A 72089-nucleotide genomic window follows, 5' to 3' on the forward strand; every position below is an offset into this window, starting at 1 on the left:
GAATTGATAAAAGTTCCTCTTAGAAATTTATATTCCTTTTTTACTAGAAACTTCCTTGGACTTATCTTTCAGATCAAAGCAAAGTACTTGTCAATGTGATTTTCCAGCAATATCCAAATAACAGTTCTCAAAGTGAATTGGTTTGAAAAAGATAATTCTTTGAAATCCTTTGGGTTTCTAAATGTTGAAAGAAGTATGAAAAGTTGCCTTCAGTTAGACAGATCTTTTCAAAACATCTGGATGAATACAATTTGTGATTGGTCAATAAAGAAATAATGAGTAGTTTACCTAAATATAGTCTGAACTTACATCCTCCACCTTTAAATTGTTTTTTGATGTGATGCAAAAACTAAGAATTCAGTTTTCAGGGGTGTGACTGCCCAGACAGCTTCTGTGTATTTTGGTACAAAGGGGATAAGTGATAGTGTTTAGGGAGATTTCTTCTCTCTGCTATTCAGTTGGTGGAGCATTTCGTCTTCATGGAGGCTCACCACTTGAGGTTGGCTTGACATTTCTCTGTCTTGTTTCTAAACACCTTTTGTAAAGATAAGTAAACAAGTCTTTGCCACTCTAGAGAGGGAGGTGTATTGTTGTCTATTATGAAATGCTCTCTCTTGTAGAGGACATTATTTTCTCCCTCCTTTTTTATTCAACATCTCTTTGAATGGTAGCTAGAGAAGATTCTTTAAAAACTTTGGTAGTCAGTTGATTCTTCTTGAGTCAAGAGATTTTTTTTTTCTTCGTATGAAAATCCTTTCTAGGAAGATTATACCTTATAAGCAGCAACCGGTGGTTCTTCTGATTAAGGGGGAAAACTATTTACAATGCAGGCAGAGATAAAAAGGCTGCTATACAAAGACATAACTGTCTTTCTAAATTCAGTGGCTATTTCCTGTTTAATTTTTTTTTCCTGTTCAAAATAGTCATAGGTATCAGACAGCATTTGGACTAACGGCCTAAGAGCCTTAATAATTTATTATTAAATCATTTTGAATTACTCAGGGAAAATGTTAGCACCTGAAACCCATTGCCTTCTGTTTTGTCTTCTGAATCCTTAAACTTTTGTCCTTTGTGGACATTTCTCAAAATTAGAGCATTAATGAAAGTCTTTGAACTTTCTTCTCCTTGCCATGGTGGAGTTCTAAGCAGCTGATTTTAGATCAGTTGGTTTCCCATTTCCAAGAAAAGGAGAAGCAGTAAGAAGTGGACAAATTCCTTTTCAATAGTAGTAGTTTGGCTACAAGGATGTTTGAAGTGGTAGTTTAAAAAAATGTTGATGGTAACATGGGCACACTAAAATACCAGAGCATAAATATAGTTAGGTGTAGAATTTAGTTCTTAAACCAGTGTATTTTGGGGGGTCTTATTCTGTATCAAGAAAAGATTATAGCATATCATTCTTTGATGTTACACATTTCAGAAGAGTAGTGTCATATTTAGCTTAAAACATGAGCTTTCTTTAGAGTGAATGTATGCATGTGTATGTGCCTGTGAGCAGTCAGTAATGCCAAAAAAAAAAAAAAAATCTATGATGTAAGTTGATGTTGGTCATTCGATTTCTGAGCATGTTATAAGGTTCAGGGAGTGTTCTTACCTGTAACACCACATGAGGAAAAGTAGTCCACCAGTGGCCACCTGGAAGTTGCCAGCTCCTCTGTGACATTGGGTTGAGACTGGTAAGAACTAACAAAGTAAAGCGCAACTTATTGCATCCACTGTATACGGATGTGGGTACTTTTTTTTTTTTTTTTAATTTTTTTTTTCAACATTTTTTATTTATTTTTGGGACAGAGAGAGACAGAGCATGAACGGGGGAGGGGCAGAGAGAGAGGGAGACACAGAATCGGAAACAGGCTCCAGGCTCCGAGCCATCAGCCCAGAGCCTGACGCGGGGCTCGAACTCACGGACCGCGAGATCGTGACCTGGCTGAAGTCGGACGCTTAACCGACTGCGCCACCCAGGCGCCCCGGATGTGGGTACTTTTTATGCCTGGCCAATCCCAGCAGAAGTCTGTAGCAGATAATACCAGGGTTTGTACAGAGAGATTAACATATTGTTCAGGAGACCGAGAGAGCAGTGTGTATGCACAACTTAATTGGATTGAGTGCAAGATACATATTCTTATGTATATAAAGAAATCCACTTGGACATGTGTTTTTGAACACATGCAACTCTTCAGAAGCATGCTGCTGTGTCACTGTATTGATATATACACTTTCTAAAAGATTCATGTTTGCACACATGAAGAATCATCTGTGGAGTCAGTGATGTGGTAGAGCTGGTGCCTATTAGCTCATTGAAGTCCATTGTTAGATGTTTGAAATTTTGCAAGCTGGTTGTTAAATAGACATTAGTAAAAATTACACTGAATAAACTTTGCAATTAGATACCTTAGAAAACAAAAATAATAAGTACCCCAGACATATTCCTTTCTAATTCACTATGTTTTACTGTTATCTGTGCTCTTGAGGATACTTAGGACTATTGTGTATATACGGTGGAAACACTGCATAATACCGTGTCATGCATTTCTTCCTCACTCTCTTCGTTGCCGTCCATTTGGTAACTTGATAATGGATAAACAGAAGTCTGGGTTACTCTCCCTTCTTTCTTGTTATTTTTCTTCCTGAGGCTTTTGATATAAACATGTGAAAGGCCAAAATAACTTAAAGATCATTTTATATGTTTATGCAGAATAAACATACATTTTAAATATCTAATACAATGTATTGTGATTCACAGGATAATTTTTAAATTAGAAAAAAATGTGTACTTAATTCATAATGTACTAGAAGATGTGTCCTGGACTTTAACCAGAGAGAAAGGTTAGGTTGTTCACTTTCAGTGGCCTTGGTTTCTGTCTGCGATGGTATTGCCTTGTTTGGAGATAAAAATGAAGTTGAGATCGAAGGCTCTTGTGAATACAGGGCTTGGGTCACCTTGTATTTCCAGTTGCTGCCATGAGAGGCCTTGTCTAATAATATCTGATTGTTCATCTCTAGAATGGCTGTAATAATATTCACCATATGAAGTTGTAATGAGTATTCAATAAGATTACATATAGAAATCACATAGAGAAATTGCAATGACTGTTCAGGCCATCTACAAATGATAGTTAATAAGAAATCGGTATCATCATCATTGCTTTATTGAATACTACTGTTTGTCAGGACCTGTTCTAAGAATTTTGCTTATATTATCTCATTTAAACCTTGAAAAATCCCCTGAGACAGGCCTGTAACAGAGGAGGAAACAGAGTGATTTAGTCACTTGCCTGGTGTCATATAGCTAGTGTGTAGGGACTTGGAATTTGAACCCAGGTCTGACTCCAAAACCCATGTTCTTACATGTCAACACTTTTTACTTACTACTTCAGTATCCCTCACAAGGCATATAGTAGGTGTTTAATAAAAAATGTTTTGATAACATTGTGGTGCTTTTTTTCTAAAATGGTTAACCTCATTTCTTAGCTCCAGGTGAACAGAAAATTCCATTTCTCTTGTGAGGTGTTTCATTGAGATAACTACCTACTCACAGCTAAAGCCTAGTACTCAGGAGGAGTCTTAGGGTGCTCTGCAATAAGTGTACTAAATCAAACACACCCAGACACACGCAGACACACCCAGACACACACATATTTCTTTTTAATGGTAGTTGTTTTTTTCTGGTTTCCATTTGCTAGGCTATTAAGAGAAGTTTTGTTTTAGTGGCTTTTGTTTCTGTGTTTATGAACTCCTTCCAGTGAGGTGCTATAATCTGGCACGTGGAGACTGTTCCCCTCTAATAGGATTTACCTTTACAAATATCTGAAAATTCTTCCAGGAGAAGATTAAATTGTTTAGCTCAATATTTAATCTGTTACTTCCTTTCTAAAGACACCCCATGGACTTTGTCATGCATTTGGCTGATACGAGCGGTATTGATCAGTCATAAACCAAAAAAAGCCAGAGAATGGCCAGCACAGCCTCTCCCATCCCCACCTTATAATTAAATTTTGATTTGAGCTGCTTTTGATTAATCTTATTTGTGAGTGTGTGAATTCGAGACGACTGCTAAGTTTCTAAAGTTGCTGGGCATTGGTCTCTGGTGGATGGCTCAGCTAAAGAACAGTATGATTGCATTTTTATGGTTTTCAGATATTTAATAGCTTCTTCCTGTCATTTTCTGAATGACTGAATATGGTTCAGCCCTCTGGGAGTGGCACAGCATCCAAGAGCTGGGAAGATGACTGAGGTCTGTGTACTTGACTGATTGCCTTAGTCTTAATTGTTCTCTTAATTAGCTGCAGTAGCAACTGCATCTGGGGAGAGATCACGGTATTGGTAAACAGCTCCACCTTGGAGCTCAGGGGAATGCCTTTTGGAGTACAGACAGTGAGCAGCTCAGGGGCTAGGTTCTCCTCAAGTTCGGGGACCTGCCAAATTGGCAGCCCCCAAGGCTGATGCCCCACATGCAATCTGTCATTTCGGCCCCTGAGAAGCAGGTCTCCAACTGTTTGTCCTTAAACAAATTCAATTTTAATATGCAAAAACCTGGCTTTAGTGGGCTGAATGGACGAAGATGAAAACAAAAGGGAAGGGATGCCCAGTGAAGGCCCCCCAGCTGGGTAGTAGGCTTGGGAGTGGGAGGCCCAGGGCCCGGCTGCCAGCAGGAAGAGCAGCTCCTCCTAAGCAGTTGGCGGTCTTTCAGGAAAGGAGTTGTGGATGGGTTCACTTCAGCTGGTCTCTGAGGTGTGGCTTGGTTCCTGAAGCCTCACTTTATTCTTATTATCTACTTGACATTTCTCCTTCTCTTTTGTATTTATCTACTGTAGTGTTGAACTTAACCTGAAACTTAGCTCCCCACCCCCTCTGCCTTTTCCCCCCAAATAGGAGGTAGCTCATCTAATCTGAGGGTTTTGGAACCTGAAGGTGACTCAACTTGTTTCTTTGTATAAGTGACTGCACTTTGTCATGGGGACCCAATTGAGGTACTTTTAGAGCTAGTAGAACCAGTTCAGACTCACATTCATATACAGAATGGAAAGGAAAACAGGTGCTTTGGTGGGAAACTGCAAAGTTCGTACTTAATATTTTAAAAGCCAGGATAAAGTGGTAAGAAATTGGCATGGAGACACAGTGTAATCTTAAAAATAAGATGAACCAATTTTCTGCATTTGCAAGTAGATAACAGACAATTCATTGGTTGAGGACTGAGGGCACAGTGTGAATCTCTGAGCTCTCAGGCAAGTCATTTTCCTTCTCTATACAAGATTCTCCTTTGACATAAACAGGCAAGCCCTATCTACTTCACATACCTGCCAATGAAGATCATGTAAGATGATAGTAATAAACTTGCTTTGAAAGTAAAGAGCATTATTTCGAACAGGCTTTAAAGAGTTGTGATTATCTATATTTTATAATTAAATTGCAAAACATATGATCACAGGTATATTTTAATTGCATTGGAAATAAAAATGTGACTCAGATATGGTGGCATTTCATGTGAGTGTATCATGGTTGTATGGTTGGATATTTCTTCTCTTGTCACTCTTCCAGAAAATTGCCTTATGCTTAATTTAACTCTTTTTTTCCCCCACAGAGCAAAATTCTCAAAAGAACAATTCCATTATTTTGAAGGTTGCCTCTGAACCTTAACTATGTAGAGTGTTCACAGAAAAGTAATTCCTGGAAATAAAAATGATTTAAACTATGAGATCATGGTTCAAAGCCATGCATCATACCATTTACAAGACAAAACTGTAAACTGTAGAGCTAACCACTTGTGGCCATTAAAATGGAAGGGCTGCTTCCTGTCAAAAAATGTAATCAGTAAGTTCACCTTGATATTATGTCAGTGTTGGGATGACTGCATTTCAGTCACCAAAAGTCCCTCCTCCTCCTGAATCTCAGCTGTATATGATGTAATATGTTATGTCTTCCCTTTGCCTTTCTATAGTAAAATACTTTTCGTGATGGCAGAGAGGATTACCTATGTTAACTGTCTTTGTATAGAGTCACAGCAAAATCCCTCTTTTATACTTGGGTCAAGCACAGAGGAAAGTCACAAATAGTGACAATAGGAACATTGATTACTAGATACCTTGTCATTGTTGGTGACTAAAACACCAGTAAAGGCCATTAAAAGCATCAGTTCACTTGTTATCAAGGTTTTCTCTAACAGAGGCAACCTACAATATCTTGTCATCAGGGATCACTCTTATACAGCTCCCTTCCTGGTAGGCATATGCTTGACCACCTGCCTTAGGATGCCTTTCTTATCACCAACACAGTGTCCTACACCCAGAGAGGAGCATAGTTTAGTGTCTCAATTCCCATCCCCAACAATTTCCCTCTCACTTCTGTACTCTAGAGGCTGGGAAAATAGATACTAAATTCCTCACCTTTTCTTTCAACAAGGGGTGGCCACCCATATGCCATAGTTCTAGCCAATGTGATACAAATAGAACTATTTTATCAACTGGACTTAGGGGTGTTCTTGGGAACATTTTGCTTTTCTGATAAAAAGAAAAAAATTATAGTTTGCCCATCCTTTCATCCTTTGCCTTTTCTTCCTTCTGAAATTTAAATGTGATGCCCAATGGAGCATCAGCTGTCTTTTGGTTTTTCAACTAGCCAACAGGTTGAAAAAGGTGGAGGAAAGAGCCTGTGTCCAAGAAAGCAGTGAGGAGGGCAGCAGTGACCTAACCCTGCGCTCCTTGTTACAGGAGAATTAAGAACTTGCTATTTGTATAAGTCAGCGGAGGTTACCTGTTACCTGCAGTTGAAGGCATACCAAACTGATGGAAAGAGCCCTGTGAATCTGAAAAATTTACAAAGCATCAAATAAGAGGCCTCAGTAGAAACCTCTGCTTCTTATTGAGCAAAGCCCTGTACTCTCTAACGCAGGGGTTGGCCGACTATGTCCAATGCGTGAAGTTTGGTTCTCTGCCTATTTTTGTAAGTAAAGTTTTATTGGAACAGAACCACACTCATTTGTTTACGTTATCTATGATTGCTTTTGCCCTACAATAGCATAGTTGAGTAGATTCAGCACAAATTGTGGTGGAGACTGTATGATATACAAAGCCTAAATAACCTGTCCAAATATATTTGAACTTCATGATAAGTCAGGTTGTTTTCTTTGGCCTTTTATAAAGCAGCAGAGCTCTGGGCTTTAACCTTTTAAGGCATGACTGTTGCAGTGAGGAATATCCAGCAGACTATGCATAAATATTAGGCTTTTGGTTTTTACCAGAAACAGAGCTCTCTGGAGAGCTTGCCTTCGGAGGGGATGCACACCCTCAGACCCAGGACTCTGCAGGCCTGTGCTCAGACAGCATTCTTTCCAATATCCAATATCTCTAAAATGAATTCTAAGTGGCTACTTGTGTCTGATTCTCCTCTAAGCTGATGCCAGGTCTATTCACTTGGAAAAACATCCCAGTTCTGGGAAAGCTGTTCTGAAATCTTTCAGTCATACATAGTGCTGCAGGTCTGCTTCTGTTAGTGCATTATCAGAATTCCTGGGTTGTCAGGTGTTTCCTTATCCTTGAATGCATTTCTTTCTTCGTGTTTTTTTTTTTTTTGTTTGTTTTTTGTTTTGTTGTGTTCTTTTGGCATCTACAAGAAGGAAGGGAGAAAATTTCTCAATACAACTAGAAATTCTGAAAATTATGTATTCATGAAAACAGATTAAGAATGAAGTCAGGGGCTGCCTGTGTGACTCAGTTGGTCATGATCTCATGGTTTGTGGGTTTGAGCCCCGCGTCAGGTTCTGTGCTGACAACTTGGAGCCTGGAGCCTGCTTCGGATTATGTGTCCCTCTCTCTCTGCCCCTCCTGTGCTCACACTCTGTCTCTCTTTCAAAAATAAACATTAAAAAAATTAAAAAATAACAAAGTCAGCATGGTTCTTACCAATTTTTCCCATTCTATCAACTTACCCCTCTCTAGGCCATGGATCTTCATTTATCTTTAGTCTTTAAAAAATACTCATGCTCACTTTATTTTTTATTTCAGTGCAGATATAATCAATGCATTGCTCTCTTTTTCTCTACTCCCCCAAATACATCTTTTTGCTCTTCTTCTGATAAAAGAAACACGAATGGAAAAAGTAAGTCATAGTTTTGATATTAAGTCTCCACCTTATTATGCTCTTTCCTGTTTCTTCTCTTACAGATGGGAGGGCAAAAGTCCAACAAAAGTAAACAAGTGGAATAGGAGAAAGGACAACTATAGCAATACAATGATGAATTTAAATTTAAGCCAGGTAGTGTTGAGAATTAGTCTATTTAGAGTTGCAGTCTATTGATGGTTTTGACTTTTGCTCCGGGGCGCGGGGGCAAGAGAAAAAATCCTAAGTTCCCATGGAACATCCTGAAAACAAAACTTGCTGGAGGACTAAGCAATCTTCTAAACTCTGGAAAATAATTAGCCAAGTAGTTTTTGGTAGTTCCTGGCCTCCAGGCAGGAAAGGATTGGGTGATGTAACCATTGTCCTCTGTCTTAGAATATAAAATTAGGGGGAACCAGTCTGGTGAATTCAGGAATTTGGATTTAAGTTCAGTGTACTGTTCTATCACACCCACTGACATGTTGATATACTGACCAAGAAAACCCAGGGTCCTGGGAGATGAACTAGACACTGAGTTTGCAACACGCTTTGTAAAGGAAGAGAGTATTTTCATGATGTGCCGAGACACTTCCAGTAACTCCTGTCTCTAATGGAGGCAGGAAGACTAGAGAGACCCAGGAGAGGGTGCTTTGGAGTCTACCTGGCAGGTATGCATATTGCATATGGACTGAGTTCTCTGCCTGAAAGAAGATGCTTTATCAGTCAGAAGTGGAAAACATTCTGTCTTGCTGTAGCATTTCCACCCTGCATCTCATTTCCCTCCCTTCCACCATACATATGTACACCTTTCCATAGTTTGGAGATGACAGGTAAGACCACCCATAATTTACAGATGAGATAGGAGAGACCCAGAGAGGGCAGGAGAACAGCTAGGGAGAGCAGAGCTGGAATTGAAAACTTAGTTTTTGTATTCCAACCCTCCCTTTCTTTCTGCGGTGTGTAGAGTCTCTAGTGAAGGAGAAATTGACAGCAATTGGTGTAGACTCTGAGATCTTAACCAGCAAAGAAAGTGGATGGGCTCACAGGTAAGCAACAGTTGCTGCAATGCAGTCTGTAAACTGTAAAAAAAAAAAATATATATATATATATATATATATTCCATATTATATATATAAATATATATATGTAAGTATATATATAAATATATATTAGGTTAACTTAGAACCTCCAGCCTACAAGTTCATGAATATCAGAAGGGGAATGGAAGGTGGAAGCCAGGGCATTTGGATCAAGCCATTGCAATCCTTGGCTCAGCCATAGAATGTCACCTTTATATCATGTAACTCTCAGGATAACAGTGTTTCCTAGGGGGTAGAAAAACAGAGATTTTTTTTAAAGGAGCAATTTTAAAAACCCAGAATTATCTCAACCAGTGCTTGAGTAATTCATAGACATCATTGATATTTAAAAAATTTTCTTTCTTCTGCCTATTTTTCCATATTATTATTATTATTATTATTATTATTATTTGTAGTTTACAGGAATTGTGTGCCTACTTTCTTAATTTTTTCTTTAGCATAGGTTTTATAAATTACATGTTTTCCTTTAAAAATTTAGATTTTATTTAATGGGCAGCCTAAATGAACTTGAAAAATTCTTAGGTACCTAATACCAAGAATCCTATATTCTTAAAATACTCTTCATAAAAGAAAGCATAAAGCTAGCTATATTATGGTTTGGGTGTAATGAATTTTCAAAGACTGAAAATTGAAGACCTACATTGTGGGGAAAAGATGGTTTGTGGAGAGAAGCCAGTACACATTGAAAAGACAACACAGGAGGATCCCTGATGGGGATCCCTGATGGGGACAATGGGGTAAATATATAAGTTAACCCCAGGGACCAGTGGAGGAGTCAGTTACCTGGCTACTCAAACAACAAGTGTTTTGGAGGTTCTTTGTGTATAAGCCGTTTTGTAGCCATTACCTTTCTGAAAACATGATCATGCTGCCTTTTAAAGGAGGAATTGAAGAGCCAGCCATCAAGTCCTAGAGATTTGTTCATCTCAGAAGTGCTGGGTATCCTTGGGTTGTGGGAAACATCCTGGGCATTTGGCATGCTGGATAAGATGGCTCTAGTCTTTGCTCCTCCTTTTCTGTTTCTATCTTACTCTATGTTGTTTTGGTCGGGAGGGAAAGGAGCCCAGTGGCAGTGCTTGCTTGCCCTTCTGGCAAGTGCTGACCATGGTGAAGGATTCATTTCCTGACAAGTGCTTATGTTTACTGCTTCTCCATCTTTCCCATCTGGAGCACGCCTCACTCAACAACTGGTTAGATTGAGAAGATCCCTTAGGGTCCCTCTTACCCATGGTCTTTACTTACTTTTGAAATTCATGTTTCTTTTTGGGTGTGCATTGCTCGTTTTATAATTGGACTCAATTCAGCAGTAGCTCTGGCCAGTAGCTATTAATTATCACTTTGTTCTCCTCTTCCCATAGCAATTATTAATTAAACTGCTCAGAGAGTCATAATGAGAAATTAAAGGCTGTGATAATGTTTTAGGAAGCCATGTCCCTCGGTCTTACAGGTCTGCATTCTGTTCCAAAGGCAAAGCAGGGTTCATTGTTTAATTCATAGACATTTACAGAGTTTCCTCTAGGGAGAAGGCTTCATGCCAAGAAGTGGGCATACAAAGCTGAGGGCTCATGTTCTAGGGAGGAACTTCAGATCATGGTGTGAACTGTTTTTTGATCCAACCCTAATTCCTATTCCTATTTCTTTCTCAACCTGTGCCACCCCATGGAGAATCAGGCCCAACTTTCTTTCTACCTTCATTACCCACTGTTCCCTCCCACAACTTTAAGGGCACTTGGGTTAATTGTTCCCCTTCTGAGTTCCTATGGCAACCTTATATAAATCTCTATTGTAGAACTAATATTTTATCATTTTTTAAAGCTCAGCTGCTTCTCTCATCCTCAGAAAATTTTTTCAAAGTTTAAACTGACATTTATTACTATTTTTTTTTTATCTGTGTATCACCAACCCCTAGCCCAAGTCTTAGCTTAGCACTTGGTATTTGGTAAATATTGAAGTTTTGTAATTTCAAGTAAGGATCAATGGCTAGGTGGCAGGCTCAGTTCTAGGAACAACTTTAGAGTTGCTGCAGGGGGTAAAAATCTAGACCTAAGGAGCAAATTGGGTGGGGCCGTGGGGGTGGCCTTTCATGGAGGCCAATGTACAGTTCAGTCAGGTCCATTATGTAGAGCCAGCCCACCCTACTGCACTCCAAAGGAAATGCGAACATTTCCTCTCAGTCTGTTTCATTGCCAGTATCAACCCACACTCAGCCTCTCGTGGTATTCCTTGCTTTTGACTTCTATGGCCATCTGATCCCTTGGCTCCAAGCTCCACATCTAAATGCTCACCTCAGGGCTTTCTTTCTTTATAAACCTTTTGGACATGATTTTCCTTAGCAGTTTGACCCCTAGCAGTCTCTTTTGGACATACTAGTATCTGCTCTGGATCCTAGGATCAAATCCCACTGACTTGGACCCAGAGTGGCTGGCTGCCCCTGTGATACCATTTCAGGAAGTAGAAAAGCCATGATGAGCCAGTCAGTCCTCCACACTCTTTGAATTTCCTCCCTTAACATCTGCCTTTTCACAGGGGCTCCCAGAAATGTTTCTTGCTTTGGTTTACAATGCAATGGAAGAGGTAATTTTACTTTCTAGTGTATATAATGTGTACAAAAGAATTTGAAAGAAATTTTTGGTCGGGAGGAAAGAAAGAGAGCTTATGGCTGGTGGGTGGGTGGGTAGCAGGATTCAGTTTGGAGAAAGTCTCTACTGCAGTGTAGAGAAGGGATCATTTGGAAAGAGGAATGTCACCCATACTATAGAGGCAGTAGACACCAGTGGACATCTGTTGTTTTGCCACTCAGTATCTATTCACTTTTCTTTTGTTAAAATACTGTGATATTCTTGGGAACTATCATTCCACCAGCCTGAGCATGTTGAATCCACCAGAGTGTGAGGTGGGGAGTACATGCAAGTCAGCCTTGGCCAATAGTATATACAGTCCCTGGCCACTGAGGTGGTTCAGTGAGAGTCAGACCCAACAATTTTCATTCAGTATTTTGGGGAAAATAATTCCCCCCTTTCTTCTAGGTTTGTGGTTATGAGAATATAAGCCTGGAGAAGGCCACCTTAATGGGGCAAATTCCTGGGAGTGAAATCCATGTAAGTGAGAGCAAATACCAGTGATTAATAGGCTTGACATCCTTTGGGAAGTAGAGCCAGGTATGCTTTCTATATCTCAACTATTCGGTCAGTACATATCCTTTTCGCTTAACCCAGTTTCAGTTGTTATTTTTTCTGTTACTTGCAACCAGAGATGTCCTGAGGAACATAGCAAGTAGAGGAAATGTCTCTGGGTTTGAGGTCAGAGAACCTGAGCGTAAAACCTATGTCTGTCACCAATTGGCTGCATACTTAGCTTTCCAGGGCCTCAGTTTCTTTATCTATAAAATGATGCCTATATCGGGGGTGTATTGGTCAATGTTGTTTGTAGTAAGCACTGAAAATATCTCTAGTTAAGTAGAAAAGTAATTCATTGGAAGGGTATCTGATAACTCATGGCATTGAGAAGGCTAAGGAAACAGGACTGGAAAATGAGCAGAGATCAAGGGAACTGAGCAGCCAGAATCTCAACTAAAGTTCAGCTGAAGGAACAGTCCTGTTAGGACCCTGCCACCTCTCCATGCACCACTGCGTGGAGGCACCCTATTTGATACTGCATGGCTCACAGGTCCATTACTCTTGGTGGCACTCATTCCACATTTAAAGCTTGCTTAATGCTGGACATCCTATTGGGTAAGATAGTGAAGGGTTTCCCAGAAGGGAATAGGGCTTGGATGTTGGGCGGCTTAACATAATGACAAAAGTTCACATCAAAAAAGCTGCTGAAGAATCGCACGAGGTAAGGGCTATAACGGCCCAACATTGTGCTCTATCACTGTTAGTTCTTCTTTCCCTTCTTTACATTTCTGACCAGTGCTGATCCTACCAATCTTTTTTTTTTTCCTTCCAAATTTTTATTTAAATTCTAGTTCGTTAATACCTAGTGTAATAGTGTTTTCAGGAGCAGAATTTAGAGATTCATCATTTACATACAACACCCAGTGCTCATCATAAGTGCCCTCCTTACTACCCATCACCCATTTAGCGCCCCCCCCCCCCCACAACCCCATCAACCCTCTGTTTGTTCTCTATTATTCAGAGTCTCTTCGGGTCCTACCAATCTTATAAGTCTCTGTATTTAGAGAACCACCTGTCACCAAGTCCCAGATCTAATAGGCTAAATTAGGCTGACCGGCAGATTCCATCCTCTGCACACTAAAATATTCAGTGACTTTCTCTCTCACTGGGGATCTCTCCATTCTATCAACTTTGCCCAGTTTTCCTTTGCTGTGTGTGGTCTCAGTTACTTTGCTAAATAGCTAGTGTCTTTAGGGCATAGTCAATATCTATTACATCATTTCCCATTAAGTGCTCAGACATAACCTAGCACATGGCAGGTGTTCTTCAGATCAGCGTTTATTTACTGATTTGTTCAAAATTAGTAGTGGTTGGCTGGCTATTCCAAGAAATCATGGATGGGATGTATTCCTAGTACTAATAACTGTGTCTACCTGTATTTAGGCATCTGTTGAATGGATGAGTGGATGGTACTGTCATAGTAGGCAACATCCAGCATCCTACTGCAGCTTTAAGACTGCTATTCATGCCTGTAAGTGGGACCTTGGATTGTGCCACTTGTTAAGTATCTTAAAGATTGCTACCCAGATCAAGGTAAATGTTAATAGTGATGCTGTACTGAGTTCTGCCTAATCTCAGGTAAGAGGCAGAGGTGTGTACTGGGGAATTGAATACCTCTGTGTAGGGTGGGCACATGGAGTGGGCAGGCCATTCTAACAACAATAGGCATCTAGGAGGACCTCTTACATGCTGGGTACTGATGTATGAAGAGGAGAGAAATACAGCTTTGCCTTTGAGAAACTCAGAGCCTAGTGTGCTCACAAATCCTGGCTTTTTAGATGCTCTGAAGTTAGTCCTCAGTGGAGAGTGTATCCTTGGGAGGAATTAAGTAAGAGAGGAAAGATTCCTGTGTTGGCAACACTATTCATGGGTTTTAAGTTCCAGAGGATTCTCTTGGACAGAGAATTTCCCAATATTTCTTTTCTGTAATTCAGGTCAGAGGTTTATGCAGGCAGTATAGTCTTCCTCATTTCCTGACATTTCCAGTGTCTTTCACAATAGCTTATTACCAAATTTCTGGGATTTAATCTTGTCCAGGCCTTTTTACTACCACAAATTGGTAATCACTGTGTGTGTACGTGTCAAATGTATGTGTGTGTGTGTGCAGGCACAAGTACACATATGATTATGTGTGGAGATGATAACATAATGAAGAGAGGGATGGAAACCAGGGCTGGTGGAACAAGAGAGAGGAGAAGGATGTGTATAACTGTTAGCTCTTTATTTCCTGATTCACTATCAGTGACTCTGTTAATGCTTTGCCTGTTTAGCTAATTTGCATTAGTCTGTTACTAGGAACTTTAAATGTTCAAAGGCCTTAAGGTCTTTTTGTTTTATGAGTTTTGAGAGTCTAGAGGAGGTACAGCCGGCAGACAGGTGGAAGGACATTCTTCCCTGACATCTCTACAGTCTCTGGTCTGCCTTTGAGGACAAGCATTTAGAGCCTCCTTTGAGGGCTGTCCACTTGTTAAAGGAGTTGATGCGGTTTCCTCTTTAGTGACTTGGGAAGAGTGGGGTGGGGTGGGATGGGGGAGTTAATTCTCTGGTGCCTAGTTCAGTGCCCCAGGCTTAGGAGATGCCCCAAAGCATGTTGCTTACCCCTGCTGCTCTTCTGCCCCATTCAACAGCTTCGCAATTTGGCCTCTTGCTCAGTGAATTTTCCATTCTTAGTGTTTCTCCCACATGCACTCAGTTGTTCCACAATCCCACAGAGGTCGTATGGTCTGTGCACAGGGCATGTAATTTGCTGATCCCATGATTAGACATGCACACAAACCTCAGTGCTATTAAAATGAACTCTGCAGTTGGCCTTTGGATTGCTTCCCCCTAAACAAATCTCCTAGGCACATGTGAATGGAAATAGTCCTCAGATTACTCTGGCCTGCAGCATGCTGGTGTTGAATACTTTTGCTCTGTAGTACTTCCGTGGTTGTAGGCAGCCCAGATTCCTGTGATCAGAGGCATATGTATTGATTTTGGGTGCCTTCTTTGGGCCAACAATTTCAAAGTGAGAAGTGCCTCACTCTTAGTCTCAATGTGGTTTGGGTGTAGAACTTGAGGAAAGAGTTCTTGGTTCTTTCTTTCTCTGATTTTGTTCCTTTGTTGTCTTGGCAACTAGAATAATAATCTTAAATGTCTGTGTTTGTATATTCTTTAGAGAATATTTTATCACAAGTCTTTTCCAAGAATGTCTGTCTCACGATGCATTGATTATTCCTCAGTGTCTTCCTTTTGTGTGTTTGTGCACTTATTTTCTGCAATTGAGAGAAAGAAATGTTAGCATGATGTAACTGGCTCTGGGGCTGAGGATCAAGAGTCCTCAGTATAGGACATTTTACCTTGCTGGCCTTCAGTTTTCTGGATTAAATAGACCAGATGACTATAAACTCTAAGCCCCCATGACTGTATGCCACAATTAGGTAAGAATGTGCCATTACTTGCTATGATTCTTGTAATAATAATCATTTCCATTATGAATGGGAATTTTCCAGTTTTTTACTCTTTCACTGTAGTATTTTTTTGTTTGATGAAATATGTTACTTCATGTACTTTAATCATTAGTATTTTGGGGGAGGGGTGAATGCTGCCAAATAAACACAATAATAACTGGCAGAAGGTTGGTGCTATCTCAAGGTATTGTTTTACAGTGATTGGAATGAATATCACGGAGGTTTCTTTCTCTGCTTTTTAAGAGATCTCTTGTATTGTTCCCTCTCTCCTAAAACTGACCCCCCACCCCATCCCCTCTTATTGACTTGCGGGCTTCAAAGAAACTTCAGACATCCCTGAGGAAGTGAGTCCTCATGGTACAAGAGGCGCCCCAGGAGGACAGAACATCCAAACACACTGGTTTGGAATCCCTGATACCTGACACAGTGATGCTTCAATTTTGATTTTGGAGTCATTCAATTTTTCTTTGGGTCCATATGTGATGGTTAGGGACGGATCTTTGGTGCCTAGGGCAGGATGTCTCTCCCTTGGCCATATCACACATATGTATCATTTCAGAGCTGGAATTGGAATATTAGCTTCACCCAGGATTATATTTTCCTTGAATCATTGGTCAGTAAAAGCAACATACATAATGGAGCATTATTCCTTTATTGTAGCATTTAGGTAGAAAAGAGAAAATGTCAAACATGTAGGATAAGACTTTCAATGATAAGTGCATATTTATTATTTAAAATATAGTAATATCACTTGTAGTACCACATCAGTTGTTAAAATATTGACATACTTCTCTCCTGGGTGGTAAATAGTTGCTTCCTTGAGTTTCCTGTGTGGCATGCTACCATGGCCTGCTTGGTCATTACCCCCAGGCTACCTGGTCCTTACTCCCCATGATCCTGAAATATTAGGAGGCCTCCAGCATCCTGCTATAGCTCTAAGACTGCTCTTCATTCCTGTAGAAAGTTTCTTATACCGTGTCACTTGTTAAATATCTCACATGTTGCCACCAGATAACTGTCAATGGTAATAATAGAGATGGCTTACTGCATGCCTACTGTGTGCCTGGGATCCCCTTGTAGACTTTGGAGTGAAGTGGCTGTGTCTTTCATCTTTAGGACCTGGCACACAACATTCAGTAAATATTTTCTCAGTAGTAAATAAATCATCTCCTCTGATCCCATGAGTCATATTTCAAGACAGGTGTTTTTTTGTTTTGTTTTGTTTAAAAAATTTTTAATGTTTATTTTCAAGAGACAGAGACAGAGCATGAGTGGGGGAGGGACATATATAGAGAGAGAAAGAGAGAGATACAGAATCCGAACCAAGCTCCATGCGCCGAGCTGTCAGCACAGAGCCTGAAGCAGGGCTCCAACTCATGAACCGTGAGATCGTGACCTGAGCTGAAGTTGGATGCTCAACTGACTGAGCCACCCAGGCATCCCCCCTCAAGGCAGGTGTTTTTAATTTCATTTTATAATTGCTAAAAATGAATCCTAAAGAGGCCAAATAACATTCCTGAGTCCATCTGAGAGAGTCGACCCAGGAGTATCGTTCCAGGACCAAAGATTCACCTCTCCTAATGAGTGTTATGTGATGTTCTGAAATTTGCCAGGTCCCTGCTAATTTGAATGGTCCCTATGTTTTAGGTAATTTGATTTGCAGCTTTCTGTGGAGGATGGATGGGAGATAGGGGAGTGTGTATGCAAAATGGGGCAGGAAGGGAGGGGCTGTGGATCCACAAGGGGCCCTAAGGTCATCATGAGATTAAAACACATACTCTTTGAGGTGCCTGGGTGGCTTTGTCTGTTGAGCGTCTGACTTCAGCTCAGATCATGATCTCATGGCTCGTGAGTTGGAGCCCCGCGCCAGGCTCTGTGCTGATAGCTTGGAGCCTGCTTCAGATTCTTTGTCTCCCTCTCTCTCTGCCCCTCCACTGCTTGCATTGTGTGTCTCTCTCTCAAAAATAAATAAACATTAAAAAAAATTTTTAAACACTTCCTCTTCCTCCCACATTGAAAGGCCCTTCTCTATAGGAGGTGGAGAAAAAAAGATCTCTGTAAGAAGAGGCTGCAAATCAGCCACTGTACCACCATACCTGCTGTCCCATTAGCCCTCTGGTAGATATAGAGAGAAGGGGGCATCCATTTCCCAGACATACTACTGGTTTCTAATTAAGGGAGTGACAGAGGACTGAGTGGAGACCTTCTTTGCCATGTGAAATAAAACCTGGGCAATTGGAGGAAGCTGCTCAGAACAGGGAACCTGGAGTTCCAAGGACAGCTGTCTGTGGCTTTTTAGTTTGTGTAAGCCTTTTGGTAGCTTGCCCTGGCTTATTTTTATCATCAGAATTTCACAGACATAGGGTGCAAAAGCCTGAGGCTATGTTTTAGTAATTACAGTTAATAAAGGGTAATAAAGTTATGTGTAACTGTCTCATTTTAGAACTTTTGTGCAGCTAGGCAAAGCTATCAGAAAGCTTTTTGTTAACCCATAATCATAGCTGTCTTTTATTTAGCACCTACTCTGTCCTGGGCTTTATGTATTTTGATCTCATGTAATCTTTACGACACCTTTATATGACAGTTATTTCTATTGTGGGAGATTGTATTTCAATTCTTCACTCCCTCTGGCTTTATAAAGACTTCATTAGAGGAGTGGTGATAGAGGGCATTTTCCTCCTACCTGACTTTAGATGGGGTTATGTGACTGCTTTGGCCAATGAGATCTTAACAGACATGACTTGACCAGGGACTTGAGATGTGCTTGTACACTTTGGCTTGCCCCTTTGTGCTTCTGTGGCTTGCTATGAGAAGAACATTACCTGGGCTGTTGCTATTCCAAGGAAAATAAGGAAATATGTAAGCCCTACCCACAGCCTAGAGCCATGTCCTGCTGACCCGAGCCAATCCCAATAGACCTACAACCACTGGCAGACCTGTGAGCAAGAGAATCAAAGCTTTTTAAGACTCTGAGATTTTGAGGTTGTTATGCAGCAAAAACTGACTAGCATACAATGCTAATTTCCAAGGATGGATGTTGAGGTTTAAAGAAGTTAATAAGCAGCTTGGCAGGAATCACTGAAATAGTACATAGAGGCTGGATTCAAACCATGGTGTACCTCATTTCAAAGCTGTACTTTTGTTTGGAAAAAATGCCCCATGTTGGAGCAAGCCTAAGGTTAAATAAGATAATTAATATATTAGAAGCACCTCCCTAAGCCTTACACCTAATGGATGGAGGGAAGGTCAGTGAGTTAGAGGATGGTTGTGAGAGGGAAGCTGGTCAGACCTCTGTTACCTCTTTGCTTTGAGAACATGGTTCTTTAACATAGGAGCAAGGATGCTGCTGGAGATATTTTAAGTTGCTGTGGCAACTGGAAACCTGGAGCATCACCTGGTGTCATCTGCTTCACAGCCCTATTAACTATGGTGCCTCTCCTAAGTCATAACAGGCTGAGTCTTCAGTGAATCTCTTTCCTGAATGTTTAATATACTAGAGGCTTATTGAGATTCTACATGGGGAGCCTCATTTTTCTTTTATTAATTGTAATGAGAGTTATTTTTGTTGTCTTAAATATAAAACTCCCTCTAGGGAGTTCTGGGCCCATTATAGACATGAAGAACCCAACATTCCTCTGTACTTATAACAAGCCTAGGAGGAAGGCAAAGCAGTTGCCACTTAATCAGAATTATAATGTAAGATGAAACTCCTGAAAGCTTTAAAATGGAAAACTCCAAATGAAACAAATTAAGAAGCTAAAGCTTGGCTGTTGTCAAATCAGCCCCATAGGGAAGAGCTCAGGACACATAAAGGAGAAAAGGAAAGGGAACTAGGATGAGACAGAAAATAGTGGTGGGGAGGGAGCCAAGAAGGATAAAGGGAGGTTCTGAAATCTAAAGACAAGCTCTGCTTGGTGGGCAGTTACTTTCATGGCTTGCTAATACACTGCTCCATTCAGGGGGTACCACAGGTGCATTTCTTCAGAGCTGTGGGCACATCCCCAGGATTGACCCTTATGTGAAGGGGTGATGATGAGAGTTGAAATTGCTTCCCAGTTGAGTAGCAGCCAGCCTTGCATTTTGTGTCCTCATACCAAGGGCAAATCTGCTTTGGGAACTTCTGCAGCTACTGTTCTTATCAGCCTCTTTTACCTAAATCATTTAAAATTAACTCTTTTCAGCCTGGATGCACTAATTCTGTGCATCCTAATTTAATCTTCTCTGAACTTCTCTCTATGTCTACCTTTTCCCAAGGACATACCAGAAAGAAGGTACATTTGCCCAAATAAACTAATGTGAGGCAGAAACCCTCAACAATAAAAACAGGATGGAGCATTTGCTTTATTTTATTTTCCATGAAAATCTGCATTTTATTTTGTTATTTTTTAAATATAATTTATTGTCATATTGGCTAAAATACAGTGTATAAAGTGTGTTGTTGGTTTTGGGGGTAGATTTCTGTGGTTCATCGCTTACATACAACACACAGTGCTCATCCCAACAAGTGCCCGCCTCAATGCTTTATATACTCTAGGTGGATTTTTCTGAGCCCTCCTTTTTCACATTCCTGCCAGTTGTTCTGGGACCTTTTCATAGCCCTTTGGCTCTTTAGAAGAGCACTCACGAATTTGAAATCCTCCAACAGTGGGCTTGGTTACAACTTTGGGACTAAACAGGAGTAGCTGGAAATACATTTTTGATGAGAATTGCTGAGCTTGCTACGTAGGGATCCTTCTTCTACCACCCAGTCTAGCCTGCACTGTGGGAAATATTAAGCAAGCATGGATTGTCTCTTCATCATCAACCTGCACAGCATGTTGGAGTGGAGGTGACATGATTGCAGTTAACCTCAAGTAATGGTTCTGAATGTTTCCATAAATTGTCCACATGTTCAAACTCCCTACCTTTCGCTGCAGCTAGTCTTACTTCCTGAAGCTTTGGCCATAAATCCACAATGGGGGTTGTCTTTTGGTTAATTTGGTTTTTTTTTTTTTTAACTTTTGGGTAGTTTTAATACTTCAACAGTCTCTTATTTGCAACCCAGACTCTTCTGCAAGGTGACTTGAGTTGGGGCTGTGATATACAATGCCACAATTTAAATTTGCTTGAGCAGCACCTTGAACCATTGATGTTTGCTTAAGTTCTATGTGTGGGTCAACATCTCTGTAAGAATATGGTTGGGTGAGGGGTCATTCCTGGAAAGCAACTCTACCTTGGTAACAGAGTCATTGATGGGAAAAACCCTTTAGACATTAGGTTGGTCTACGCCAGATGTTGCAAAAGCTTATTTGCCTTTGGCTCTCTCACAGCCACTTTCTGTGCTCCCTTCTGACCCCTTGATCTCATTTTCCTGAACTTTTGTTTTGCCTCCTGGTTACTGCTACTTCTCTGTTTGCCTTGTTTGCTCTTAAAGCCCATAAACCCAGAACACTTAATTCCTCATTTCTCATTCCTCCATGCTTCCATTGAAGCTCCTGTTAATCATTTTAGTTGATTATGCCTCAGGAAGGTCACTGTCCCCCCAACACACTTGGATTCTACCTCCGAGGTGGAGAAGTTTGGCTCTGTATGGATAGGTCAGGTTTGAGGGCATTCATCTGGTCTCATTTTCTAAGAGGTAGAGCCTTAACTGGAATGCAGTAAATAAGCCCATTTATGGCATCTACCCCAGTAGTCTTTGGAATGTAGCTCCTTCCTATGGCCAAGAGAGTTAAGGCAGGGGCTGTGTGGACTTGATATGTTTGGAGGAAGGCCTAGTAGTGTTCATCTGTCTGTTTCTCTTTCTCCCAGTATTGCCCGTTTTTTAAAAATGTTTTATCCTTTGGGAGACCAGAGGTAAGAGGTGTCCCTTTTCCACATGGAAGAAATGCCTCCCTTCCCACTCCCTTTAAAAAGCTAAGTGAAAACTAGGGTAAGATTGAGGAGAAAGAAAACTACTTCATCCTTTCTAGTCTGTCCAAGAGGAGTTTTGGCAGGCAGTAGAGCTCACCAGGGCTCAAGATATACCTTGGGATTTGGGACCAAAGCCGCAGTTGTTAATAAAGAGCAAATATTCTCACCATTGTCCTTTGTGCATGCAGGTTTCTGGACTACTCTCCACAGGGTGAGGAGGGACAGGTAAAAACCAGAATTCTGGGGTTCCTGCACCTCCCTGGACAAATGATTTAATTTTGAAGATCAGATATTTATGGTATCTGTCCATCTGTAACTCCGTCTCTTTACCTTCCTCACACTCATTGGAAATTTCTTACAGCAAACTTTTACAACTACACTACGATTGATTGAAGGTCCACCCCTGCAAATGCTATTTACATTTTAAATGGCAGTAATTAACCTTGATTTTTATTTTGTTTATTGGAGTCACAGTGCACAAGCAAGGGAATAATTAGGGGAAAGTCAGAATTCAGGCCACAATAACCTATTTTTTTTTCTTTCTTTATTTTTTAATTAATATTTAATTTACATCCAAATTAGTTAGCATATAGTGCAACAATGATTTCAGGAGTAGATTCCTTAATGCCCTTCACCCATTTAGCCCATCTCCTCTCCCACAATCCTTCCAGCAACCCTCTGTTTGTTCTGTGTATTTAAGAGTCTCTTATGTTTTGTTCTCCTCCCTGTTTTTATATTATTTTTTGCTTCCCTTCCCTTATGTTCATCTGTTTTGTGTCTTAAATTTCTCATAAGTGAAGTCACATGATATTTGTCTTTCTCTGACTAATTTTGCTTAGCTTAATACTCTCTAGTTCCATCCACATAGTTGAGAATGGCAAGATTTCATTCTTTTGGATTGCTGAGCAATACTTCATTGTATATGTATATACCACATCTTCTTTTTTCATCTGTCAATGGACATTGGGCTCTTTCCATACTTTGGCTATTATCACTAGCGCTGCTGCTATAAACATTGGGATGCACATGCACCTTTGAAACAGCACACCTGTATTCCTTGGATAAATACCTAGCAGTGCAGTTGCTGGGTCATAGGGTAGTTCTATTTTTAATTTTTTGAGGAACCTCCATACTCTTTTCCAGAGTGGCTGCACCAGTTTGCATTCCCACCAGCAGTGCAAAAGACTTCCTCTTTCTCTGCATCCTAGCCAACATCTGTTGCATGATAACCTCCTTTAGCATAAATTAAGTCATATGCCTATTTGCAGTACAGGGCTAGCACTTTGTTTTTGAACACCCAGATCATTGTGTTTTAAAACCTTGGGAAATAATCACCTTTAAATAAAATTCTGCCTGTTGGCCCTCTGACACACAGTATGATTTCATGAGGGAATCCTCATATAAAAGTGGAATGACTTGGACAGGGGCTGGGGGAATTTATCATCCTAACTTTCCTTAAGAGGGAAAGATCCTTTGGTACCAGAAGAAAGGCAGATTCTTCATTTGAATTTTAAGTCCTAATATCAGGGAGTTTTCAAAATGCCTAAAGAGTTTATCTTTGAAAGGCAAGCTGGGGTCTTTCCATTTTTAGGATGCTCCAGCAAATGAGGTTTACTGTTTTGAAATTTTTGTTGTCCTTGGTGAATAATTTTGAGTGGGCAAGCTATTTGAGTTTCTCATTTTTGGATAATCCTTTGAACTTCTTTTAACCCTTTATAAGTCTTTTTCTTTGGTCTAACCTAGGGTTCCTCAAATTTGTTAATATTGACATTTTGAGCCAAATAATTTGTTATTTTGGGTAGCTATGCTGTGCATTGTAGGAAGCTTAGCAGCATTCCTAGCCTGCATCCACTAGATGCCAGTAGCATATCCCCCACTCCCTGAGATGTGACAACCAAAAATGTTTATCACAATTATACCAAATTTTGACATTGCCAAATAGCCTCATTTGAGAACCATTTATTAGTGTCCTCTGAGGACTAACATAGGGAAGAGCTGTCTGTCTTACAAAGATATTTTGTGCTCTGATGGCATACTCCTGATCAACTGAAATGATGAGCTTCCGCCTCTCTTAGATGCCATTTTAAAATGGTACTGTTGCTATATGTAAGTGATGACTCATGGGAATCAACTCCTGAAGCCAAGACTACATGAATGTTAGCTAACTTGGTAATAAATTGAAATAAATAAAATGGTACTGTTGCAAGGAGTGCCTGGGTGGCTCAGTTGGGTAAGTGTCTGACTCTTGATTTCAGCTCAAATCATGATCCCAGGGTCATGGGATCAAGCCCTCTGTTGGGCTCCTTGCTGAGTGTGGAGCCTGCTTGGGATTCATTTTCTCTCTCTCTCTCTCTCTCTCTCTCTCTCTCTCTCTCAAACATAATTTTAAAAAATGGCAGTGTTGCAAACACTAAAACACCTACACAACACGGCAAAGTATTTGGGGAGCTCGTTTCTTTTGTTTACTCACACCTGGCACAGTACCGTGGGCAAAATTATTTAAGCACCTTAAGGAACAAGACATTAGTTATTCCCTAACAGCAATGCAGAGGGTAATATGGCTGAACACATGTCATATAATCAGATTTTTAAAACCAACTCATCAATTGATGATGATAATATACTTGGGCATTGCCCATGTTGTTAACCTTAGCAATCAAAATAAAGTAATCATGCTAATTACAACCCTCTCAAAACCCAGCGCAGTGTCCTTGTGCTTGAGAGGCAGGCCGTGCCACAATTGCTTCACAGGGCTCTGATATCCCATATAGGTTTAGTAGCTCATCATGGGGCCAGAGTAGTCACTCTGTCAGGGAAAGGAGAATTAGAGGTGAGTCCATGGGGAGACTGATGGTCTTTTCACTTAGGAATGGCCTTATACTCTGGAAATAGTTGCAAGTAGCTGGCGGGCCCGTTGGTCTGGAACCAGAGATTTAAGGTGCATCCAAGCCCAGTGAGCTGTGACTGTCCGAAGTGTTCTGGCTGACAGAGTCAGTCATCCACTAGAGCTGGATGGCTGAGAGGGCGTTAAAGGAAGACCTAGTAAATCCACAGTTATTGGAGACCTCTCTATTGGGAATTGAGGTGACGATGTGCAGACCTGCAGGGTAGCCACACTTTATTACCAAATATCTTGAACTGACAGCCAAGCTAAGTGAGTAAAATGTGGTAAATCTGAAACTAGTCATGGCAAAGAGAATCCTAGTTATTGAATCAGAAATGGCTATACCATCGGGTGTGAGAGCTTAGGAGAGCAATGAATGAAAATGTGGATAAGGGCAGAGAGCATTGTACTGCTTGAAAATGTAAAAATCTAACTAAATTCTGGTAGTTTTTAAAAACCATGACATCTAACAGTTGTTTGCAAGAATTACATTAATTATGGCCTTGAATTTCTCTCATAGCCTGACCTAATAAAAGACATCACACCTTCCAAATTTCCTACTCTGCAATAATTTAGGCTATTATGCATTGCCTCAATAGCCAAATGACATGACAGGTCTAAAATAATATGCATAAAGCATTTACTATTGGATTGTTACAGCAGAAGGAAAAATGACTTAAATTAATCCACATCATAGCAGTAAAGGGGTGAATAGGGTGAAATGTAGTAAAACAAAAGGACAGAAATTTGGCAAAGCCACCCAAAGCCTGGGAAGACTTGTGTGGTATAAAAATAACCATAGATCTGACAGACTAAACAATAAAATTCCTTAGCTAATTAGTATCTTACATTGAGTGACTTAAGTGAAGATAAGTTGATGGGTATAGTTGACAAATGCACACAAAAATTAAGTTGGTACTCAAAACATTACAGAAATAGAAGGAAATTCAAGATTTGAAAAATTAAGTATTTCCAGGAAAACCAAATAAAATGTTCATGGGCTTGACAATAGCACCAATTAGCTCTGAGTGTGTTCCTCAAATGTGTGTGATTGAATTGTTGGGAAATGTTTGTGAGGCTCTTGATACTGAATGGCTGAAGCATTGTGGTTGTGAGAGAACCAAATGGGGCAGATGAACCATGGAATTGTCAACCTATTGTCATATCTGAACAGGAGGTTACTGAAGCAATCCAAATAACAGTTCACTAGAAAGCAGCAGGTTCTGACTTGCAGATAATCTAGTCCAAGAAGCTCCCAATGACACATGACAGTATCGCAAGATGTTTCCTGCAAACACCACATCAGTCAGACATAAAGGTTGATTCATGACATCTGGAAACAGCTGCCTTTTACTGAAAGACAATGAAATTTCAAATTGTGTTAAATATAGCCTGCTCATATGCTTACCTGCCATCCACAAATCATTGGCAGACATTTGGGGCTGAGAAGATTTCCTCACATTGTCAGAAAAAATCAGCTCATGACTAATACACAGAAAGTATGTTATAATTTGGACAAGGAGGTAACAGCAGACCCCCAAAAGGTCAAGGACAGTGAAGCCAATCAGAACTGTCTGGAACTGTGATTATAGTTACTGAAGTGAGGGGTCTGGGGTTCCACATGAATGTACTAGCCTATAATGCTGCTTATTAATGGTTGTCTCTTTTGGGAGAGACCTGGACAGCCTGGGACCAGATCAATATCCATAGATATTACCCAGAAAACTGTGATTAACCTAATATATTCCTGTCTCCTCTACACCTTGATAACTGCTAATTATACATGGTACCTTTTTTTCCAGAGCTTAAACTTAGGAGTCAGGAATAACTGGGTTCAAATGTGAGCTTTTAAGTGTGATGTTCCTAAGATACTATGCTTCACTAAGTCCCATTGCTTTCATCTTTAAAATGGGGATGACAATGGTACCAGCATTTTTGGATTGTTGTAAGGATTGGATCAGATTAAAATTAGATAATGCATATAGAATGCTTTTTAGCAGCTAAAATTTAAAATCTAGCTGGGGGATTTTTAATAATTTCCTGAAACTTGCATGTCCTTTCTGTAGAGAGTGGAGAAACTTCTGTAGGTGGTGGACTGGTGCTGAGGCTGAGTCCAATGATTAAGAATAGAAATTGGCTGAGTTGCCAGGTTCAGTGGTCAGAGTGAGTGCCAGTCATCAGCGTGAGTAATAGACGAAAAGGACAGTGTTGGGGTCAGGCCAAGGAGGATCGAGGGGTAACAGCATGGACAGGGATGAATGAAGCAGAGATTGAGTGCTGGGAAGTCAAGATTGGGATAGGAAGTGGAGTGTAAGATGGGAAAAAAACTTGAATCCAGGAAGAAGGGAAGGGTGTCAAGATCTTGTGCTTACTCAGTGATGGTAGCGTGGCACAGAAGTGGTTAGTGGGCTCAAAGTGCATGATTGAAGAAGATAATGCAAGTCCTAAGGTTTGCCTTTCACAAATCTATATACCATTTGATGGGTTCCTAATAATAGTGTTTGCTATATAGAGATTATTTGGAAAATTGTCACACCTTTCATTCTTGAGACATCTTCATCCTAATCTAAGTGTGCTGATAATGTTGTGAAACCTGATCAGTTGGCTTTTTGTTTTTCCTAGATAGTCAGTGTGGCAGAGACTGCTAGATGCTCACCAAACTAATTTCTTCTTCTTCTTCCTGAGCATATGGTTAAAATATGTTTCCCAGCCTCCCATTGGTGGCCATGTAACTGTGTTCTAGCCAAAGCCAGGTGAGGAGAAAGTGCTGTGCACCACTTCCAGGCCTGGCCCATAAAATCCTTCTATGCACATCTTTCATGCTCCCTTCTCTGGTTTGCTAGAATGACAATGACTTTTCTGGTGGCTTTGGAGGCCACATGTTGAAGATAATAGAACCTGAGTATGGAAGGAGCAGCAGGCCCTTGTTTCACTGCTTGGGGGATAGCCACTCATCCAGGAGTGCTTAATTGAATTGTTACATGAGTTTACTATTCCAGGCCAGTGAAATGTTGGGGTCAATTTGCTACATCAGTTAATGTTACCTTTAAGTCCTATGGCTACCGAATGAAGATACTGGGTTTTGATGAGCTCATAAATAATATTCCCGTCTTTTTTGCCTGAATTCAGAAACAAATGGTAGGTCCAACATAAGAGCCAGTCAGATGGAAACCAAATGTTTAACTGTAATCATTTAACTGGGCTTGCTAATGTGCTCTGCTTTCCTTACCCACACCTCCAGTTTAGACCCTGGGATTGCCCACTTAAAGCAAAGTTAACATTTTTAAAGCAGATGTACTTATTTAGGATTGAAGCCTCACTCTGGTCCCAGGAGGAGGAGAGGAAAAGAGACCAAATTTTTAGGGTTCATGGTTCTCTTATAACTTAGAAGTGTGGACCAATAGTTTTACTTTCAATCTGTGGACTGTTTATGAGTAAGGGGTGGTGGCCAGTTAGACCAGGAGTATTACTATAGCAGATATCTCTCTCTACATGTCAACCTAAGGATTGAACCATATCTGTAAACCACACATGCTCTAATGGGCATAACATATGCTCCTTTTGAACCTCATTTTACCACCATGGCCTTTTCATGAATACCTTTTTTTTTAATGTTTATTTTTGACAGAGAGCGAGAGTGCGCGAGCATGAGTGTGGGAGGGACAGAGAGAGGGAGACACAGAGCTTGAAGCAGGTTCCAGACTCCTTGCTGTCAGCACAGAGCCCGACGTGGGGCTTAAACTCACCAACTGTGAGATTGTGACCTGAGTCAAAGTCGGACACTTGACTGAGCCACCCAGGCATCCCCCACCCCCATGAATATTTTTAAACCATCCAGAAACACTCCTCTGGCTTTTGTGTCCTGTCAGTCTCCATTTGGGAAAGTCATTCCCTTTACTTATTTATTTATTTTAATGTTTATTTGAGAGAGAGAGGGGTGGGGTGGAGAGTGCACTAGAGCATGTGTGCAAGCTGGGGAGGGGCAGAGAGAGAAAGGGGGACAGAGGATCCAAAGCAGGTTCCATACTGACATCACTGTGCCTGATGGGGCCTCAAACTCACAACCATGAGATCATGACCTGAGCCAAACTCAGATGCTTAACTGACTGAGCCACCTGGGTACCCAAGTCATTCCCTTTATTGACCAGGCTGGCATGTGAGGAATGTTTGTAGAGCAGTGAGGAAGGACACAAACCTCTAGCTTGTCAGGTGAGCTGAATCGCTGAATCAGTGTTCAGAAATTAGGAGGCAGCATGTTCAGGTAGGTTACCTTTAGTTTTCCGTATCTGTATGACTTGGGTGCCAATGGATTTTGTTACTGTCCTGTGGAACATTTTCCATCATGGTTATGATTGATTTGGATCATCATGCCAATTGCTTGTGTGCAAATTGACTATTAATAAGGCTCCAGAGTCAGAATAGGTGATGAGATGTGTCACCCAGTCACATAAAAGAATGCAAATTTGATCTCTTAACACTTATTAGAGGATCTGTCAGTTTATAAATCCTCTGGTTCTTTGTTTTGTTGCCAAATGGAATGAAGCATTATTACAGCTTTCAGCTGGAGAAAGTACCTTCAAATTAAAGGCTATACTCCTAAAGCAGTGACTATTTAAAGGAGACTTGCTTGGTCTATTTTTTTTTTGTTTTTTTTCCCTGGTTTTATTGAGAAATAATTGACATACATCACTGTATATGTTTAAGACATACAGCATGATGTTTTGATTTACATCTGGTGGGAAATGCTTACCACAATAGGTTCAGCTAACCTCCATCTTCTCATATACAGTAAAAAGAGAGTAAAAGAATAAAGGAAAAACAAATTTTCTCTTTGTGATGAGAACTCTTAAGATCTACTCTTTTAACAGCTTTCCTGTGTATCATACAGCAGTGTTAGCTGTAGTCATCATGTTGTAAATTACATCTCTAGTGCTTATTTATTTTAGGATTGGAAGACCACCTTCCTTCAGTTCTCCCTTCCCCCACCCCCTGCCTCTGGTAACTGCAAGTCTTATCTCTTTTTCTGTGATCATATAGTATTTGTCTTTCTGTTTCTGAATTATTCAGTTAGCATAATGCCTTCAGGGTCCATCCATGTTGTTGCAAGTGGTAGGATTTCCTCATTTTTTTATGGCTGAATAATGTTCTATTATATATATAATATTACATTTCAATATAATATTCCACTATACCTATATATACACACATGTATAGTGGAATATAATATATACTATATACAATATAGTATATGTTATATACTATATACAATATAGTATATGTAATATACTATATTGTGATATAATAATATATTCCACAACTTCTTTATACATTCATCATCAATGGATACTTAAATTGTTTCCATGTCTTGGCTATTGTAAATATTGTTGCTATAGACATGGAGGCACAGATACCTTTTCAAGTTAGTGTTTTCCTTAGCTTTGGATATGTTGCCAGAAGTATAATTGCTGGATCATATGGTAGTTCTATTTTTAATTTTTTGAGGACCTTCTATACTGTTTTCCATGGTGGCTGCATCAGTTTACAATGCCACCAGCAGTGTCCAGTGTTCATTTTTCTCTACATCCTCACCAGCATTTGTTATCTCTCTTTGATGATGGGATTCTAACAGGTGGGAGTGATATCTCATTTTGGTTTTAGTTTGCATTGCCCTAATGACTAGTGATGTCGAGCAACTTTTCAGGTACTTGTCGGCCATTCATATGATCTTTGGAGAAATGTATGTTTAGCTCCTTTGCCTATTTTTTTTTTTGAAAATTAAATTTTTCTGTTTTATTTTTGATTAGTCAACTGGGTTTTGGGTTTTCATTAGAGAATGGAGAAGTTATTACTGCCTCTTGTGGCTTGAATTCCATATACATTACATAAGTCTAAACTGTAATCAAGGCAAAGTCTTTTTTTTTTTTTCTAACAATTTCCTCAGAAAGTTGGGTGACGTTAAATGCCATTTTAAAATTTGTTAATTGGGGTGCCTGGGTGTCTCAGTCAGTTGAGCATCCGGCTTCGGCTCAGGTCATTATCTCACAATTTGTGAGTTCGAGCCCCACGTCGGGCTCTGTACTGACATTTCGGAGCCTGGAGCCTGCTTCAGATTCTGTGTCTCCTTCTCTCTCTGTCCCTCCCCCACTTGTGCTCTGTCTCTCTCTATCAAAAATAAATAAAATATAAAAAACATAAAATTTCATTTTTTTATTAACTTTTTTTTTTAATTTTTAAAAATTTATATCCAAATTAGTTAGCATATAGTACAACAATGATTTCAGGAGTAGATTCCTTAGTGCCCCTTACCCATTTAAACTCATCCCCCCTCTCACAACCCCTCCCATAACCCTCAGTTTGTTGTCCATATTTATGAGTCTCTTCTGTTTTGTCCCCCTCCCTGTTTTTGTATTATTTTTGTTTCCCTTCCCTTATGTTCATCTGTTTTGTCTCTTAAAGTCCTCATGAGTGAAGTCATATGATTTTTGTCTTTCTCTGATTAACTTAGCTTAGCATAATACCCTCCAGTTCCATCCATGTAGTTGCAAATGGCAAGATTTCATTCTTTTTGATTGCCAAGTAATACTCCAGTGTGTGTGTGTGTGTGTGTGTGTGTGTGTGTATGTGTGTGTGTATACACACACACACACACACACACACACACACACCACATCTTCTTTATCCATTCATCCATAGATGGACATTTGGGCTCTTTCCATACTTTGGCTATTGTTGATGGTGCTGCTATAAACATGGGGGTGCATGTGTCCCTTCGAAACAGCACACCTGTATCCCTTGGATAAATGCCTAGTAATGCAATTGCTGAGTCGTAGGATAGTTCTAGTTTTAGTTTTTTGTTTTTGTTTTTGTTTTTTTGGTAGTTTTATGGTTTTATTAACACAAATATGATGTGCACATAAACTGTCTATTCATTTTCTTCGCTGCGCAGTCTGGCATTGGGATTCGTGACTCTGATGGCCAGCTGGGCTGCTCAAAAATATGGAACGCTTCACGAATTTGCGTGTCATCCTTGCGCAGGGGCCATGCTAATCTTCTCTGTATCGTTCCAATTTTAGTATATGTGCTGCCGAAGCGAGCACTAGTTTTAGTTTTTTGAGGAAACTCCATACTGTTTTCCAGAGTGGCTGCACCAGCTTGTATTCTCATCCTTTGCCCATTTTTAATTAGATTATTTGTTTTTTGGCTATTGAGTTACAGGAGTTTTTATATGTTTTAGATATTCTTTTTTTAAATTTTTTAAAATGTTTATTTTTGAGAGAGAGAGACAGAGACAGAGTGTGAGGAAGGAGCAGAGAAAGAGGGGTGCAGAGAATCTGAAGCAGGCTCCAGGCTCTGAGCTGTCAGCACAGAGCCCAATGTGGGGCTTGAACTCTGGTGCTGTGAGATCATGCCCTGAGCTGAAGTCAGACACTTAACTGACTGAGCCACCCAGGTGCCCCAATATATGTTTTAGATATTATTAACCCCTTGTCAGATACATGGTTTGCAGATGGTTTTTCCCATTCTGTAGTCTGCCTTTTCAGTTTGGTGATGGTTCCTTTAGATGTGCAGAAGCTTTTTGGTTTGATATAGTTCCATGTTTTTATTTGAATTTTGTTGCTAATGCTTTAGGTGTCATATCCAAAAATCCATTACCAAGACTCATGTAAAGGGGTTTTGTTCTTGTGTTTTCTTTTAAGAGTGTCATGGTTTTAGTTCTCACATTTAAGTCTTTAACGCACTTCAATTTAATTTTTGTTGGTGTAATATAAGGTTCCGGTTTTATTCTTTTACATGTGAATGTCGAACTGTTTGGAATAGACTTAAAACAGACTGCTTGAAGAGTGAATCCACAAAGAATAAAACTAAACAGCACTGACTTTGGGTTTAAGATCAGACATCAGGGCCAATATCACTTCATAAGCCATTTGCTGTGCATGGGTAACTTTGAGCTCTCTGCCAACTCAAAAGCACAGTGATGTAGCTATTAAGGAGAATACGAAACTTGGAGATGATGTACATTTGGAGTATGATATCAATGAATGCAAGTCAGTCTACATGATGGAAAGAGATTCTATTCTGATGGCTGGATCATGGTCAGGAAATTGAAATCTTTTGAGCTTATGGGACTAATGGGGAACTAATCAAGATCTGGGATGTGCCAGTATTTCAGAAGAACTGGTCACCTAGAAATAAAAGAGAAACAGATTTAAAATTTCAAGACTTCTTCCCATTTAAATGAAAAGATACCTTAAATTCTGTAAAGTTCTATGTGCTAGTTAATAAGCTGTTACATTAGTTTTACAACGATCCAGGCAGGTAGAGAAGAAAGGGGAATATATTCAGCATATGTAAGGAACAAGATGTGGGCCATTGTTGTGTGACAGTACTTAATGGGGAGGACAGAAAAGACCAAATGACACAATGCAGACCTCCAGGTCCCCAGGCGCTGTCAGAGAGTACTGGGAAAATGATCTGAATTGACTCTATGAGTAGCAAGGAGAAGGATTCTTTTGTCCTACAGGAAAGAGAGTTGGTGAAAGTCTACAATTCATTTTCTGCACAGATTGCAAAACTGCTGATTAAAATCAAACAAACATTTAGAAATTGACCTGTACACATGTCCACAGAACTGTGGTCGGGGTCTGGTAATACAAAAGCAGCACTGACCTCTTCCCCACAATTTTATAGGTGAGTCAGGTTTAGAAATAGAAGGTACGCAAAAATTTTTTAATTTTTTAATGTTTATTTGAAAGAGCGAGAGAGAGAGCAAAGAAAGTGCAGAGAGATAGGGAGACACAGAATTCGAAGCAGGCTTCAGGCTCTGAGTTATCAGCACAGAGCCCGACGTGGGACTCAAACCCCACGGACTGAGAGATCATGACCTGAGCCAAAGTCGGCCGCTGACTGAGCCACACAGGAGCCCCTCAAATGTTTTTTATTAGCTAACTAAACACTGGTTAAGATGAGCCAAAAATGGTAGTTCACAGTCAAGTGTTGGTTATAGGAAATCAAAATAGTATAGTGTGGAAAACATTGGGCTGATATAATTGGATGCAGGAGTACAGTAGCTAATGAGAATTATGCTTGGAATTAGAGGAGTACATCACTTTTTTAACACAAGACAGTCTATACAAGAGAGATTCTAACTGGGTCAGTAAGTGCACTAGAATGTAAAACGATATTTATAATAGCACAAGGCATGAGGAGACTGTACATTGAAACTATATCCACATATTTGGACTAGTAGAACATAGAGTTTCTTGTTTATTTTTAAAAACTATGAAAGTGGATATTATTCCTGTTCACTAAACAGAAATGTCCTAAGGACATACATAAGAAGATAAGAAAGATGGGTCAAACTGAGACAAATTTGAAGATTGAAGTTCACAAGTCAGGCAATTCATTAATCTGGCTACTAGGTTGACCATGGTGAGCCTCTTTGCCTTGGACACTGATTAGAAATCCATGCAGTGTTGTCTCTTAACCACAGACAAGAGTCACTCTTGATATGTTAAAGCCATGCTTCACACATTATTTCAGAGGGCTGTAATTCTAGATGTCTGACACAGTTGGGATATTAGGAAGCTCAAAAACAGCTCAATATAGCTCAAATCCATTTTGTTATAAAGTGATTCATGAAACCAGATAAATCTGAGATATATAAATATTAAATAATAATAGAACCTAGAATTTATAGGACACCTGCTCTCCCAGGAGTATGAAATGTTTTCACACATACTCTATTTGACTTAGGTTGATATCCTCTCTACGAGGTAATGCAGGGAAGCGGAATCATTCCCATTTGAGAGAGAGAAGAACTGAGAGAGGTGAGGCGATTTAGCCGGCATCTGAGTATCAGAACTAGAGGTTTCAGTTCATCTGCCACCTTCCCACAAATGCTAATGGTCCAGATTCTAGTGGATTATTCTAGGAACACCAAAAACACTGTAGATGGCTGAGTTTTCATCTGCTTCCTCATACTGTTGTAATGTCTCTGCCAGTTGTATGTCCTTTGACTTGAAGATTTCCCGTATCTCTGTGTGAGAAATAGAAAATTAAGGAGCTTCTTTGGAAATCAAGGAAATCATTGCTGTTTTGTGGAAGGGAGCAGAACTTGGCTAATTGCTGCTGGACTACTTTGAAAATGTTGAAAAATCAGTAGCAAAGACTTAGTTAAAGCTTACAAGAAATAAATGCAGGGTGATAAGCCACCTGCCATGGCTAGGGGTGCTGGGGCAGTAAATCCAGGAGGTGGTTTTCATGTGCAGTGTATAATTTGGGCCCTGACAGAGCTTGGATGAGGAATAGGCCTATATAACTATTGATCCACAGAGCTATCAGGGACATCATTTAACTTGATGGCTTGTGTTGGTCCCTTAGGATGTGGAGTCAGCTTTAACCTGCAAGGAAAAAAAAAATTAAAGGTAAATGAAAGGAATAGACAGGAAAACCATGGAGAATCTTCCATACTCTCCCTTTAAATAAGAAACATTTCCAAATGACCCCGTTGTATTCAGCTGTCCTGGTAAGTGTTGGTTTATTTCATTCATTCAGTTACCTAATTGACAAATGCTGATCATTTAACATTACGTTACACATTTACAAATATAATCCCACCTAGTTTTCAGCAGTAATTGCAGCCACAGAGACAAAAGGAGATAAGCGACCACTGGCCACAGTCAGGCACAAACACAAGCCAGTGTGAGACTCCAGGGGGGATATGGGATGCTGCCATCCAGCAGGTGGGGTTGGTTGCCAGTCAAACATAGAGGTATCTCCTTTCATTGAGACTTTGCTGTGCCTGGAATTGCAGAAGCTGGTGTGTTTTAAGCCTTTGATCCAGCCCTGCCGTTCCTTTAGATCATCCAGTATATTCCTGAGCTGTGAATCTGTCCCCACATTTAACCCATCTCTGATATATTTGCTTTCTTCTGGCCCCTTTTGCGTTTTCTTCATTCTACTTTCCAACTCATTTGCCCTTTTGCTGGTTTCTTATCCCCTGGCTGAGTTAACTGCTGATGGCCTTGCTTCATCCTGTTGACCTAATTGTCTGGCACCACCGCTCTAGTTTTGGCCTTTTACCTCCTTCTTTGACTATGGTTCAGACTGTCCTTCCCAGTTATATTGCTTTCAGCTGCCTTTGGTAAACATTCCATTTGGTCGTGGCCACGTTCTGGAAACTTAAACCTCAGTATAGGCTTTCAAGTCGGTATTGCTTCCTCTGACTTCACATCATGCTAAAGGGATACAACCACACGTGTTAAAGGCTAAAAGATAAAAATCCTAATGCAAATTCATTACTAATGTTTTTTTCATTTCTACCATTAACTTGAATAATTTTTTTGTAGTTAGCTCACAGTTGTTACTCACTGTTGGTGACAAGATGCTTGCGTGTCATACCTATTAACATACACACCTTCCTTTCAGACCCAAGGTCCTTGAAGGTGGGGATAGTCTCTTGTAAAATTTATTATTCCTTTAAAGTGCACACTCTCTCATTTTAAGTTTTTATTTTAATTCCAGTTAGTTAACACAGTGTTATATTAGTTTCAGGTATACAATATAGCAATTCAATTTCATACATCACCTGGTGCTCATCATGACTAGTAAGGTGCACTCTTGATTATTTCAGATTGTTTAATTGAAAGAATTTGTGAATTGAAAGAAAAATGTTTTATGTGTTACATCTTATAAAAAGGGAAACCTCTACTTTTTTAGGTCCCCTATATCCATGTTCTTTCACTTTTTCATCCAAGTCCCTGACCTTCATTACTTTTCTTCTCACCTTGTCCTCAGCACTCATAGTGTGGTATGTTTTCAGGTGTGGTGTTAGCAGCCTTCTCAGCCCACACAACTTCTCTCATGATTTCCTGATCTAGAGATTGGGCCCATACCTTCCTCCTTTTCTATCCAGATGCCTGCTGGATATCTCTACTTGATTATCATAAATGAGTTTCCAGTAAAAAATATCAAACCTATACTCATCAACTTCTCCTTTCTAAGCCTGATCATCTGCCTGTGTTCTTACTTTCAAATTTTACCTATGTCTCCCTTCCCACCTTCAGCTAATATGGCCTCCTCCCTGGCCTTCTTGGCTTCAGTTCTGTCCCCCTTATCTGCACTATACACAATATATGATCGGAGTTGAACAAATGTTGAATTAATGAATGAATAAATCAATATGTTGAAGGCAAGTAGAGAACAAAGCCTTGGGGGTGAATACAAACAAAATGTGAACAGTTACAGTTCAACTAAGTGTGGTAAGCACATTTCTGTTCCATTTCAAACTACAGTCTGATAGTACTGATTGTCTGGAGCACTGTGTTTTAGGAATACCAGACTAAGGTAGGCTTCAGAAGATTACAGTGGTTGAATAGGAGGGCATAGAAGAACACTGCAGCCCTCTTGCCAGGAATTTACCACTTCTCTTTAGGCAATAGGATTTCTTCCAATATATAGAGTAGTGTGAAGAATGACACTGAAAAGTATCACAGATAATTGTGTATAGGATGGATTGTGTTGGAGGAAGGCTAGAGCTCCTCTGTGAGTATGTGTATCAGGGTGTATGTCCTTATTGGATACAAATGGAAAGAATTCCTTCATCTTGATTCCTGTAGTGCACAATTTTCACATGTCTGTATTCCAGTTAGCTCTATCATTCCTCAGTTCCTGGAAGGTGGGCATCTTATTTCTGAACATTTTTTAATGAACGCTTTCTTGTGGTGTTCCCTCTTCACTTAGTAGGTGACTTTAGGATCAGTGACTCAGGTGGACTGCCCTCCAGTGGATTCTCCTAAAAGGCTTTCCAAAGCTTCCAAAGCTCCTTAAAGTTGTATCCCCCAGAACTGGTAGCAAGTGGGTGTTTGCTGATAGGTGTAAACAGAGATCATGAATATTATCAGAGGTTACCCATGCATCCTGAGGCCAGAAGTTGTGCTGCAGCATAGAGTCCAAATGGTCTCACATGTCAGGAAGTATGTACTTTTACACATTTTTACTATATGCACAGAGGCACAACACATTGTATTTGCATAGTAGCTCTGCCAGAGCATTTGGGCTGTGTATGAACAGAGTCATAAAATGTTGCTGAAACACAGGAGAAATGAACACCAAAGCTTGATTTTCCTCCTCTTCCCATACCCTTAACTTTAGAAACCATTTCAATTGTACAGTACCCTGGCACACACCTAGTTAATATTGGCGGGAATAAGGGGCCTGTATGGTGGTTGAACAATAGAAAAGCAAGGCTGATGTTCCTTGGGGCTCTGGTAACTGTTTCTCATCTCTAAGATTTATAGAACTTTACCTGTTTAATATTTACACTGGAAAATATGAGGAGCCAAACAAGCTCCAGATTACAGAATTGTGGTTTGCTGCTGGTTGAAGGTAAAATAAGGTAAAACTAAGAACAGTCATCTGAGATTGACATGGGAGTATACTGGTGGCCTGAAAGCATGTGACTACAGAGTACGTATATTTGATTTGACAAAGGGTTGAGTATACCCTATGCCATCTTGGTATGTAGGCAGTAAAGGCCAGACATCTATTGTTTTCCTTCTGAAATTGCCAATTTGGAGATGAACACAATTCTACACACCTCAACATAATATTGAGGTAACTGTAATTGGAATAGAAGTTAGGAGATAAAAATTCTCGCCCAGATGCTGCTGTGCTACTAATTTGTTTAGGATAAATCACTTAGTATCTCAATGTATCTGTGTCCTCATCTGTAAGGTGAGTATAGTCCTACTCTACATACTTCACCTCATTGTTATAGGGATGAGATGAGCTTTGCCTGTGAATGGGCAATACATGTTGAGATGAAGCTAGCCAAGAGAACCTCCAAGTATGTGAGTGGAAAGCTATGAGGTACCTTAGTGGTACAAATGGAAGACATGAGGAAATGGGGGCAGCTGGATAAACCAGTGTGTGCATAGGGCATGCAGAATATGGCACAAACAAACAATTGCCTGTTAGAAGAATGCATATACTTGCCCAACAATATTTCTTTCAGTGAGTCCACCATCCACACACGCCATATTCTTATACATCAGCACAGGGAATTAGGAGATACTCAATGCAGTTGGTGGCCAGACTTGCCTGATTTCCTCCCATTCCAATCCAGTTCATGTGAACATTGGCTCTGCATCTATATTCTGGCTTTGACATTTTAATGTGGCCCTCAGTTTGGCTAGGTGTGCCCCTTGCAGAAATCTGACTTAGGCTTTCCATGGGCCTAATGTCTTGGCAGGTGCCTGTTGGCTAGGACCTGGGCTGAGCTTACCTTTTTCCCCTAATGAGTGGATTAAAAGCAAAACTGCAGGAATTTAGCCAGATTCCTGAGGCTTTCTCATCTGTCTTTTGTTGTGGCAATATGGGAGTGCTAGTGGTCATTCATATTGGGACTCTAAAGATACAGTGTTCTAGAATTATGGCATGGTGTAAAATGGGAAGGATATAGCAAGAGAGAACAGAGGGAGAAAGCAAAATATGGAGGCATTCGCGTCAGGCTCTGGGCTGATGGCTCGGAGCCTGGAGCCTGTTTCCGATTCTGTGTCTCCCTCTCTCTCTGCCCCTCCCCGGTTCATGCTCTGTCTCTCTCTGTCCCAAAAATAAATAAAAAACGTTGAAAAAAAAATATGGAGGCATTGCTTGTTTTTGTGAGTTTCCAGGAGAAGAAAAGAAAACTGGTACAGTTCCTGGGAGGGGAAGAAGTGGCAGGAATAAACTTTTGGGGCATATGCTTGACTTGAGCCTCGGGTGTCCCTCTTGAGGCAAAAAGCAGCTACTCAGATAACAGTATCGTGTGGGAACCCCGATTATGAATTCAGTGGAAGGATGCTATTTATAGTGTACATATTTCTGCAGGCAAGGAGTTCAATGTGAAGTCCCACAGAGGAATTGGATTTGGCATGGAGGTTCTGCCAGGAGGAAAGGACTGCTGGAGGAACGTGGCGGGCTTTAATCAAGCAGGTCAGGGTCAGAGGCTCTATTCATTCTGTTCATGAATGAAAGGGCAAGTATAGAAAACACTGTGACTTTGTTTAGGAGGGATTTTGCTTGTGGTAACAGTTCCAGTAAAGCAGCTTGGTTTGAGGTTTGAACTTGGCAATCTGAATGGGAAGTTAGGCTGTAGCAAGTTGGAGGAGGTAGTAGACTACCTGCTAGGAAAGTTGTGTGTTGTTTTTTTGTTTGTTTGTTTTTTAAGAATGGAGAAGGGGATCATGGCTGGAACAAGGATGAATCAAAGAGTGAAAAAGTGACCTTAGAAATCATTTGTGCATAGCTAAGTCAAGTGTTTTGATTGTGGAAATCAAAGGTACTAGATTACTGAATTTATATAAGGATTTGTGAAAGAGACCCTGTATAAAATATGTGAAAGAAAATTTTAGTTAAATTTAAGAAAATGAAGCACTTTAAAATCTTAGTTCTAAGAAATATAAAAATTATAATTCCAGGCTATTGAGACATTAAAATGAGAATACAACACACAACTTACTGTCAAAAGTAGACAGATTTCTACTAAGAGATGCTTTAATGGATCACTTGGTTTCCAAAAACATTTTTCCCTGGTTTGGTGTATTTCAGGAGCCTCATTTCCTCCTGATGATCGGGCCAGTTACCCTAGTAATTCACTACCTGTTGATCTCTTGGCGTGAGGATCCTAAAGTGACCAGATGGAAGTCATAACTTAGAGTTTAGTGGGATCCTTCTTACCTAATGGATGGATGCTTTTCTCCCCTGGGACCCAGGATCTCTAAACCTACAGAGCTAGGGAACAAGAATCTCATATTCTCACCAGTGGGTCACTGTGAGTGATGTAAGTGGTTTTACTCCTGTTTCAGCCATTTTATCTTGAATCTATATATTATGTCTATAGATATTCAGCAACTTATACTCTGCATTGATTTAGGATGTATATTACATCCTGGAGAGGGTGCCCCATTCTCTCAGTGTGTCATCTCCAAGCTGACATCCCAGTTGTACTTTCAAAATGCCATCCCCTTGCTCTGTCAGGCCAACAACTTCTGGGCCATGCAGTATGTAATAGGACTAGTGGATCTAATGAACATGTCTGTATACAGTGTTGTATTTTCTTTGCTGTAAAATAGGTACGTTGGACCAACGTGATATTTGTGGAACCTGGATCAGCTGATCAAATATTGTACCCTAAAATAGTACAGGACAGGCCTGCAGACAGAAAAGGCAATGTCATACTCAGAATGTGTTTCAAGTCCATTCAAGATGAATTCTGCCCTTTCTAGGATGCAGTATGATCATTGGTTTACTCTCTGAGGAATGGTACCATTTCAGAAACTCAGCATACATATCTGTTCTTGGTAGGTTAGACATTTGGTGGCAGCAGTAGCTAAATCAGCCCTGGTGACTGGGAGCACGTGCTCTTAGGCCCATGTGCAACCCCTGTTCCTGTGTCTATGGCTGCTCTGTTCCAGTACACATTCTGCAGCACTGGGGTGGCTGATGCAGAGACTGGCTAACATCATCTGGATAAGTCATGCACTCACCTGGTTGTTTAGTTTTTTTTTGCTGTGGTAGATACTCTGTGGTGGATTAGTTAACAGAAGTAAAGATCTTCACAATTTGTGCCAGCTTCTATAGATGCACCTTCATTCTTCTTCCCACAGCCCTCCTTGTTTATTATTTTCTAGTCTTTTTTCCTTGAGGCTTGTGACACACCAAATAAGCCTGACACACCATTGGTTTTAAGTTCATATATGCTCTTGCCTTGAGTCACTTCTCATTCCACACAAAGTGCATGACTGGGTGCATCTTCTGAAGCTCCGCCCTTTAGGAGGATTTTCTGTACCATTGTCTTTCTAGGTCACCTCTGAATGGGGCTGTTCTCGTAACTGCGTACTTTCATCCTGTATCCCTCCACTGAACAGGCACATCTTTCACCCAAGCTCAGCGATTTTTCTGTTGTCATTTGGTTCCATGGCAGAATCTTAAAGGACCCCACCCATGTAACCATAGATTTGAGCTGAAGGTGAGTCACTGGTAGTGAGTAACAGCATTGAATGAAATGGGAGTCTAGGCCACCTGCTTGTGCTGCTTCCTTGTGCTCTCTGGCCCTGCTTGTTGGGACAACATTCTTCATAGGAGGAATTGCTGCTGGTCAAGCCTGATATATTTGACAGAACCTACTTTATGATGAATGCTTCTGGCCAGATAGGCATTTGATGTCCCATAATCAGGCATTGCATCTACTGGGAACCAGTAGCATATAGGAACCAGTTTTCACAAGACATCACTTCACCACTACAGATGGCATGACCTTGCTCCAGCATCCTAGGGGGCTGTGCTGTTATTTTTCCATTGGTGCTTACCATAAACTCCACAGGGCAGTTTCCCCCCACACCAACATGTTTAATTCCATGGGGTCTTCCTGGTAATACTGCCTAAGTGGCAGGCCTGCTTTTATTACAACTTGGTCTTGCCTTACAGAGGCTTTCCTGTTCTGGGACATACCAAAAACTGTCCATCATGTCCCCCAGTACGGGGATCAGAGCAGTATTTTCAAATATGGAAAAATGCTGTCTCTAGAATCTGGACTACCAGGCAGTGTATGTCCTCTTTATGGACAGGAGGTGTGAGATGCAGAAATCTTTTACTTTTGGAAGAGCTGAATCAGCATCCTTGAATCTCTAAAAAAAAAAAAAAAAAAAAAAATTCCCTGATATAGCAGATCCCTGAATCTTCAGAGTTTTTCTCCCACCTTCTGGAGACACGTTTTCTTAAGGCCTCCAACATACTTAGTACTTCTTACTCATTTTGCCCATATGGTAGGTCAGTGTGAAATTCTGAAAAATGTCCAGTAAATCCCAGTCTCTTTAGTTTACAGTATGATAGAGGTTGGGAGAGTTAACATAGTACCAGGGTAAAATGGTGAATATATTCTATAGCCTGTTACAAAGTAAAAGAGAACTATTTCTGATCCTTCTTCCTGATATGGATGGAAAAAACCACATTCACCAGATCAGTGGCTGAATACCATGTATTTGAGGCCATGTTAATCTCCTCTAGAAGAGGCACCATGTCTGGCACAGCAACTGTAATTGGAGCTACTACTAGGCTGAGTTTGATGTTATCTTCCAGGGTGTGTCTGGTTTTTCTGGTAGCCAGACTAATTAATTAAATGGGAATATACGTCATTCTGGGTCTTTTTTAGGGTGACACTAATCTTTGCCATTTTCCCCGGACACAATAGTATAGTGTGTTTTATTGATAATTTTTGGCAGGGAAGGGGCTATTTCAGTGGCTTTCATTTGATCTTCTCTACTATATTAGCTCTTACTCCAAAGGCCAAGGAATCCATGTAGGGCTTATACCAACCACCAAACATGGCCATTCCATTGATACATTGAACATCCAAGGACATTTCACAGAGTGTATCTGTGGACCCAGTGGATGCAACATTGTAAGCAAGATTAGGACAGCATTCCATTTATTACTTGGCTCTTAGAAGCTCCCATTTTAATGGGGCCATGAGTATGTTTTATGTGCCCATATATCAAATTTTACCTTTTGTACAACAGTCCTTGAAATGTTGGTGTATTTTACTTTTTCCCAGTATAAAATTAGCAGAGTAAGAGACTGTAGGTCTTTTTAGAGAAGAATTGGGGAAATTATTGTTGTGTATACTTGCCTTGGTGTTGCAGAGTCTTTCCTTTGGAGTATCTGGTCTCTCCTTGAGTTAGTGGCTTCTGAGTTTGAAAACCAGGCCTCTATTTTTAGTTCTGTCATCTTCACTGCTATCAGTGGGCCTGCGTTTTTTTTTTTTTTTGTTTGTTTGTTTTTTTCTTTAATGGCATTTCGTTTCCTCTGCTCTGGCTTGCAATAGACAGCCTCTCTCACCAGCCCATGCCCTGTTGCCTTACTGCTTTGGTAAATGCTCTGGACCCTGCTACAAAACAATCACCAGGTGAGCTTTCTGGCCTTACAAAGTATATCCACTCTAGTTGCTTACTTCCTCGGGCTTTTAAACCTAACATTTTACCATTTGTTAAGGCAGTTTTGTTATTTCTACTTCATTTAGTATAAGTTCTTTCTTTCTCTGATCTTCCAAGAGCAATCCTAGTAGTGTGCTGATGCCATTTCATAGGCCAGGATGTTAAATTAGATCCCCTGATGTAGGAGAGTGCCCTTATGCTGATAAACTCTCCCTTTCCCAACTTGATGTTCTTTACTCACTCTTGTTCCAGCATCCAGTCCCATACATATGCTTCAGCTCCTTTTAGTATAAGTTGTCTAGGTCTTGACAGTATCTTGAGGATATAGTTTCTCTCCCTACTTTGTAGGCCCAGCCCATCATCATCTAGGTAACCTTATGACGACCCTATACATTACTCTCTTGCCTAGCAGGAGAGGTGGGGGAAGAACTTGAGGGAGGGTACTTGTTGCCTTGTAGGACAGAAGGCTGTGCCTTATATTAAGCAAAGGGTGCTCTAAACTACTAGGGAGCAGTGGGCCACTTCTATAGGCCCGGAGAGGTTAGGAGGATCTGGAATGTTAATATTTTAAGTGTACTGGTCCAAATGATCCATCTCAAATTCCAGGCTCCTACTCCTTCCCAATCAGAATCCTGACATTGGTATAGCAGACTTACCAAGGCTGAGAATTCACTTTATCTGGAGCTTTGCTACCCTTATAATTAAGTCTTGGGCTTGATCCTTAACCTCCTCCTTCCCCCAGCTGTTAGGAATCACAGACTCTTTACAGGATGCCAGAGAGGTCCTCTGATTGTCACTCTTAGCCTTCAATTAGTTATAAATTACTCTCAGCCTTTTCTTGTCTCCCTCTAGTGCTTCAGTACCACTCAGCAAGCCATTGGATTCCATTGTCCTTATAATTAGTACTTCCTCAGAACCTCTCAAAACTTAAGCTACTGCATCTGTCAGTGCATTTTCTTCTAAGGGTATCCTGTCCCAGGTTGTCACTGGTGAAGACTTTTAGCAATTGCACTGCTACAGCAAGCCTGAAGTTTCTAGTGCTCCACCTACTGCGAGGAATGAGGTCCTCCTTGCCAACTGATTAGTAGGGGATCCAGTTCCAACAGTACATTTTAGTTTAGTCTTCTTCCTCAGATCACTCCTGACAGCAACTGACATAGGGCTGGTTCCCTGGGAAGTAGACTCTGAGATGGAGGCTTACATGTGGGAAGTTGATGGGTGAATGCTCTTAGGTTCAGTACCTGAGGGGTAACGGAGGGAGATGTTAGACTGTGATACAGCTGCCTTGAGAACCACAGTCCTTTCCATGGGGAGCCTTGAAGCTGGGTTAGTTCTTCAGAATTTTCCTGCTTTGAATCAAGGGGTCTGGACCTTGATACCTCTAACGTACCAGTCACTGGACAAGGACTCTCCAAGGGAATGAGTATGAATTTGAGCAAGGCAGCTGTCCTGCTAAGGGCAATTCCACAGAGGGACTTAGCTTAAACCTGCCATCTATCACCACCCAGCAGCTAGGGAAGTGAGTGTGCAAACCAAACCACAAGGGGACAGTCTGAGCAGCACTTCACAACGGCCATTGTAGTTCCTGTGCACTAGTAATAACCCAATAAAAAAATACAATGAGTACAATGAGAAAGAAAATCCCGTTAATAATAACAATCAGAAATATCAAATGTGTTCATGTAAGTTTATTGAGACATGTTAAAGGCTTATTAGAAAAAAAATAAGCTTTTATTGAGAAATAGTATCTTGATAAGTGATACCTTATTTACCTCATTTCTGATTAAGAGGACTTAAGACTAAAACTTCTAAATCTTTTCAAATTAACAGAATAGAATACCCCAAAATAGACCTAAGTATATATAAGAATTTGCATATGATAAGAATGGTTCTTAAATATCACTGGGGAAGGAAGGCTTATTTAATAAATGGTTTTAAAATAAATGGCTAGGCATTTGGGGCACAAATTAAGATTTCCTATCTCGTGTCATATACATATCAAGTTTCATATGAATTCAGTATTTAGTAAGAAAAAAGAATCCACGAAAATATGGGTGCTTTAAAAAAGTCATCTTTGGGGTGCCTGGGTGGCTCAGTCGGTTAAGCGTCTGACTTTGGCTCAGGTCATGATCTCACAGTCCGTAAGTTCGAGCCCCATGTCGGGCTCTGTGCTGACAGCTCAGAGCCTGGAGCCTGCTTCCGATTCTGTGTCTCCCTCTCTCTCTGACCCTCCCCCATTCATGCTCTGTCTCTCTCTGTCTCAAAAATAAATAAACATTAAAAAAATTTTTTTAAAGGTCATCTTTTGGTGGGGAAGACATTTAAGACCTATGAAAGGCAGATCATATATATATATTCATATATATATTCATATATATATTCATATATATATAAGGTCATTGTTTCATAAAAATAATGAACATTTAAAAGCAAGTGAAAACTAGGAATAAAATATTTATAAGGATAGGTCTGATAATATTCTCAAGATATAAAAGAGCTCCTGTATTTTAAGGAAAAGACAAGCATCCTAGGAAAAAAATGTCAAAGGATTATGAGCAGATAATTCACAAACACAGAAAAATAAAGATAATAAAATATGAAAAATATTGATACCTACTAGTAATTAAATATATGTAACTGAAAGCAACAAATGCCATTTCTTACCTATAAAATTGGTTAAGGTTTTTGAAAAATTGATACATAATATTCTAAATATGGAAGGTACACATGCTCATCTCCAGAGACTGTAATTTGGTATAAATTTACAGAAAATGTAAAGCCCTTATGAAAGGTGATTTTTATCTATATCTTCAAATTTTAATCCATACCCCGCCTTTTTTAAAAAAATTCATACCCTTCAACCTAGCGGTTCCGTCTCTAGGAGTGAGTCTTAAACCATCATTGATATGCACAAAGATTCCCCTACGGCGATGTTCATTACAGTTTTTTCTAATACCATTGGAAACAGCCAATGTCTTGTAACAGGCATATGTTGAATTAGTAATAGCTTATCTATAGCATGAAATACTACCTTGTCCTTAAAGACAATGTTGTAGAATAATATTTAGTGACACAGTAAGATATGCACAAAAAGATGTTAAGTGACTTTAGAAGCGGTAAAATGATATCCCCCCCCCCCCCTTTTTCTTTGCTGATTCATAGGGGAAAAGAAACCCTGCACATATGGGGGCAATGGTGATTATTTCTCGTTGGCCAGGTTTGGGATATATTCAGTTTTTTTTCTTTTTGTTTTTCTGTATTTCCTACAGTGTTCTATGAATCAGGTTCACATTGAGTACCTTAAAAGTAAATGAAAACAAGTCTGTGTTAAGCTAGTCCTAATTCCACCCTGATAGTATTCTGATGATCTTAGAGAAATGGATCTAAGTGAAAAAGAAAAACCCATAGAATCCAGGTTGACTCCATAGGTCCTTCTCTGATGAGCTCACATTTTTAAAGATGTATAAAAATATAAAAGAATAAAACCTAAACCAGGGATACGTAAAATAGAGTGTCTGATATTTTTAAAAAATGAGAAGAAAAATTTAAAGAAGCCAGAAAGCTGAAGCTCAGAGTGAACCTAGGCTTTCAAAAATGCTTAGCCTAGGGAAAAGGATTTGAAACAGCATGGAATAAGAAGAAAAGAATCCCTTTGGCTGAGTGCTTGGCAGCACCAGGGTGCTGTTGATGAATGGTCAGTACAGTGCAAGCTCCATCAGAGCTATTTTACATTCATCTTTTCTGCCAAAAGGAACGATGCTGGGACTGTTAAAGGAAGAACAAACATAAGTAGGAAGGAACTGAGACCCAATGTGAATGAACAGATCCGGGGACCTCCCTGCTCTGGATGAATTCTAATTTCCTGGCTAGAGCAGATACCTTTCTATGTTCCTGCACAAGAGAGGGCAGGTCACTGCCAGTGTTCATGGACCAACTGTGGTGGGCAACAGATGGGTTGCGGGCAAGCGCAGATCCTTGTTTGAAATAGGAAAGAAAGGTGAAGCCCTTAAACTTCAGTCTAGGGGGCAGGATTCTCAAATCATTTATTAAAGGGAAGGTTCTGAGGAGACCCAGAATAGGAAGCAGATACTCTCTTAAATAAAGGTGAACTAAATGGGAAAAAAATAGTGGAAATGAGAGACATCTATGTTTACACTGCAGATGACAAGGGATGAGAGCAGGTCAAGGTATGATAACAGTGCCACCTACACACAGCTTGTGGGATGCTAGGAGATGGTGTATGAGAGAAACGGGGTAGAACAAGAGTTTTATGGAATTGTTTCTAGGAAAAGTGCAGGGGATGGGCAAGGCTGTAGACTAATTCTGGCATTTCAATCAAAGATGCAGAAATTGGTGATTCAGTGCAGACATCTAAGCTTAAGAAATGATTCCGAGAAATCTGGAGGTTTGCTTGTGACTGTGGGCCTCGCTTCTGTACTGGATCTGAGTGAAGTTTGTTGATAGTCTGGTCTATTTTGGGGGCCAGCTCTTCTCAATGGGTAATAAGGGAAAGAGGATGAAATAACAAACACAATAAAAGGAGAAGATGTTGCAACTTCTATAGACAAAAAATATGAAAGCTGAAGCTACTACTGTAAATAAAGTTATGTTAAACACCAAGAATGTTCATTCATTTAACAAATACTTGTAAATGCTCACTAGCCACTGAGGATTTAGCAGTGATTAAGATAGGCCGGGTCCCCATTCTCATGGTACTTAAAAAAATTGTCTAATGTGGTAATGGGGAGAGTAGTTTTGGAAGGAGCAGAGGCAACATAAGCAAATGAGTGTGTAATCCATTAGGTTTTGACAAGTGAACTGCTGGTGAGGGAAGGGCTGTCCGAAAAGGTGACATTTGAGCAAAGAACTGCAAGAAGTGCCATGAGATCGGGACGGGGAAAGATTTCTAAAGTTCCTACCTGAATGATGAATGGCAGCTTGCTCCAATACAATGGAAGAGGGAAAATCTTGTAGCCAGAGGGAATGGCTTGTGCAAGTATGGACTCATCTAAGTGACTGAAGGAAGTTTGGTTTGAAATGTAAAGTAGGAGTAGCCAAAGATGAACTTGCACATATGAAGGGGTCAAAACACAGACAACCTTGTAGCCTGACTCCGGGAGTCCAAGTTTTCTCTTGGTGGTGGTGGGGACTCGTTAATGGTTTTAATCAGGGTAGTGATATGATCAAATTTTAATTCTAGATCTGCTTGCTGCAGGAGGTGCTTGTAATTGGATGTGGACAAGAGAGGGGAACAGGGAGACCACTTAGGAAGGTGTTGTGGTAATTCAGGCAAGAGCTGTTGGTGGCAGAAACTGGGCTGATGATAGAGGCACTTGAGAAGAGGAGAAAGATCAAGAGTGAGCTGGGGATGCGAGGAGAAGGAGGAGAGGAATTAGGATGATACCCATATCAAGAATGACACCTGGTGGATGGTGGTATATTCACCAGAGGGGCACAGCAGATTTGAAGTGAAAGGAGGAGTTGAGAGGAGGAAGAGCTCAGTGATGGCATCTGAATGAGTTCAGAATACTTTGGGCCACTAGGTGATAATGTCAAATGATTTCTGAGTAAAAGACTCAGATGGGAGTCTCAGATGGGAGACTCAGATGGGAGAGGCGATTGGGCCAGACAACAGTAGATATTGCAAAGGCCAAAACTGATGAAGTCTGGGTTTGGATCCCTGTATAGTCACCTTCAAATGAGACAGTTGGATTAGATTTCATAGGTCCCTTTCAACTTTAAAACCTTGTGGCAGGGATGAAGAATAAAAACTGAGTTTGTAAGAAGAAAGACTTGGGAAGCATTTTCTGTACCAATAAGTAATTTCTGTCTTTGAAGTTGATGGCTCAAGACTAACATCACCATATCATTGTAGCAGCAGAAATAGAACCAGGGTGGGGAAGGACGAGTAAATACTTTTTATACAAATCATGAGGAAAACAAGTATAAGTACTGAAAGGATATGGCCATGAGAAGAGGGTTGTGAAGGTAAAACAAAATCTGTTGTGAAACGTGGGTATCATTTGATCAGGGTTATGGGAGTACAAAAGAGAGAGTTTAAAAAAAGAAAGAAAAGGAAAATGGAGGAGATTTACCATCTTATGCATAAGGATCCTCAGAGGTAGTGGAAATGCAAACACCTGTAAGTGTAACAACAGTAATAAAAGTGGTAAAAGAGGGAAAACTGATCAGGGGAGAAAAAAAAAGCTTTAGGGAAGCAGAAAGGCCAGTGGATGGAGAGAAAGAGCTTTTGAGGTTATGAACAACTGGCTATGTAATGTATATAGAAATACTTCTGGTTTGCTTTGCAGTATTAAGATGACTGTAAATACACATTTATGGGTTTTAATGCCTATAAGCATCAAATGTGATAACAGCTGAGCGTTCTTGGAATAGTATAAAGTTCTTTATACATGTGAGGAATTCTTCTTAAGCTTTTTCGGTTAGAGAAGAAAAATATTCTTTTTGATGAGGTTACATTACTTGTGCTTCCCCACTTAAAACCACAAAGGATTAGATCAGACAAGTAAAGGTGTGTTTGTTTCTCACGCAATCCCCAGAGAAAGAGACATGTTGATGTGCCTTAAGTGGGGGAATTTGGGCAATTTATTCTAGATAATTTAGGACAATGATATTCAGGTTCCTCTGCGTGTCTTAGCTGTTCTACAGGGAACTGCTGTGTCTGTCAATTCTGGTAAAGGCTCAGTTTGAAGATTGTTTCATTCCTGTGAGGTCCTTTGATAAATCAACGAGTGTCTTAATACTCTGTAGACATGACCAAATGTGATTTGAAGAGAAATAACACTGGGAGGTAGAATTTGGAGAAGATATCATCCTCCTTTAGGGCTTTCCCAGCTGACATTGATTCAGGCCAATTGATTGAGAGAGAGAGAGAGACAGAGATCCATTATATTCACTGGAGGGAAAGCACATATTTATGAAAGTATTTTTTTCTGTTAGCCGGTTAATGCAGCTAATAAATTCTTGATTTTTCTTCTTAGCTGTGCATAAACTCCTTGAAGTCCACCTGGATGACTATCAACTTAGGTTCTTCCTTATCACCATCTCTTGGCCCCTGACAAAGCCAGTTTCTGTAGGCAGAGTCATGGCTGCCATGTAGCATTTTTATGGGAAAGAGAAAAGCCGACTTTCTGCTTCAGGTGTTCCCACACAGGTTTCTCTTAGCTTCTCCTTGCTTTCATATTGTTTTCTTTGATGTCTTTTCACCTGTATTTTTTGACAATAGTGATGTTAACATAGCACCTTACGAACTTTTTTGAGGAGTGCCACTTTTAGAGAATCTTTTTAGAGAGTGCATCTCTTACGCCCCTGGCTATGCTTCTTAAAGAGAACATCCTTGCCCTCTTTCCTCCTTTCCATTCATTATTGTCTGTCCTCTTTCTTTTTCTTCCCCATGCATAGTTGGATGGTCAAGACTGGAGTGGTCAGGGTTACATTAATACCTGCCATGAATTCATTCCTGATCCCTCTCTCCTCTCCTACTTGGATCCTTGAGTCAAATGTCTGGGCTGTAAGAATTTCCCTGGAGGGATTCTTCCCTTCCTCCAAGGTGGCTGAGTAACATTCTACATGTGGCAGGCACATGACTGCACATTCTGCCTTTGCATGGGATTGGATGTTGATTGACAAGGCACCAATGGCAACTTTATTTTATATTCCCAGAGCTCAGTTAAGCCCTAGTCCTCACCAGGTGGCAAAGGCTAGACTGAAGGCCTGGAGAAACTGGGAGTGTCTGAATGAATTTTGATATTTAATTTTGCTCTGATTCATTTGAGAGGCAAAAAGGGAAGACTGTGGGTGGTACAGAGTCTCTGGAGTGTAAACGACACTCTGAAAGCATTCCTTCCTTTCTCAGTGGCTGTTCCCTGAACTAACTGAAACAGAGGGCCACAGAGAAAAAAGCTCCTAAGCTTTAAAATTTAACTGGTGTGTTTAGGGGATTGAGGGAGGGGGAGCATTCTTCAAACTGGTAGAAAGACCTCCAACATGGAAATAAGAAAAATCCTTTAAAATAGCTGAAGACATACTAAATAAATAGGGCTACTTTGCCTTTCCCTTTTCTGACAAGATTCTTCATGCAGCCACCCAAACATAATTGCTGTGCTTAGGAATCTTGGGGACTCCACAAACAGCTGATAAATTGAAGACAGAGACTTGGAGGGCTGTGCTCATTGTGGCTGAACTCCAGAGAAGAAATGGCAAAGTATTCTTGCATATTCCCACATATCATAGCCCTTCTGCCACTGTACTATATTTCATTGCGTCTGGGGTGCCATCAAATGTCATAGATGCCATTATTTTATTTTCCACTAAGAAATTAGAAAGTTATCAATGAAACTCTGATATGCCTTTCATTGTAAGATACATCCTAATTTTAGAAATATTAATATGTGAACAGCCTTAGAGATAGGTAAAATATAGTAATAAAAGATTTACAAATCCCAAGAGGGAAGAGAGACTATCTACCCCTTCATTCAGTTCCCTTTCCCAAAACAGTGAGATGATGGCCTTCACTTCCTTGGGATTCTCTTTAGCAGGCCAAATAGACCTTAATTGGTTTACTTTATCTTGTTGATGAGTAGGAATAGACTTTGGCCTCCTGCATATCTTTTACAAGCTTTGGAAAGTTAGAATTATTCCCTAAGCCCAGAGATGAGCAAATTTGTGAAACAGATGGTATATGCTTTTCAGATGTCTCCATCTTCCTGAATCCAGTTCATTTTTGTGACACTCCGTTTATTATTTGCCCCAGCACTGTGTGCCTTCATGTCCCATAGTGACTGCCCAGGCTGCACTGTGGAACCTTGTCAGTGTGGGTATTTTTGGAAAGTACCCCAAGTTCCTTTATTTTTCATCTTCCACGTCAAAACTTACCTGTCCTGGATACTATTTCTATAGGCCCTTGTTAGATGACTACCTAGTTATTCCAAGATTGAAGTGATAAGCTGATAATAGCTTAGGTTAGTCCTCCCAAGAAACACATTTTAAGGCTAATTAGGATCTTGTTGAAGATTTTTAATGCTAGAGGTGATTATAGAGAGACCAAAATAGTTGAGAAAATATTTGACCTTTAGGGTGTACTGTATTCTTCAAATCAGAGTACAGGTGACTCTTGAGCAACATGGTTTTGAGCTATTTATTCTTCAATAAACATATTGGAAACATTTTTGGAGATTTGTGACAATGTAAAAAAATTGTACACAAACTGTGAAGCTCAAAAATATTGAAAGAATTAAGAACAAGTATGACACGGATGCATAATATGTAGATACCACTCTATTTTATCATTTACTACCATAAAATGTTCACAAATCTATTATAAAAAGTGAAAATGTATCAAAACCTACACTCACAAATACAGCAGTAAATAGTGCCATTCATAGTTGAGAGAAAGGTAAACAATTGTAAAGATGCAATATTAAATCATAACTACATAAAATTCACTCTGGCTCATACTGTACTACTTTAATAATGTCACAGCCACCTCCTGTTGCTATTGTGGTGAGCTCAAGTGTTGCAAGTATCTGCTTAAAATGCCATGTGACACTAATCATCTCCACGTGAGCCGTTCATCTCTCCAGTAAATTGCGTATCACAGTAAAAAGTGATCTCTTGCAGTTCTCGGCGTATTTTTCATCACATTTAGTGCAATACCATAAACCTTGAATAACACCATGGGACCCATACAGAGTGCCACGAGTGATGCTAGAAGTGCTCCCAAGAAGCAGAGAAAAGTCATGACATTACAAGAAAAAGTCAAATTGCTTGGTATGTATTGTAGATTGAAGTCCACAGCTGAGGTTGCCCACTGTTTCAAGATAAATGAATCTAGTGTAAAGACCATCGTGAAAAACAAAAAACAGAAAAGGAAATTTGTATAACTGCTGATGCATCTATACCAACAGGTGCAAAACGCCTTGCCCTTTTTTGCAAAATACTTTTTTATCTCATGTTGAAAATGCAACTTTTATGTGGGTACTTGATGGCTACAAGAAAGGCATACCTAAGGTCTCTAATATCATTTGAGAAAAAGAGAAGTCATCATATGACAGGTAAAGGATCCAAAGCTAGAGAATTTAATGCCAGCAAAGGATGGTTTCATAATTATAGGAAGAAATGTGGCTTAAAAAATGTCAAGGTAATAGGAGAAGCAGCCTCTGTTGACTGCTAGGCAGCTGATGAGTTCCCAGTTACTTTTAACAAAATAATTGAGGGGAAAGGATATCTGCCTGCACAGGTGTTTTCATGCAGATTAAAGTGTCCTATTCTGGAAGAAAGAATGCCACAAAGGACATTTATTAGTAAGCAAGAGAGGTGAGCACCAGGATTTAAGGCCAGAAGTGATAGGCTAGCTCTACTGTTCTGTGCACATGCAGTCTGCTTTATGATCAGGACAGTTTGCCCTTATTTGTAAAGGTGTTAACCCCTGTGCCTTGAAGGGAAAAAAGATAAACTCCAGCTGCCAGTCTTTTGGTTGTACACCAAGGAGGCCTGGACAAGAACCCTTTTTCTGGATTGGTCCCATCCATGCTTTGTCCGTGAAGTCAGGAACTACCTTGCCAGTGAGGGACTGCCTTTTAAAGTTCATTTGGTATTGGACAGTGCCATTGGCCAACTAGAACCCCATGAGTTTAATACCAAAGGCATTGAGGTGACTTGCCCCAAATACAATGTCTCTAACTCAGCCTTTAGATCAGGGAGGGTCATAAGTATCTAAAGGCTCATTACATACGTTATTCCAAAGAAAGCATTGTCAGTGGTATGGAAGAGAATCCCAATAGAGAGAACATCATGAAAATCATTGAAGATCATGAAATCAAATCATTGAAGATACCATTGTTGTTATTTGTTGATTGTTGATCAACAACATTGTTGATACCATTGTTGTTTCATCATCATGAAATCAAACCATTGAAGATACCATTGTTATAGAGAAACCCATGAAAGCTGTGAAGCCTGAAACAATAAATTCCTGCTGGGGAAAAGTGTATCCAGATGTTGTGCATTGACTTCACAGTATTTATGACAGAGCCAATCAAGGAAATCATGGAAGAGATTGTGGATATGGCAGAAAAGGGGGGGGGGGTGGTGGTGAAGGGTTTTGAGATATGGATCTTGAAGAAATTCAAGGGCTAATAGACATCACACCAGAGGAATTAACAGAAGACAACATGATGGAGATGAGTGCTTCTGAACCAGTGCAGACGATGAGGAAGATGTAGAAGCAATGCCAGAAAACAGAAAACATTAGTCTGGTAGAAGAAGTCTGATTGTTCAAGACTGCTTCTGACTTATGACATGGACTCTTGTATGCTATGGGCACTGAAGCTAAACCAAATGGTGGAAGGATTGGTACCATATAGAAAGGTTTTTAGAGAAATAAAAAAGCCAGACACAGAAATTACATTGTATTTTTGTAAACTTATACCTAATGTGCTTGCTTCTCTGCCTTCCCTTCCATTTCCTTCACCTCTTCCACCTCTGCCACTCCTGGGACAGTGAGACCAACTATGCCACCACCTCCTCTTTGTCACCCTCCTCAGTGTGAAAATGATAAGGGTGAAGACTTTATGATGTACACACACACACACACACACACATGGAATTGACACCTGAAATGAAGCTTTCTAGCTCTGATAGAAGTCTTGGGGAGGATATTTATCAGCTCACATGTATTTCTCACTTATGAGCTCAGCCAGTTCTTTTTCGTCTGGGATTTCTTCATTTATTAGGTTATGGTGAAGGAAATAGAAAGTATATGGAATCTTGTTTTCAGAAGTATTTCAGTGTAATGCACCAGAGAGTTTGTCAGAAGTATTGGAGAAGGTGTTTGTGGAGAATAGTGTATGTTTATCTGAGGCTCTTCCTGGTTAATGCAGAAACAGAGAATTAGGGCTGGTGCTGGGCCAAACAAAGCAAAGGGAGATGATTGAAGGGCTGGGAGAGCATCTTTGTATGGCCGTGTTGAAGAATGGGTTAGCCTGAAAAATAAGTCTGATGGGTAACCTGGAGTGGTCATGCAGTGTGGTACGAGTATAGTTGTAGAAAGGGTGTTTTCCAGCTGTTTTCCATCTCACTGAAGATGGTGGCTTTTGGGCCAGAAGGAAATGCACATTTGCTTGAAGAAGGAGCTCCCAGGCCAGCCCACAAAGAAATGTACATGTTGAATGTTTATCATGCAGTAGATGTTCTTGTTTGGGGGTTGCCCATCTGTGGTTGAGTTGGGGGCTACAAATTTCCTGCTCTCAAGCAGCAGACCGGTGTGGGAGGTGGCATCCTCTTAATAGTGAACACTTAAATAGTGTCCCGATGGAACCTGTAGGCACTTACATATATTAGCTTATTGTCCCCATTTTACAAATGAAGAACTAAGGCCTGGAGAAGTTCTGTAAATTGCCCAGGATCATACAGCTGGCAGTGATTTATAAGCTGCTTTTAGTGCAAGGATTCACACCGTACACTTTGGCTCCAGAATCCACACCTGAATCATAATACTGTGCTCTTTCTCCAATTATTCTCTTGCTGGGCAGAATGAATTAATCTGGAAAAAGAGAAGTATGAAAGAGAACCTTTCTGGGTTACTCAATTTGAGCTCCCTAGGATGCAACTATGGCCACTGAAAAGTTCTCGCTCCTGAGCTGTGTGGTTTGTTGGTGTGTGTGTTTGTTTGTTTGTTTGTTTGTTTGTTTTTTCTAAACTTTGAGAGCAGCACTGTGGGTTCATCCTGTTTGCATCCCCAGTGAAAAATGCAGTCCTTGATAGGAAGAATGAAAGATTGAATGAATGATTACATGAATGTATGGTTGGATGTATACATGAATGTTTACAGTTGTTGTCAGCTTAGTTTGGGAAGATAAACTGGAAAGAGAAAAAAACCCCTCCAGGTAAGGGACATACTGTTTTGTCCATGGTTCCAGAGAATCTGCCTAGACTTAGCAACAGCCAGAATTCAAGACTGTTTCTTCCAATGAATTCAAAGATCATGCCTGTTAAGACCTTACCCATCATTTACTGTCTCCACAAAGACCTCTGAGACTTACTCCTTCCATGCCAAAAGTCTGTTTCTTTGCTGTCTCCCAGTTCTTTTGCATGCACTTTGTATATCTGATATGGAATGGCTCCTCTAATGCTAATGAATTCTAGTATAAAATGAAATCTGTGAGGGTTAGACATTAACTCTTCAGTAGAGGTAACAGTTTATGTCTTATTTCTTTCATTCCTTGCGTGTTTTGAAATGGTATTTGAGAAATACCATTTACATTAAGTGGATTTTAATATTTCCTCCCAATATCAAGCAGGTGAGCCAGTGCCAGGTGCAGAAAGGGGACTTAAAGCACCACACCGGGCTTATTGTAATACCTGTTGCTAATTTTCATTGTTTAGAAAACAGAAATCTGGATTTCGCCACTGTGATATTAATCACCCCATGTAATAATAACTGTGTTTATTAACTCATTTTATTACAGAGAATATAATGTGAACCTCTTGGTTCATAGTCCTCTACTTATTCCTCTAAACTGGTATTCTGTTGGAGACTAGTCTAAGAAGTCATGGTAAATGACAGCAGTCACAAGAAAACTTATTGATCACTAGTAAGTTAGAGTCTTCAGGGGAATCTGTCTAAAGCAGTGGTTCTGAAAATCTAGCCTGTGGGTCATGTACCATCAGAATCAGGTTGAGTTCTTATTTAAAGTGTGTATTCCTGAGCTTCTCCTGAGAACTAAATCAGAATACTTGCATGGCCAGCTCAGGACTCTGCCCAGTCCTCACATTTATCATGTGATACACCCACAAATTTAACCGGCTGTCTGGTCAAATGTTTTCCTACAGTAGAAAACAATTATTAAAAAAAAAAAAAAAAAGAAACCAATTGTTGAGTAGGCTTTTTGCATAAAAATGGTCTTAGGAGATGATTTAGTTCCATTCCCTTCAGTTACTTTCCTAAGGGATTGTTCTTTTTGTTTGTTTTCATCTTTCTGGACATTTAAAATGACATTTAAAAGGAGTAAAAGAAAAGAGTAGTACACTTTTTAAAACACTGGTTTCTTTGAACTGCAATTTGGGCTGGGTTATATATATGTACATAAAAATTGTTTTCATATACATATAATTTGTTTTCAATTTGTTAGCCTCATACAATTACGACAAAGTACATGTACAAAGGGGTTCCCTCTGGAAACTGGCTTGCCTAAAATGGGTAATCCTACATAGAAGTAATTTGGAAAAGAACGAGTTTGGAAGAAACTTTCTGTCTGACTTAGTTTCCTTTTGAATGATGTTGTAATGCCTTTTCCCACAGCCCTTTTTCTTCTTTGGAGCTTTCCATATGGCTTTCAATGTAAATCCTGAGATGGGGTCTACTCAGAGCAGGATTGCAGAGAAGCACCATAACCAGTGACCAGAGATGTGGGACCCAGAGTCTAAGCCCCTGCTCAGGTTTCTTCTTAGCTTTCCCACTCAGGCTCTATGAGCATGACTCCTCCCTCTTGGCATTTTTAGGCTCCACGTTGCCTCTAGGTGCATGATGAGATGCTCAAGACAGTTCTTAAGGTGTGTATTTTGTCATTGCTACAAAAGCAAAATTTACATTCCATCAAAGCATCATCAAAGGTACTGCAGAGTTATTTCTTAAAAAAGGTATACTCGTAAACAGAAGTTTCCTTGGATCCAGAGGATAAAATTTTTGCCAGGAGGATACTAATCAAGGGTGACCTGTTGCCTTGTTGAAGCCCAGTTTTTTTCTTAGAGACTGTTTCAAATGGGATTAATATTGGAATCTCAAAAATAGAGGCTCTTTTGGCTAACAACAGATACTAGAATCTGAAGGTCTAGTGAGTGCTCTGAAGCACTGAGAGATAAAAAGGATTTTCCAAAATCACATAGCTAATCAGTGGCAGAGCTACTGAATCAAGTCTCTCAACTTCTGATCCAATGTTCAACTTAGAGTAGCATCAGAAAGAGGCCTGTCTCTTCTATTGCAGATCTTTTTTGTATTCTCATTAGCATGGTTGAAAAGTGAAGGAGGCCACAGCTGGATTTCCGGGCATCAATGATTCAGGTCAAGAGGATGGCATCCCTCAGGCAAAACTGCACCTGGAGTCTTTGTTGTTGTTGTTGTTTTTCCAGGAGAAGCAGAAACATTTTTTAAATCAAGGATTGGCCATTATACAAATCGTACTGTCCCAGTGTCCTTGTAAATTGTATTAAGGCTAAAAAATTAGAATATAGAAATAGTTTGTTTTTCACTTGCATTGTGGTATGGTTCTCCAGTTGGAAAGTGACAGCCCTTCCGGTATTAACTGTGTGGTATTGGTACAGCACCTACCCTTTTGTGTTGTTGTTTTTTCTCATCCTTAAAATGGGCCTGAGAGGATCTGCTCTACCTAGCTTCTGACATAGCTATGTAGAAGAAATGAGAGAACTGTTGTTGCAATATCTCAAAAACTAGAAGAATTCCTGAGATCTGATACAACTGTTACACATTTCAAGAGACAACAGCCACTGAAAGAAAAATGAGGAAAAGGAAAAAAGACAACAATAAGAGATAAGACTACCCCTCATCCTCCCTTTACAGCTTTAGCAAGCTGGCCAGCCATTCTAAATTTTATTTATGCATTTTATAGGTGAATCAGTGGGTAAAATGTCCATATATCATTCTCAGTTGTTTGTTGGCCCCTGATTCTTCAAAATTCAAAGTCATAGCATCTCCTAGGATATTTCCTTACCTCGTTCCCTGTGTTTTGAGTGGAAAGCTCCAGAAAGGTACAGTGACTACCCAATGATGTAAAATTTTCCAAAGATTCAGAGAGCCAAAGTCAGCTCAGTGAGAAAACAAATAAAGAAAATACTAAAATAACACTGAGGGCAGAGGCCCTCATAGAACCTGCCAAAAAGATATGAAGTTTGATTAGAATAATTATTTTAATTGAATTATCATTTTAAATCAATTAAGGGGAAGGATTTCAGTGGAAGGATGCCAAGCCCTACGCATGGGATCCATTTGTTGGGCAGCATGTTGGGAGCCTAAATAATTGTACACTCATGCCCTCTTTAATAAACACACACATTCACAAAACCTCTCACAATTGATCTTCACACCCAGGACTTTAGACCTCGGCTCTGCTGAGCCCTGTAATGGGATAACTCAGGGTGATTATGTGGTTTAGTAAATATCCATAAATTAAGGATAGTGTTTGAAGGCTGCCAGTAACGACCTCAGTTTCCCAGTATCCCCCAGAGGAGTGAATTAATTCTTCATAAGAGAGTGGGGCAAAGGCAAGCTAGGATGGAGAAGATTAGTTCCTTCTTTTTCTCCCCTCCCATAATTGGTTACCTTCCTGGTCCTTCCCAGGACACTGGAAGTGTTTCACCAAATCTCTGGGTCTCAACAATAACGTACTTCGAAAGGGAGGCTGATTACATTGACTGAAATCCATCCTGGCACAAGGCTTTTGCTGCAGCTGGTTCCATTTACATTTTGTATTTTTGGAGCTTGTGCCTGTTCCAGGGAGGGATGGGATAATTGATTTAAATCAAATTATGAAACGTGATACTTTGAATTCCTGAAAACATGTTTCCTGGCACTGCATTCAGCAGTGGAGTCCTCACAGGTACGGTGGAATGGGATGAGTGAGGCTGAGGCTTTCTTGCACTGTGTGTGTGTGTGTGTGTGTGTGTGTGTGTGTGTGTGTGTGTGTGGGGGGGGGGGGGGAGGGAGGGAGAGAGAGGGAGAGAGGGAAGGAGGGAGAGAGAGAGAGGGAGGGAGGGAGGGAGAGGGAGAGACACTTCCACTCTTTTTGTTTAGAGGTTGGGCTGGGGTCTCTGCCTGAAACCACTAGGAGATTCTGGTCTCCCTTTGTCAAGGGTGAGAAGCTGCCATCACATCACTGCTGTACTCCTTGCCAGGTGTAGCCATTGATTTTAATAGTGAGCTTCTCGAATTGTATCTCTTTGATCACAGAGCTGAAATTAAAGGCTATACATCGTGTAAATGACAAAGAAAATAGATGGGGGCTCAGGAAAAAATGCTAATAACTTTAAGACTTCACTGTGTCACACATTCATTTCCATTTGGAAAGACAATTTGCCTCCTAGATTTTAAAAGCTATTTTAGAACAGTTTCAAAATCAAGATCCTTAATGTTGCTTTGCTCCCATCTGTAGCCTAAATTATTTGTAATTAAGTTAAATAGCTTCATATAAATAGTAGACCTATGCAGTTGGGGGAATGATTGTTTCACATACTTCCATGCTTTGTGGAATTGTGAGTAGCAATAGCATCTTTCAAAAGCAGCCCCCACTCTATTTGGTGCAGAACTTTGATATGGAATTTTGGAAAACTATCCTTCCTCTAAATATCACTAGTGATTCACTTTAGACCCTGAGTCCATTGGCATAGCCAGATTTGAATTATATCTCTGCAACTTATTTCACAAGCTTGAGCAAGATATTTAGGCTCTTTGTGCCTCAGTTTCATTATTTGTAAAATGATGATTATAATAATACCAACCACACAAGATTATTCATAAAGCACTTACAACAGTTTATAGTCTGTAGCAAGGCTATTATTTTTTCTTTAGTCATTATTGAAGAAATAATAACATCCATCCTAACAATCTATAATTCTTGGAGTGCTTCCAGCCATTTATTTGAATGGCTTGTTGAACTTTGACATCTTCACTCAACATGGGTAAGCACTCTTCTTTTCTGGAGACTCCGTCCATTGCAGGGAGCAGCTTGGGAGGGTTGGAAGGTCTTGCAGCCTTGCTGGCTACTTTGAGCTATTGGACCTTGGAGTTTTACCTCACTGGAAATGAAGCCTACTGAAAGGGAGGGTCTCTTTAAAACCCTATCCTGACTGACCTTATACTTACTTATAGGTAAACTTATGAGCAAATATGGAACTCTCAGACGAGGAGTTAATTTCAGGAGACCAGTGCTTACTATGTCACTAGTTATTATAATTTATTCAGAAAAGTGTGTGTGGCTTCTTCCAGCTTCTGCCCAGCAGCTATCCGGGTTTGGGTTCTACAAAGGGTTTATTTTTTAGATGAGTCAGACTTCATGACACTGTTTCCCTCCTAGGGGAGCCCATACACCTTTGCTCAGGCTTGACATACAGCCCACCCACCTACCCTTTACCCCCATTCCCAGGCCTTGGGAACACCAGGGCAGACCAGGAAAAGGCTCATATTTAGGGTAGGAAAAGATTTACACAACTTCGCCTTCAGGGCACAAGTTCAGTGAAATATAGGGGAGCCTAACTTAATGCTCAACTCTTTTAAGATAGACCTATCAAATAAAATTAAGTGCTTAGAGTGACTATTAAAATTAATTTTGATCAAAGTGATACATGTACATAAAGTCAAACAGCACTAACAGTCTGTTGCTCCCATTCACACTTCCATTCCCCCAGAGAAATCGCTTTCAGTACTCTAAACTGTTTCTTCTAGTGTTTATCTCCATATCGCCAAAATAATATTCTTTACTCTTATTTACCAACTTTAGACACTGTATGTTGGCTCTTTTTTTTAATATTTATTTATTTTTTGACAGGAGAAACAGAGCATGAGCAGGGGAGGGGCAGAGAGAGAGAAACAGAGAATCTGAAGCAGGCTCCGGGCTCTGAGCTGTCAGCACAGAGCCTGACATGGGGCTCGAACTCATAAGCCGTGAGATCATGACCTGAGCCGAAGTCGGACGCCCAACCGACTGAGCCACCCAGGTGCCCCTGTGTTGGCTCTTTTGTAATGATTGAGTTCTCTTAAACCATGACCCTTACTTCTTCCTCCAACATCTCAATATATAGTCATATCAAAAATTCTAATTAAATTAATAGAATTTCCATTATCACAATGATGCAAATATTATCAGTATAGAATTAGTATACTATGGTTCTAATAATTGTCCTATTTTTACACATATATGGATTTCTACATACTTGTCAGGATGAGCTACATTTTGTTGGGTAACAACCCTAACATCTTGGTGGGTCAAAACAACAGAGATTTCTTTCTTGCTCATGCTGTATGTCCACTGTGGGTCAACAAAGGGAGTGGTGGAGGGACTCTACTCATTGGAATCCCTAGGGGTCCTTGGCTTTTGGGGAACCCACCATCTTGAACCTGGCCAGTCAGAAAAGTGCTCTGGAGGGCAACCAGCATTTAAACGCTCTGGTTCAGATGTGAGACATATCACGTTTGCTTACAATTTGTTGGCCTGAACTACTCACATGGCTCCACTACCCACAAGATGCCTTTAAAGAGCAGTTCTGCCATGGGTCTGAAAGGCGGAAAGCTAAAAATATTTGGTGAAAAGAAGTTAAAATTACCCCTGAATCTTTTAATTTTCCCCGTTGGTCTGTTATATGCAATCACTTGTGTTTCCCAAATGTTTAAATTTAAATTGAAGACCTCCTGCACAGCTGTCACAATGGAGACTTTCCTTTGCCATTCCCTACTTAAATGTTTTTCCTTCTTGGTTCATTCCTTTTCATCAGTGGGGTACTATTTCAGTAGCTTCCTAAGAAAGTATTAGGGGAGCTAAAAGATACAGGCAAGTTATAGCTGAGTTTTTCATAGCAGTCTTCCCTAGTCTTACCTCGAACTAATTTTTAGCTTGGCTGCATAAAGGATTTTGGGTTGGAAATCACTCCTAAGAATTTTAAAGGAATTCTTCCATTGTCATCTAGCATTTTATTACTGTTGAGAAGTCCCATGTCATTCTGATTCATGTGACCTAGATTTTCTGAGTGGATTCTTTTTAGAATTTTCACTTTATTCTTATTCTGAAATTTCACAATGATGTGCCTTGGTATGAGTCTTTTAAAAATGATTTTTTCTTCAATATTCTGTGTTCAGCTGGGGTTCTAAGAATGTGGGGACATTAGAGCGTTCATAATTTTAGTCTAGAGAAATTTTCTTACATTTGATAATTTCTATCTCACTATTTTTTTATGGAACATTTATAAATTAGATGCTGGATTAACCAGGTTTATCTTCCATGTATCTTTGTTTCTCTGCTATTTGCCATTACTCTAGCATCTTAATTTTTTTTTCTGTAGGAGGTTTGCATGATTTTATTTTCTGAATCTTGTACTGATTTTTTTTAAAAATGGGTTTATCATAATTTTAGTTTCCAGGTACTCTTATTTTTCTGTTTGTTCCTTCTCTGTAGCATCCACTTGTTTTATGGATATAGTATCTTCTTATCTCTCTGAAGATATTAATTATAGTTTGTGAAACTTTGTTTTATTCCTACATTATCTAGCTCTCTTTTACCCTGTTGGTTCTTCTCTCTTTTCATTCTGGAGACTTTCCTCAAATCTGATAGTCTGTGAATGTCTGTTCACATTTAGGAATGGGGTTGACTGAGAGCTTTGTGACCCTGTTAATAGGCAAGCTACACTGTGATGTCATTGTACAGACAGTAGTAGCATTTTCTTTGTGGAGCCCATATATGAGTATATGAAAGTCTGGGACTATTTGTCATCTCCAGCAAAAAATCTAGCAGCCAGAGCTCTGAGGGTGGGGCATACACTTTGCTATAGGAGTTCTTGAGACAGGACAAGTAAAGTAGGCTCATTAACAGGCTCACAAAACTTCCTTAATCCTCTAGCTTTTACATCTTCATACTACCCATCCCTTTGCTGTGGTTGGAATCTCTCTACTTTATTCCTTTAATAAGGACACAATTACAGTCTTTTTGCCTGGGGATTATGTGGTGTGAGGAAAGAGATTTAAGGAGGAAACTAATATATATGGATATTTTTACTACTCCCCCGTCCCTGAAATCTCTATTTAGACTTGAGCCTTGTGCAATATCCAGCACTGTTGGTTCCTGAGCCTCTTAAGGATTCTGTAAGGGATCATCACTCTCTTCCCCTTCTGGTAGCTCCCTTTGCCAAGGACTTTTGGTTCTAATTTTCCCTGCTCAGCTAGATTGGTCACCACTCCTCCTTGATATATTCTTTTTTTAAAAATGTATTAAACTTTTCATCTGCTGATATCTCCTCTCCAGCCTTCTTGTCCTGAGGACTTAAATCTTTTTTATTCCTTTATCATTGTTTTAATGGGGACTCAGGAAGAAGAAAGGTTCAATGTCTGTGGTCAGGAAGCCATATTTAACTGGAAATCTCTTTTATAAAATAAGTTACTTCATAGCTTTGGTGACCAATTCTTTACCTTCCCATGTTGTTCACAACTGTTTTTTCTCTAAGCAGTCTGAGTCCTGGGCAAGAAAGGTCAGCCCTTTCTCAGGAGAACTTCAAATTCTAGGCTTGAGACTATGGTAAACTCTAGTGTTCTGGCTTAAAAGTAGCATTGCTTAGTTGTTTTAAAGCATGGGCTTTATCTGAGAAGGCTGGGGTTTGCATTTCAGCCCCATTGCTTTCCAGCTGTGTTACCCTGGGCACGTTTCTTATTCTTTCTGTTTTCTCAGTTATAAAATATGGGTAATAATAGTGCCCACCTCCTAGGGTTGATATAAGAATTAAAGTTAATACATGACCTTTAAAGTGCATATCAATTATAAAATATGGGTAATCATAGTGCCTACCTCCTAGGGTTGATATAAGAATTAAAGAAGATAATACATGACCTGTAAAGTCCGTAGCATGGTGCCTAGCAAATAAAAAGTATGCAGTAATAGTGGTCATTATTATCCTTATTTGAAATATTTGAGTATTTCAGGTTGTGTTGTACCTAAGGATTTTTTAGCTCATTTCAGAATTCTCAAAAAATAGTAAGTTGAATCTATGACTTCGGATCGCTCTCAGCAAGCACTGTTCTTGAATCTGAGTTTAGTTCAATTTCTAGAATCGGTATTCTGTGCTCTTCAGGTAGTAAACCTATTTTCACTGGCAAGTTTAATGCTTAGTGATCTTGCAAGCTCAGAAAGGCTGAGCCATATCCCAGAAGGTTGAAGTTAGTGTCAACCCATAGTTTAGAGCAGATGCTGGCAAACTTTTCCATTAAAGAGCCAAATAATAACTATTTTTGTTTTTGTGGCGCATACAGTCTCTTTCTCAGCTATTCACTTATGCTATTAGAGTGTGAAAGCCTCCATAGACAATGTGTAAACAAATGGACCTGGCTATGTTTTAATGAAACTTTATTTACAAAAAAATGGTGGCACTTGGGTTTGGCTGTTGGTTATAGTTTGCCAAATCCAGGCTTAAGGCATAGTGGAGAAGAAAGGGGGACAGGGGAAGGTGTAACCAAACCAACAGGAGTTCACTGCTTGGTGAGTCAGAAATTGCACCAGATTGAGTTGCCTCACAAAGAAAACTTTATTTGCAGCAAATAAGGAGATCATGGGGGAATTGTTTCCAAAGCTCTGACTCTCTGAGCAAGGGTGGATGGGTTCCTTTTATTTAGGTTAGGATGAATATCTAAATAGGGAAGCCCTGCCATTGTATGTAGAGGTGGCATAGGGTCTGGCATGAGCCTTGAGGCAGCATGCCTATGCATACATGGTGTTCTATGAATGGGGCTTGTGCTCCTCTTTGGGCAGGGACTTTAGTATTATAATGAGGTAAAGGAAGTTGTCTGTCATTCTAGAGGTCATTCCCTGGTCTGTCAGTGTAGGCCTCAGTCAGGGGTTAAACTGGTCTGGGCCAGTTGGAGGTCACTATCACTGGAGGGGTAGTTTCGCTTTTCATTTGCCTGACTTAAGGGATTAGCTGGAAAGAAGAGTTTAAGGAAAAATGTGGGACAAAAGTTGATGAATGGAAGCAGGTGGGCAATAAAGGTCAGGTGTTGGGGTCTAGTTGCTGACAAAGGGAGGAAATAAGAAGGAACAGAAATGCATCGCTTCTCGGCCTTTTGGCTAAGATCATGTGTGAAGAAGGAACAGAAATGTACCCATGAAGAGAGAAGTCAGGCCTCTCAAAAGCAATTTGGTAATTTAAAGGAAGCTTGAGGATGCTGACTACCCCCACTCTATCTGGTTGTCTTCTGATGGTGAACCTTGGGAAAAGTAGGAAGAAAGAAACAGTTTTTTTTTAAGTTTTTGTTTAAATGCCAATATAGTTAACATACAGTGTAATACTAGTTTCAGGTGTACAGTTCAGTGATTCAGCACTGAAATAAACGTTTTTGAGTTGTATTCTGAGAATCTTCACATTTTCCCCCTTTTCCTTCACCTTCTTCTTTGACTCCCCTTTCCTTGGTTAGGTAGTGACTTCACACTTCTTCCCCTGTTCCTAGCAGAGCCCATTAATATGAAAGGGTAAATTACTAGTAATAGTTTGGATTATTACTCCTTTTAGGGAATCTGTACTTTAAAAAAATAAAATGAAAGAATATGTTTTTTCCTCTTAAGACATTGTTTTGTTTTTGTTTTTCGTAATGTATGCAATGGACACACCTCATATCTGAGCCTCATCCCACCCTTTATCCTGTCTGGGGGTGTGGTTCAGAGATTGGGTGGGGAACCATGGTTTCTGTTGCAAATATTACTTGGTAATAAAAACAATGCCTCAGTAATTTGAGTTGTTTTGAAACAGTCATGCCAAAATGTCCTTTTTCATCAAAAACATACGTTTAACTTTCTAACAGGGTGATTTGATTGGATAACCCCAGTGGAATATATTTCAATAGAAAAAATAACCACACACACAAAAAGCTGAAAATTTTTGGTAATCATATTATTGATGATAGTGCTTATATTCCTTTCTTGTATATGGGATAATTTAAGTGAGTATTATTTTGGTTTGTTTAAAATTAACATTTTCATAGTAGTTGAAAAAAAGCTAAAGGTATAAGATCAAGGAGATAAAGTAAAAATCCCAAAATCCTGAATTTGAATCAGAAGAATCAGTATAAATTCATAGTATTCTTTCTTTAAAAAAAAAAAAAAAAGACATATTTTCAAGCTCTGTTTTCAAAAAAAAGACTTGGAAATAATAATTTCCCCAGTATCAGTGTGTACCCCATGCATCTGGATTCTGTTCACTAAATATCATTTCTTACTAAGGGATGACATCTCCTTGGAGAAATGGATAATTCCCTGTATGGGGAAAGAAATGTACAAGATTAGCCAGGAACATCTTGTTAGACCAGATAGTAATAAAAGCTCCCAGTAATATGCGGATTATTTTAAAAAGACTCAGGAGACAATTTAAATAAACTACTTAGAAAAGATGGGACAATTTTAAGCATTAATAAGAATTGAATGCAATTGATTGAAGCATAGGGAATGTGTTTAAATCCACGGGTTCATAATGATACTTTAAAACAACACATACACACAAACACATACAGAAATACTCTCAACTCTTCATTGGCTGCCTTTGGAGAATACTAGGAAACTACCTTATTTTAAAAACTGGTAAGTAGACAATCTAGCATGTATCCTGCTGTTCCTATATGATAACTAGGTAGTTGGTAAGAAGTTTCTCTTTATAGGAATGTTTCAGTTAATAAAAAAGAAGCAATGGTAGAATTAGAAAATTATGATTCTGTTAAAAAAAAAAAAAGAAAATTATGATTTCGCAATCTGGATGGATCTAGATCAGGAGTCAATAAACTTTTTCTGTAAGGGACCAGATAGTGAATATTTTAAGCTTTGTGGGCCCTATAGTCTGTATTGCAACTATTCAAGTCTGCATTGGAGTGTAGAAGCAGCCATTGGCAATGGACGTGATTGTTTCAGTAAAACTATTTATAAAAACAGGGTGCACTGATTGGATTTTGTCCATAGGCTGTAGTTTGCAGACCCCTGATCTAGATAATGATTATCAGTATCTGATAATATCACAATAAAAGAGACACCAGGTTTTGTTCCTCCTAATGGAGGTACATGGCTCATCTTGGGGGGGGGGAAACCAGAATCTGATGAGGCTTTTTGATTTAACTACCAATTTTCAGAGAATAAAAGGAACAGAGGAACATATTAGAAAATGCAGGAAGAAGCAGTCAGCAAAATCTAGACTTTGGGAAACTCCAGAGAACAAACGACTTTTTAAACAAATTTTCAAGAGGGAAAATAATATGGAGGAGTAATCTAGAGATTAAAAATGACTTAAGAAACATATCACATAGTTTATAGTCTAGGGCTTGTTTCCCTGTAGGAGCTCTGTATTGCTGGAGAAGGAGCAAAAGTGCCCTAATCCTTTTAGGATTAATTTATTCAAAAGAAATAACAGAAAAATACTCAACATGCAAAAAGAAAATGAAGGAAAACCACAGAACATGCCAAAGGTGGAGGCACACTGCCCTTCAGAAGATGTACCACAGGAGGCAGAGGGAAATCCTCAGCCTTCTGAAGGTATAAGCCAAGAAACAGGAAGCCTTAGAGGAGGGCTGACCCAACCTGGCTTGGGGTTTAAAGAGGACACTCCCATGAGGCATTTGGACCTTGAAGAAATAATAAGAGGCGTAGATGAGTGGGAAAGGCTTAAGAAAGAGATAAGAAGAGTAAGAAACAAGTTTGCGATGATGCATTGGAAGCAAAGACATTCATGCAGCTGTTCTTATCCTGTGTGTTCTAGACCGTAAATTCTTTTTTTTTTTTTTTGTCTGATATTAAAATCTGGTCCCCGCTTGCTTTCTGTGTTTTCTGATGTATCTTTGACATTTGTTTTACTTTTAAATATCTGGTGGAATTTTTTTTTTAGGTAGTGTCCTTGTTACCAGCATCTCACTGGATTTTGTGTTTTGACCCATTATGCAGATCTGTTTTTTAGTTGGAAAGTTTTACACATATGCATGAAAATTTATTCATTCTATATTGCAAAGTTAAACATAACATGTTTACAAAGCAGTATATTTAGTATCAGCTCACATAGGTAGGATTAAATCACAAATTGTATGTATGCATGCATATGTGTATACATACATCCATATGTCAAAAACCTAATGGCTTATTTCTGTGTGGTGTGAGCTTTTTTCTTTTCACTTATATGTGTTTTTTTCCTGAACATGTGCCACACACACAAAAAGAATTAAAGTTTTGTAATTAAGAGTCAAATAATTTGTATCCAGCTTATAAGGACAATGGAGGCACCTAAATTCTTGATAGAACAACTATAAAATATGTAAATCACAAATTACCTCTGGATCTCTTAGCCAAAGGAATAATGTTGGCAAATATTACAGATTTAAAAAAAAAAACATATCAAATATCAATGGGTGAATGTGGTTGTTTCCCTGCAAAGATGGTCACCAGTAATTTCTCCCATCTCTAAATAATCCTGTCCTCCTTTTAAGAGATGGGGTCTATTCCCCTCCTTTTGAGCCTGGATTGATTTTAACTTACATTAACCCGTAGAATATGCTAGAATTGACATTGTCCTAGGCCTGAGTCTTTGGGGGCTGGCATCAGCTGCTTTTGCTGCTTTGGGGCCACCATGTAAAGAGGCACATCTACCCTCCTAGATTGAATGCATGGGGGGAGAGAGGTCCCAGCCTTCTAGACATTCTCCTCAAGACCTGCAGCCTGAGAGTTAAGCTTGGTTATTCCAGCCCAGTCAAGATGCCAGCTGAATAGAGCTGTGTGAAACAGAAGAATCACCCAACCAACCTACAGAATCATGCAAAATAATAAATGGTTATTTCAAGTCACCAAGATTTGGAATAGTTTCTTATGCAGCAATAGAAAACAAATAGATACATAGAAACTTACTTGGAAATAATTCAAACAAATTGTTACAAAATTGTGTGATAATAGGGGAAATGTGAATAGTAAATAGATATTTGATGTTATTTAAGAATTATTAGAAATCTGAATATAAAGTTTTAAAAGTTTTGTATTTAATTTCTATGAATTTTTATTTTTTAAGGTGTGATAAAGTGTTATGGTTATATTTTTAAAGATACGTGTATTGGAGTATTAAACATGATATGGGGAGTTGTTTCAAAATTCCCCATAGAGGAGAAAGGGTTGGTGGAATAGAGATGAAGTAAGTTTGACCCTATACTGATACTGTTGCTGGATGATTGGGCACATGGTGGTTCATTAGATAGTATCTTTACTGTTATATTTGTTTGAGAATTTTCATCACAACTAATCAAAACTGATAAATTAAAAAAGAAAAGTATTAAGTTAGAGAACTTGTATTCTAAGGGTGAAACGCCAGCCATCCTGCTGCAAGTAAGGTAGTTAAATTCTTAAGTAGCAGAACCTTCCTCACCATCCTGAAAATACCATGAAGGTAAACACTCAGCAAAACCAGTCTTAAATTATCACCCTTACTTAGGACTTTTAAGGGGATTAATTATATTTAGGAAATTGATGTTAGAATTTGTTTCCTTTATTAAACCTAAAGGGTGACATGTTGCCTTATTTTCACCCATTTATTTATAAGACACTACGTTGGAAGTCAAAAAAACAAACAAGTCCTTCTCTTTCGACTGTCTAAGAAGATTTTAGATCACTTGACCATTCTGAATCTCCAGTTCCTCATTGGTATCAAGTGGAGACTTTCATGCTTTTCTTGATAATTCATCAGGCCTTGAGACAAACTGGCGATTTCTGTAGGAAGTAGCCAGGGGAAGGCTGACAAGCATGCACCTGTCTCTACCCATGGCCTTCTAGAAATGAAAAATACCTAGGGCATTCTCTAAAGACTCTCTACAGAGAGGGCAGTGTATAATTAAAGAATTTTGGTGACTTGGGTACTGTTATGGGCTGAATTGTGTCCCTAGCAAAATTCATATACTAAAGTCCTAACCCCAAGTACCTCAGAATTTAATTGTATTTAGAGATAAGGCATTTCAATAAGTTATCCGGTAGGACTATAAAAGAGGAGGAAGTTAGGATACAGATACACATAGAGGGAAGACCATATGAAAACAGAAGATAGACCATATGAAAACAAATCAAGGAGAAAAGAAACCAATCCTGCCAACCTTGATCTTGGCAGTTGTAGCTTCCCATATTATGAGAAAATGTCTGTTGTTGAAGCCACCCAGTCTATGGTTCTTTGTTATGACAACCCTAAAAAATGAGTAAAGGTATGTTTATCTGGGTTAGCAGCAGAACTTTCCTCGTCATCTTTCCAATCTCAAGAGATGATTCTTAACAAGAGCTTGTCTCTTGGCCATGGGCCATAGGAGCTAAGCCACATAATTGGAGGAGCTAGAAGGCAGGAGGATAGGAAAGAAAAGAGAAAACAAACAAACCAAAGAAAAAAAAATAGAGCAGAGCTGAATGGAGCCCTGGTGCTCACCAGACTTTATGAGGAAAGTACTGAAAAGGAATGACAAAAATGCAAATATCACCTCGGCATAACAATGGGGCTTGAACGCAGACCTGTACATTTATATTGCATATACAGGATGGGGATTTCTGGGCATAACCTCTTGAGGTAAGGTTATGGTTACACTATTAGTAATTATAGGTAGCTAGTAGGTTATCTGCAGTAGCTTACTTCTGGGGTAGGTAAATGTTTCAGAGAGAAAGTCACCTGGGTATGTATATTTAGAAATTAGAAACACTTTAAAATGAAAAATATGTACACAGGTACTAATTATTTATATTTAGAGTTTTAAAAAGGGTAGG

At 39.7% G+C, this 72089-nt stretch overlaps 1 protein-coding gene, 1 long non-coding RNA gene and 1 other non-coding gene across 3 annotated transcripts; 1 reads left to right on the forward strand and 2 right to left on the reverse strand.

The window, feature by feature from the left end:
• Positions 1 to 5102: 5102 nt before the first annotated feature.
• LOC125937036 (uncharacterized) lies at positions 5103 to 15434 on the reverse strand. Its single transcript, XR_007462222.1, has 2 exons — positions 14969 to 15434; positions 5103 to 7602 (listed from the first exon to the last, which is right to left on the reverse strand). It is a non-coding gene; the product is annotated as an uncharacterized LOC125937036 (long non-coding RNA).
• A 16151-nt stretch (positions 15435 to 31585) lies between these two features.
• On the reverse strand, positions 31586 to 31692 carry LOC125937220 (U6 spliceosomal RNA). Its single transcript, XR_007462305.1, has one exon. It is a non-coding gene; the product is annotated as a U6 spliceosomal RNA (small nuclear RNA).
• A 36671-nt stretch (positions 31693 to 68363) lies between these two features.
• LOC125936326 (transcription elongation factor A protein-like 8) lies at positions 68364 to 69085 on the forward strand. Its single transcript, XM_049650364.1, has one exon. The coding sequence runs from the start codon at positions 68747 to 68749 to the stop codon at positions 69083 to 69085; it is 339 nt and encodes a 112-aa protein (XP_049506321.1). The 5' UTR covers positions 68364 to 68746.
• Positions 69086 to 72089: the final 3004 nt, after the last annotated feature.

Source organism: Panthera uncia (assembly GCF_023721935.1).
Source record: "Panthera uncia isolate 11264 chromosome A3 unlocalized genomic scaffold, Puncia_PCG_1.0 HiC_scaffold_11, whole genome shotgun sequence".
In the NCBI taxonomy this organism is placed as follows: Eukaryota; Metazoa; Chordata; class Mammalia; order Carnivora; family Felidae; genus Panthera; species Panthera uncia.

Excerpts from the sequence above, each read along its gene's own strand:
- LOC125936326 (XM_049650364.1), top strand. The coding sequence starts at position 68,747 with ATGCAAAAAGAAAATGAAGGAAAACCACAGAACATGCCAAAGGTGGAG.